The sequence below is a fragment of the Prionailurus bengalensis genome, chromosome A1 (assembly GCF_016509475.1).
Source record: "Prionailurus bengalensis isolate Pbe53 chromosome A1, Fcat_Pben_1.1_paternal_pri, whole genome shotgun sequence".
Classification (NCBI taxonomy): Eukaryota; Metazoa; Chordata; class Mammalia; order Carnivora; family Felidae; genus Prionailurus; species Prionailurus bengalensis.
The window spans coordinates 207,906,932-207,979,020 of record NC_057343.1 but is presented as its reverse complement, the minus strand read 5'-3'; the positions used below and the strand labels follow the sequence as shown (position 1 = coordinate 207,979,020).

At 39.1% G+C, this 72,089-nt stretch overlaps 1 protein-coding gene across 1 annotated transcript; it reads left to right on the top strand.

Moving 5' to 3' along the window:
* The first annotated feature begins 37,346 nt into the window (after positions 1–37,346).
* Positions 37,347–43,995, top strand: LOC122480047 (60S ribosomal protein L27a-like). The gene is given in 5 exon segments (XM_043573984.1): positions 37,347–37,467; positions 38,701–38,855; positions 41,879–41,952; positions 43,432–43,811; positions 43,814–43,995. Coding segments are annotated over 5 exon segments (831 nt in total). The 3' UTR covers positions 43,915–43,995.
* Positions 43,996–72,089: the final 28,094 nt, after the last annotated feature.

Here is a 72,089-nt window from a genome sequence, read left to right as displayed (position 1 = left end):
CTGGTGGGATATTCAAGAAACCAGTAAGTCTGGTTACCTAGCTGAGAAAGATGATTAATACATAGGCTTTTAGCTTTTTTGCTTTTTAAATTTTGAATCACGAGAATGTATTATACTTCCAACAGTTACTAAGAACATTTTATCCTTCTGAGATTCCTCCAAATATATGGATTTGGATTTTTAGGAGTTTGCTTAAGATGATTTTATATTGATACAGGTAGAGGAAGGATAAACTTTCACTGAGAAATAAGTATAATGATGTTATAAATCATTGTCTATTATTTGTTGGCTACTTTGCTAAGAGATTTATGTGCCTTCCTGTTTAATCCTCATCACAAAATTTGGGAAAGGTGCTGTTTTCCCTATTGTACAAATGAGAGGATTAAAGCTTATTATGGATAGGTAGCTTTTCTGAGATCTCATAGGTAGTAAGTAACTAGTATAACTTGTTGCTGTATAATCCAGGCAGTCTAACTATTGGGCCTTTTAGCTAAAAACAAGCTGGTAGACATTTCCCAATCTGAGTCCTTTATTGGTTTTTAACTCATTTATAAACTCTAGTTAGTACTTTTAAAATCATTCATTCTCCTTCAAGTTAGCATTAGAAAAATTAGTGTCAGTGATTGTGTCCTGCTGGGACATCTCTAGATCAGTCCCGAAACATACAGGCCTCAAGGCCAGATTAACCTTAGAGGCCAGAGGATGACCCAACCATGAGAAGATCACTTCCTCCCCAGATTCAGGTTCTATCTAAAATGAATTATTTGATCTATGAGCCTGAAACCCAGTTAAGGAATGGACATTGAAGTCAGCGCCTGGAATTGGTCAGACACATGGTACAAAACAATCACCGTTTGATCCACTTTATCTCACTATTGCACATTTTTCAGAAATTTGCCTAATTAATGACCCTACTTTCATAAAAACATGGATATATGTAAGTGCTAACACATTAAACTTGGAAGGGGAAAAAGAGATTTCCCAGACAGCACTGACCTGTGTGGTACATTGTTCTAATTCCGGAACTGGGAATGACTCCAGCAGACCTACCCATGGCTGAAAATATTCTGGCCTCTTGCAACACTCACCCCAGGTGAAGACGATCTGCTGACCCCTAACTGTAGGTTCAACCAGACACAGACCCTTGCCAAGACCTAGTCCTGTAAAAAAACGTAGAGTCTGTTTGTGTTGTTTCCTCATGAAATCAGTTAGGAATGCCAGCCAATAAGGAAGCTTTTAGAATAATCCAGGTAAAATACAATAGAATCTGATGTAAAACAATGGTGACAGGGATGGAGAGGGAAGGAGATGAACTGCGGAGGTTTAAAAGGTGAAATTTATTGGCCCTGAATCATCATAAGATGTGAAGATTGAGGTAAAAAAAAAAAAAGAGTCAAAAAAACACTGCCAGATTTTTTAGTTGAATAACTTAGTAGGTGACTGATGCTATCCTTGGAGACTCTGAGGGAGAAGTTGAGGTTTGGGGCAGTTATTTTTGCCTTTCATTTGGTTTCACTTATGCTTGCTTGCTTTTAATTTTGGTGAGTTAGAAAGTGGTTAGAAGGAGGTGATTAATTGATTTCATTTCAAAGACAAGCCCTATCTAACCAGCTTCTTGTTTCCCTTTGGTTTCTACCCCAGTCTTTGTGATATTTAAAACGACACAGAGAGGGGCACCTGGGTGGCTCAGTCAGTTAAGCGTCTGACTTCGGCTCAGGTCATGATCTTGTGGTTTGTGGGTTCAAGCCCTGCATCAGGCTCTGTGCTGACAGCTCAGAGCCTGGAGCCTGCTTCAGATTCTGTGTCTCCCTCTCTCTATGTCCTTTCCCCACTTGCTTTCTGTCTCTCAAAAAAAATAAACATTAGATAGATAGATAGATAGATAGATAGATAGACACGAAGAGACCTCAAAGTACCCAGGAGACAAGAAACCTGCAGTACTTGTAGGCAAAAAGTTTTCTGAGGCTAGATATCACAAACTGGCACCCATGAAACTGACTCCACCTTGGAAATTAGTTGCCGAAAATGGGGATGTTTCACTTAAAAAGACAGATGCTTGGGGCGCCTGTGTAGCTCAGTCGGTTGAGCAACTGACTTCAGCTCAGGTCATGATCTCGCAGTTTGTGAGTTCAAGCCCCACGTCGGGCTCTGTGCTGACAGCTCAGAGCCCGAAGCCTGCTTCTGATTCTGTCTCCCTCTCACTCTGCCCCTCCCCCACTCATGCTCTGTCTCAGAAATAAATAAACATTAAAAAATTTTTTAAATAAAATAAATTTAAAAAATAAAAAATAAAAAGATAGATGCTTGTTCCTGTATTTGCAAAATTTCGGGTCCAGATACCCACATGACGCTACCAGTTAAAGCTGACCCTTTAACCAGGGCACTTGTTCTTCATTACATCACCATCTCCTCCATCTCAGCTTCAGTTTGCACATTACCTGCTGGCTTCCCTAGGTATTCTATTTTAAATCCCCCGCCTTAGGCGAAAAGCTTGGACTAGCTCTGAAATCCCTTCCCCTCTGTAAATATTACTCCCTACTCCCACCCCAGATTGGTGTTCACTGCCCCTATGAACCGCCTAAAGGAAGAAAAACATTTTCTTCTTAAATATAGGTTGGATATTATTCTCCCTCTATTCACTGGATTCTGGGTCATTACTAAACTGTTTTGTACTTCCATGGTAACCTGAAACCCTCCTTCCACTTTTAGCCACCATTACACCTTAGTTAACAGTGCCCACCCCAAAAGAGACTTGGTTGAGAGAGAAAGATGCAGAACAAGTGCTGTCCAGTTGTTAAGTGCCTGGAGCCCTGGATTTAGACCAGCCCTCACTCTGATAGGACCTCTGCTCTTTGCTACCCTCTACTATCTTCTAGACACCTAGACCTAACGTGCCAGATTAAATATCTGAATCTATCCACCCATTCCAAACACTTGATTCCGATCTCAGGATGTGCTCTTGGTACCTATTATCTCTCAGTGCTCTCTTTCCCCACTCAAAACACCAGACATTGAACCTACCATTTATCTCAGTGAGTCTAAAAAAAAAAAAAAAGATAGGGTGTGAGTTGTAGCAGATTTATATAGTTAAGGGAGGAGTCCCAAAGAAAACTTCTGTTATAATTAGTTGTTCTTACTGCTGGAAGTCTGCCTAATCTCTCACCTGTGTTGGAATAGAAATGTATTCAGAACCTCTGGCACACCTGGTCACATAAAGTGACTCTCCCTATGACCATTCACATATCTAGAGACCAAATCCACCCCTCATGAATTTCCCATCATACCACTATGCTATGGTTCCTCTGTCCAAGAACCACTTCTTTCTCACCAATAGCCCTAGAAATCTGGCCAGTATCTGTCTTCTACTCATTCTGACTTTGAGTTTGAATGTCTTCTACTCATTCTGACTTTGAGTGTGTGAGGACACATAAGCCAGCTGGAAGTCTGAGAAACCTCCATTTAGATTTAAACAACTAGTTTTGTCATGGGCAACATGAATGAAGCAGCCAATATATTCCAGGTTATAGCAGTGCAGAAATGAGTAAGACATGGGACCAACCTAGAAGAATAGGCAAAAATATATTAGTTATGTATTTGTGTGGTAAGTGTTCTGACAGAACCACGATCACACTTTTATGGTATACTAGGAGGCACAGATGAGGAGAACCTAATATCTAGCATAGTGTTTCTCAAACTTTATTGTGTTTGCAAATCACCAGAAATCTTGTCAAAATGAAGATTCTGAGTCATCATGTCTTGAGTGGGACTGATAATCTGCATTTCTAACAAGCCCCCATGGCAATGATGCTGGTCCATGGACTAGACTTTGAGCAGCAAAGTTCTACAGAACCAGGAAATACTTCCCAGAAGAGATGGTGTTAAAGAATGAATAGGACTTACCCAGTAAAATAAAATAAAGGTGGTCCAGGCACAGAAACAACACAGTTTGAAAAATCATAAAGGGGTTTTCTATTGACTTTTTAATTAGCATACATACTATTAGAACTAGGCAATCTGACTGTTGAAATTCATAGTGTTCAAAAAATGTGGATTGGCTAAAATGTTTTAGAAATACTCTCCACCATTGCCTGAATGGGATATAAGAACCCACTGAAGCCTACACCCCAAGTTCCTTAGAGACAACACTGATGCCCTTGTCACTCATCAGTCAGTGTCTAGCCAACAGTTCAGGAGGACACAGAATCCAACTTTAAATGTTGCCATGTGTGCTTCAATGAGAATTTGCCTTATGAAGTGCGGTTAAGTAACCTCAAATAATAGTGCACTGGTGCTTCATTAGAATTATATTTTGTGCCTGCTTCTCTAAGAAATGTCTAACAGATGTCCATGTATGTCACAGACTATTATCTGACATGTTCTCATTACTCCTAGACATGCAGCTATGGGGGAGCAGCTAACCAGCCCTCACCATTCCAAAAGCTTTGATTGCTCTTCTTATCACCTAAACCTTAAGAGTTGTTGACTCAGGTAAGTTGACATCATATCTGTAAAATGAAGGTAGCAATATTTGCTCTGCCCCCTCTTTAAGAACAAACGGGGATAGATGTATTCAGAAGGATTAAAATATGATGAAGGTGTTTTTAAAGAACCAAGTAACTTCAAGAGCCAAGAGGATTCTTACAGTAGCCACCAATGTAGAAGTTCCTAAATTTGCATGATCAGAAGAATAATCTAAGGTTCTTGTAAAAAATACATATTCCCAGATCATACCAATGGGAATTCTGATTCAGCTGTCTGGGGGAGGCCCACAAATGTAAAAAGTACCCCAAGTGATCCTTTATAATTTTGTTAATTTGGGGAAACTCTGCACTGTGAAATGGAATATGGGGCACCCAGAACAGAATACTCAAAACTCTATCTCCCAACACCAGGTTCATCATACAGAACAGCACCTCTATACCACTCCCAACACCATGAATGACTCACAGCAAATATTTCCCAGTCAAGTAGCTCCCTCCCTCCTGGCAATTCATGTAAAACATGAGACTGAATTGATACTATATGCAACACAGCCTACAAAAATATTTGAGAAGCAAAGATTTGGGACTTCCAATACAATAAATTATTTTTCTTCATCACTTTACAATCAACAAATTTCTCCTACTTGAAAATTCTTTGAACTTTTATCCTCAAACATGAGCAAATAGAATGAGTCACTTAAAGACCTACTCTGGCAACTATATCTTTCTAAAGCTGTGCTATATCGGAGTCCTAGAAGGTGTGGCCATGGGAAGAACATTACGTGGACCAGGTATCAGATATTATGTTCATTATGTTTACATAAAATATCCATGACAAAACAACCTTAGCAGGCCATCTATGTACTCGAATTGTAACTACCACATAAAGACTCCCCAGTGGTGGTCACAGCTACACACAGACAGTGGATGGCATCAGTAAATTTCTTACCTGGGAGTCACAACCTGCTGGATGGTCCTCTTGTACTTCCCTCAGAGAACCAGACCCATGAGCTCCATAACCAGGTTAGATTCAGACTTAGCTGCTTAGAGAATACAATCAAATAAACCCTTCAATCCAATTATAAAATACTGCTTTAGTTTGAGGGTGGTAAACCTCCAGATTTTATTATCCCTACAGGTGCTGAAAACATCAGGCTGAAAGCATCAGTCGATTTAAAATACGCCTGTGCCGACAAGAGAATGGGAAATGGGATACAGTTTTTACCTTGAAGGCTGACTGAAGGGGGATGACCCATGGTGAATGTCACAGGTCAACTGGGCAGACTGTGTCCAAGTGAGTCAGCATGTGCTAAGGATTTCTTGCTATTTGTTCTTGTCTTTATTTTTCCAATGTGGTTGAATCTCTGTACATTTAGCCTTATAAACATCTCCCCCACTACTAATAACCAGAGAAAAAAATGTTTGTAATAAAAATGTACAATCTAGAGATCAAACCATTTTACAAAAGCTTCAAAAATATTTATATTTTCTTAGCAAACAATGACATGCACTTCAAACACTTGAACATAATATTGTCTATTTTTCTCTCACTTGATTACAGATTAATTTCAGCTTAAACACACGTGATCTTCTTTCCAACTTATCTGCTTCAACAAGAAACCATGAGGGTTCTTTATCACCTGTAAAATATCTTTAAAACTGACTAGTAAGTAATGGTAACTATTTTATTAATAAAAGAAATATATTTTGGGGCACCTGGGTGGCTCAGTCGGTTGAGCCTCTGACCAGCTCAGGTCATGATCTCACGGTTTGTGGTTCAAGCCCTGCATCAGGCTCTGTGCTGACAGCTTAGAGCCTGGAGCCTAAGTTCTGTGTCTCCCTCTCTCTCTGTCCCTCCCCTCCTCTCTCTCTCTCTCAAAAATAAATGAACTTTAAAAAATTGTTAAAAAATAAAAAATATTTTTTAAATGACTGTGGTTGCCAGACACCAAAGGGTTAAAAAGACATCAATAGATCCAGAGGACGAATTCACAAAGCAGTTAAATTGCAGAGTACTTACATGAAGCAATCTTGCCTATTTTACTTCAAAATGAACGCTGTGAACTGAAAATTTTAGATGAAAGACACCTAAGACCTAAATCAGAAGTTGGTTGATTGTCCCTTTTTTAAAGGACAGGGACAGATGTTGCACATCACAGCTCTCCTCCTAGATAGAGTGCTTTCTTGCAAATGGTTGTGAAATGCTCACAAACGCTAACAACTACACATAACAAGCACACAGCCAGAAGAGGTCCCAGAGAAGCTTTCAAAGAAAATTCAAAATCAAAGTTCTGGTTCTCTGCGTGAGCCAGAGAGTCAGTTCTGTCACTAAGTATCTCAGGCCTCACCTTCCTCACCTAATTATGGGAAGCGCATCTGTGCAATGTGTCGTGAAGGATTACCAGGGGGACGAATGAGATAAAGTATAGAGGCAGCGCAATTTCAAATAAGACTTCCTTTACCGTAACTTTTCTGCTAAACACTACCAGCATTTTCATTTTCAGCCCTTGTATCAATTTAGTCTGTGTTTCTCCTCTCCTGACACCCTTTGTAACCAGTGTGCTGACCTTCCTGCTTTGTGATTGTACAGGGTTCCCTTTATTTTCATTTTCTGTTTCCCCGACATAACCACCAGCCCATATAACCACCAGCCCTTAGTACAGCACCCCATTCTTTTTTTTAATAAGTAAACTCTACACCCAGTGCGGGGCTCAAATTCACGACCCCAAGATCAAAAGTTGAACACTCTACTGATTGAACCGGCCAGGTGTCCCCAGTACCCATTCTTGAAGCTACCTCACCACTGGATAACAAGACTTTTATTTTCACTGATTAAGTACAGTAGATCAGCATGACATGGTGACAAAATTTCACACTTACCCAAGGAATCAGAGCAGAGGTGTTTCCCCTAGATGAGTGGCTAAACTGTGGTTATCAGAGCCAAAGGCACTGGGGCAGAATTATCATCTTCTAATCATTAGAGACGCGTCAGGCAATTTTTATCAGAAGCTCATAAAGCAAAGATATCCACACTAAACCATGAGGAAGTCTGGAGCAATGGCCTATTTCCAAACCTGCCAAATTCACTGAGTAAATTAGAGCAAAACTCACCTACCCTTTCCCACTTCCTAATATAGTTTTCATATATTAAGCAGTTATTTTCGTCATCATCATGGACAAGCTTCCCTATGGCAACCATGGTGCATTCACTATGTTTCAGTGACTATATGGCACTGAGCTCCCCCCCACTGACCCCTTTTCAGATTTAAGACAGAAATAGCTTAAAATTAACAATAACAACAAATTACATGTGCTTACAAGTATATACCCTTCAACCAGAAAACGCGGTAACACAACTCCAGGAGAGTGAGGTTAACAAAGACGGGGGTCATGTCAGCCAGTGGTGTTACCTACACCAGGCCTGTCCTGCTGCCACACCTGGGCAACCATTGCCTGACAAGAATCAAGCTTATTTATTTGGTCAATGCCACTGTTTCTCATTTAAGTCTTCCTGTAAAACAAACATAGAATACGCATTCCACTCTTATATCGTCTCAATTTTGTCAAAAGCCTGGCATGATGAGAAGGCAGCTGAGATTAAAAAAAAAAAAAAGCAGTGAAGCAGATTGCAAAGAATATTATGAAATTGTTGTTCACTTCTGCTTTTTTTAAAATTTTGCCCTCCTCTGAAAGTAACCACTGAATTTCTTCATCTTTCCATCTGTCTACACACAAGCTCTTTGTGAAGATTAAGATACATAGTTAACAAATCCATTGGTTACTTCACACTTAGCACTAAATCTCAACAGAAAATAAAAAAATAAATAAAATAAAAAGGTTTACTGTCTTTTCCCAAAGAGGTGTGGAGAAACTATTTTCTGTTAATAAAAGCATAAGGGAAAAAATGAAACTTATCTACGAGTCAAGAGACTATTTTTATATGTGACAAACACTGTATTTTAGCCAGGCATTGTAACATCAGTAATTCCCTTTGGAAACCAAATTTGCACTGTGTAATCGTGCCTCTGGTGACTTAGAACTGAGTCAGTTCGAACGCCATGCCTCTGGAATGCCAACTGGCTGTGGAAGTGTGAAGAAGCCTGTGTGGCCACTGACACTTGAGCGGCACTCACAGCCCTGAGGAAGGGCATCTTGGGTGCTGTGTGACGTCACAACCAGGTAGAGCACTGCCATTGCTCTAAAAGGAAAAGAATGTGGCTCCGCCTTGCCAGGAAGAGGAATCTGACCAACTTCCCATAGGCAATTCTTTCAAGGTGAGTCACTCATGCTCCCTGAGTGCACAGGTGAAGTGCACAGGAAGGACCACTCCACCTGCCAGGCCAGCAGGGGCCACACAATCAGCTTCTGAATCCCAGTGTTCAACTCATCTCCAAACACATTTTTATTTGATTTTCTAAACCCAAAGAATATACTTAATCACCATCCCCAGCCTTCTCTCCTTTCAGAGGCTCATTAATTTCATAGATATTTAGGTGCCTATTATGTGTAAGACATACTAGGCCTGGAAAGAGAATGGTTACAGGCGGGGAAGCCAGAATTTTTTAGTTAAACAGAAAAAAACAGAGAAAAAGAACTGAGAAAGCTCTAAGAAGGAAGCAAACAGGCCCCTATAATAGAGACTCACAAGGGGGCTCTATTCAAGGAAGTCTCATGTTCCCACTTTCATGTACATTCTGGTTAAAACACAGGTTCCAGTCTAATGGGTCAGTAGTGGGACCTGGGATTATGCATTTCTTACAGACCTTACTAGGTCTGCTGCTGGTCCACAAACCGTATTTTTGAGTAACAAAGGTACTAAGGTTTAATCAGTCAGTTAGGGAGTAGTGGTTTTCAAAGTGTAGTCACCAGATCAGCGGCTTCAGCATTACCTATAAGCTTATTAAGAAATGCAAATTCTCAGGCCCCAACCCAGACCTGCTGAATCAGAAACCCTGGGAGTGTCACCCAGCAATCTATATTTTAATCAGCCTTCAGGGTGATTCTGATGCCCACTGAACCCCAATACAGCAGACACTGGGCCACATGTGGCTACAGAAGACTCAAGGTGTAGCCTGTCTGAAAATATGCTGTAACTGTGAATCATACACCAGATTTCAAAGACTTGAAGAAAGAATGTAAAAATACCCTATTATTATTTTTTTATATTGAATGCATGTTAAAATACTATTTGGGATATATTGGGCTAAACTGACTATACTGTTAACATTAGTTTCACCTGTTTTATTTTGTTTATTTTAATGTAACTAAAAGCTTTAAAATTATACATGTGCTTAGCATTATAATTACACTGGGCAGTGTAGTAAACTTTGAGAACTGCTCTGTAAAGCAACTGTTCTTGACTGGGACAATTTTGCCACCCAGGGAACACTTGACAGTATCTGGAAATATTTTTGGTTGTCATAAATGGGAGCAGGGGTTCTATGGAAATCTAGTAAATAAAGAGTAGGGATGCTGATAAATATCCTACGATGCACAGAACGGCACCCACAACAAAGCATTATCCAGTTCAAAATGTCAGTAGTACTGAGGTTTGAGAAATCCATTCTACCAGTGATTCCACACCTTAGAATCACTCAGGGACAGCTACAAAATACAGACACATTTGCCCCTGGCCCATCCCGAGACTAATTAAATTAGACTCCCTGGTACAGGGGCCATGGCATTGGTTGTTCATTTCATTTTGTTATTTTAAATTCCCCAGGAATTCTAATGTACAGCCAGGGTTGAGAACATCTGTTCCAGAGGCGACACTCATTTACGAACACTCTAGGGCTTACCCACCACCCCTCAGCCCTAGACCTGAGCATTTACACTTTTATCAAGTTTCCAGGTGATGCTGAAGTTGCTGGTCCAGTGTCCTGTGGAGCGTTTACATACTGTTCAACAGAGCACTAGGCATTTCTATTCTCCAGATGGCCCAGCACCCAGAGAAGGCAGAGATACTCCCTGGCTCGGGTAATAGCTTCCTCTGGAGAAAAGGACAACCCCACCACCGAAGGTGGTGGAACCTGACTGGAAGCTGAGGCTCTACCAAAGTGACTCCTCATTTTGCCGAGGCAGATGCAACTCTTTCATGGAAGGCAAGGGTGTTACAGAGGCCAAGTGCTCACTTAAACCCTTGCTGGCCTACGTTGCAAGCACAGAGCAAAATTTTCAGTTGCAGGTCACCTTAGTGAAACATCTTTCACTTGACTATTCAGTTCCTGCCCATACACAATTTACATCACTTTAAAAAGTAAGTTTTTACAGTTTATAAAATTATACAGATTAAAATAACTTCTCCCTGAAACTAATTCTCAAGAAAGCAGAAGCCAAGGAAAACTAGAGCTTTAAACAATGGTTCTCTACTCCATAATTAACTTTTGAAAGGTATATATAAAAATCTAAAATAGGCAGCCCTCCATACAGACACCCAGGCAAACAAACAGGTAGACATGTGCACGTGTGCACACACACACACTCACACACACACTCACACACACACATCATTATCATCTTGAGCACACAGCCCACCTGCTCTGCTCCAGCCACACTGGCCTGGCCACCTGCCTGCTCCTCCCAAGTGCCAGGCAGCTCAGGGCCTTTGCACTAAGACCTTTTCCCCAACATAATCTGAATGGATAACTTCCAACCTCCTCCTGGTCTTTCCTCAAACATCATCTTCCCTCTCCCATCTGGACCTCTCTTTCTCAAAGCCTTTTCCTGCATTGTGCTGTTTTTCCCATTATACTTACTACATTTTATCAGTACTACACAATTTATTTATTTATTCTGTCTCTTGTTTAGTGTCTCTCTGCTGGAATCAAAGCTCCACAAGGGGAGAAATCTTTATTGACAGGCCTCAAATTCCTAAAACAATGCCTGACACACAGTAGGTATGCAATAAATATCTGCTGATTGAATAGGTGTTTTTAAAATCCAAAAACTTGGCACAAGAACAGACACTCAGATCAATGGAACAGAATAGAGAACCCAGAAATGGACCCACAAACCTATGGCTATCTCATCTTTGACAGAGCAGGAAAGAATATCCAATGGAATAAAGACAGTCTCTTCAGCAAGTGGTGCTGGGAAAACTGGACAGCGACATGCAGAAGAATGAGCCTGGACCACTTTCTTACACCATACACAAAAATAAACTCAAAATGGATGAAAGACCTCAATGTAAGACAGGAAGCCATCAAAATCCTTGAGGAGAAAGCAGGCAAAAATCTCTTTGATCTTGCCCGCAGAAACTTCTTACTCAACACGTCTCCAGAGGCAAGGGAAATAAAAGCAAAAATGAACTACCAGAACCTCATCAAAATAAAAAGCTTCTGCACAGTGAAGAAAACAATCAGCAAAACTAAAAGGCAACCGACAGAATGGGAGAAGATATTTGCAAATGACATGTCAGATAAAGGGTTAGTATCCAAAATCTATAAAGAACTTATCAAACTCAACACCCAAAAAACAATTAGTCCAGTGAAGAAATGGGCAAAAGACATGAGTAGACACTTCTCCAAAGAAGACATCCAGATGGCCAACCAACATGTGAAAAAATGCTCAACATCACTCATCATCAGGGAAATACAAATCAAAACCACAATGAGATACCACCTTACCCTGTCAGAATGGCTAACATTAACAACTCAGGCAACAACAGATGTTGGCGAGGATGCAGAGAAAGAGGATCTCTTTTGCATTATTGGTGGCAATGCAAGCTGGTGCAGCCACTCTGGAAAACAGTATGGAGGTTTCTCAAAAAACTAAAAAGAGAACTACCCTATGACCCAGCAATTGCACTACTAGGCATTTATCCAAGGGATACAGGTGTGCTGTTTTGAAGGGACACATGCACCCCCATGTTTCTAGCAGAACTATCAACAATAGCCAAAGTATGGAAAGAGCCCAAATGTCCATCCGTGGATGAATGGATAAAAAAGATGTGGTATATATATACAATAGAGTATTACTCGGCAACCAAAAAGAATGAAATCTTGCCATTTGCAACTATGTGGATGGAACTGGAGGGTATTATGCTAAGTGAAATTAGTCAGTCAGAGAAAGACAAAAACCATGTGACTTCACTCATATGAGGACTTTAAGAGACAAAACAGATGAACATAATGGAAGGGAAACAAAAATAATATAAGAACAGGGAGGGGAACAAAACAGAAGAGTCTCATAAATATGGAGAACAGGGGCGCCTGGGTGGCTCAGTCAGTTGGGCGTCCAACTTCGGCTCAGGTCATGATCTCGTGGTCCGTGAGTTCGAGTCCCGCATCGGGCTCTGGGCTGACAGCTCAGAGCCTGGAGCCTGTTTCGGATTCTGTGCCTCCCTCTCTCTCTGACCCTCCCCTGCTCATGCTCTGTCTCTCTCTGTCTCAAAAATAAATAAATGTTAATAAAAAAGATTAAAAAAAAATAAATATGGAGAACAAGCTGAGGGTTACTGGAGGGGTTGTGGGAGGGGGGATGGGCTAAATGCGTAAGGGGCATTAAGGAATCTACTCCTGAAATCGTTTCACCATATGCTAACTTATTTGGATGTAAATTTTAAAAAATAAAAAATTCAATTAAAAAAACTAAAAAATTAAAAAAACAATAAATTGAAAAAAATTTAAAAATAAAATCCAAAAACTCACAACTTTACTGCTTTCATTAAATTATTTCCAATTTTTTTTGGGGGGGGTCTGTATCTATGCTGTACCTCAAGGAAAGAATTAGCTTATTTGACAAGCCATCATCAAGCAAACTGAGAATTCAACCACTTTCTGAAACTGAAACACTGTCACTGTGACAGCACCATGTGAATGACAGGAAATGATCATCAAGATCAAAGATGTCCAAAGAGGTCAGACGAGTAAGGGTCTGGTGAATCAGGGTATGGAGTCTGAATTATATTTTCAGGTAACTAGGAAGCCATCAGAAGGTGTAGGCGGTAGGTTAGGCAAAGACACTGAGCATCACAACATGTGGTAGATAAGACGCACTGGACAGCTCTGAGGGTGGCACTGTCCATAGTTTTATTCAGTAATCTTTCTGTCCCTGATCATCTGATGATACATAGTTTAGCAGGCTGGGAAGCACTGGATTCACTAGAAATGCAGAGTCAACCCATCCTCGGAGTACTAGTCTATTTAACCTCTAGACCCTCGCTACTCAAAGTGTGGTCTGTGGACCAACACCAACAGCATCACCTGGAGGATGATAAGAAATACAGAATCCTAGACCCTACTCTGACCTACAAAGCTGAAATCTGCATTTTAATAAGATGCCCAGGTGACTGGGCTGCAAGTTAAAGTTGAAGCAGCACTGTCCCAGGGTACAGAATATTGGTCGATTGCTTTACTTTTAGTTCTGTAGGGACCACAGTGGGGAAAGGTAGATGAGAGAACTTTCTCCCCATTTTCTAGATTATATATTCACTGGCTGCCTGTGGCAGTGACTTATATCCTTGAATAAAGTGCCCAAAGAGACAATAAATCCTCCCTGCCTGACACTGAAGCAGATGTGTTAGAAAGTTCTCCAAGTTCGGGGAGCCTAGGTGGCTTAGTCAGTTAAGCATCCAACTTTGGCCTAGGTCATGATACCTCGATTCCTGAGTTCAAGCCCCGCATGGGGCTCTGTGCTGACAGCTCAGAGCCTGGACCTTGCCTCAGGTTCTATGTCTCCCTCTCTCTCTGCCCCTCCCCTGCTCATGCTCTGTCTCTCAAAAATAAATAAATGTTAAAAAAAATTCTTTTAAAAGGCAAGTTCTCCAAGTTCATGGTTTCTTCATGCAACATCATTTTTTCCAAACTTTTCATAGAAATTTTCTCTTTACCTTATTAACGCTTCAAAGGGTGGTCAGGGGACTCCTGGTGGTCTCCAAGACCCGTTTGAGGGGTTGCAAAGTCAAAACTAATACTATGACGTTGTGTGCCTTTTTCATGCTCATTTACCCATGAGTGTACAAAATGCAAAAAGTCACACTGCAGCTAACTCTTCGGAAACTATCACTTTGAATGTATTGTCAGGGAAGAATATTCACTTACCTAGAAAGGCCATCTGTGGAAGGCTGGATTTTCTTCATATGTTTCAGCTCAAACATGTTACAACAGATGAAATGCAGAAGCAGGTATGAGAATCCAACTGTCTTCTATTAAGTCAACCATTAAGGAGATTTGCAAAAATGTAAAATATTGCCACTATTCTCATTATTTTGGGGGGGTTTGGAAATAGTAATATTTCATGAAAATACGTTATTTGTGTTAACATGACAAGGGCTTATTACTTTCAACAAATTAAATAAATATTTCACAAATTTCTGTTCTAATTCCTAATACATTATATATTCATAAATATAGCTCACATGTACAACAGCTCTCTGAGTCCTCCACAATTTTTAAGAGTATAAAAGTGTCTGGAGATAAGAAGGCTTGAGAATCCCAGTTAGAGCCAAGTAAAATGAAGGCTGAAAAACATCTTGTGATGAGAAACAAGCTCTTCAAGTAGACCGTTGGGTAAGCAGGATGAAGTATGCTGATAAGAAAGAAGTCATCCTGCCTCTAAAATAAACAGAACCATGAGCAGGAATGGAAGTGTCTATAATAGGTTCTCAGTGTTTTCTTATTGTGGCTATTTACAGTCATAAATAACTGACGTGCTAAAACCAGGCACGCTCCCCACTCAGGACCCTGCTGTTCTCTCTGCCCAAGAATGCTCTTCTACCAGCTGTCCGTACAACTTATTTCCTCACCTCTCTCAAGTTCTTGATCAAAAATCCCCATCCCAATAATGCCCACCCTGACCACCCAGTTCAAAATTGCAACCCTCCACACACTATTCACACACATTTCCAATTCTCTTCACCCAGCTTGGCCTTTTCTTTTTCCATAGCACTTACCACCTGCTAAAACAGCAGGTAGTTCATGTGTTAATTACATCTACTGATACTATTCACCCTTGCTAGGATGTAAGCTGCCTTGAAGGAAGGCTTTTTCTCCGTTTTCTATCCCAATCATCTATTCTAGAGCAGTACCCAGTACACAATGTCTTACATTAAGTATAGGGTAAATGAAGGAGAGTGAGTTTTGCAGATAGAGGCAGCGAAGACTAGCAGATCAAGATTGGCTGTTAGATTTAAGCAAAACCTGGATCTGAACCTTGTTTGGACAATTACCGGGCTCATGCTCTCTGGCAAGTTACTGAACTCCCTAGCCCTCAATTTTCTCTCATGTAAAATCTACCTCCCAGGAGTGTGGTGAGAATAAGAAGATAATATCTGAAAACTATGTATCACCTGGAACTCAGTAACTGATCATTATTCACACTACTGCAGACATCGCATCATTATTAGCTATTTTATGCTATCTACGCTCCCAGAAGGCAGTGTCCAGCATTTCCTGATTGGATTAAAGGCAATGGACAGCCTCAGGTTCACCTTTGCTACTTAAAGAGTAGCTCCATTTTCCATTGCTCAAGAAGATAGTATCTTTCCAGACTCAGGGATATAAATAAAATAGCTTTAATGCATAGCATGTCTATGCTGGAAGCATTATGAAAGGTCACTTAATTCAATCTTTATGTTATCTTAACAGGTAAGTAAATGGAGGCCTGAGGTGAAAAAGTTTTCTAAAAATCACATAGAGGGGCACCTGGGTGGCTCAGTAAGGTGAGCGTCCTACTTCAGCTCAGGTCATGATCTCACAGTTCGTGGGTTCGAGCCCGATGTTGGGCTCTGTGCTAACTGACTGCTCAGAGCCTGGAGGCTGCTTCAGATTCCATGTCTCCTTCTCTTTCTGCCCCTCCCCTGTTCGTGCTCTGTCTCACTCTGTCTCTCAAAAATAAATAAATGTAAAAAGAAAAAAAATTTTTTAAATCACATAGATTGTTGGCATAGAGCAGAACCTAAAACCCAGGTTTCTGGAGGTCCAGAACAACGTTCTTTCCACTACAGTCAGCATGGAAACTGTTTATTGGAACCCTTAAAAAGCTCCAAACTGTTTCATCTCATATAAGATTAGCACAGAGCAGAAGATACTTGAGATCATGTCTGGAATGGATACAAGATGCCTCTGTATCACTCAGTGTCATCTTGATAACTCATAATTAATGGTTTGCATAAGAATAAACATTGGACAAATAAATCCTACTTATATACTGAAAGAACACTAAGTTCCTACATACAGCCATCCAGAAGATTCTAATCAAGGAAAGACAATTCAGTCAAGTAATTGCTACAGTTTTTTCAACTTTAGATCTCTTAGACTGTATCTATAAATTGTACATTTGGTCAACTACTCATTAACCAATTTAGTCAACTATTGTTATCTTTTACCCTGAGTATTGTTCACAAGTGTCAGAAATAGTAAAATCCATGGGATTTAGTACCACTGTTGTTAGTAGTGCCTCCTAAACGCATATTCAAAATTGGCCCACATGCTTTTAGGTAGGTACTTAAAAAGCTGGCTCTTCTATTTGTACAGGCAAATGATCAAATGACATGCAAAGGGAAGTTGGGTAAACATTTAAATATGCAAGATGTGACAGTCCGGTCTCTGAGCAAGCCTCAAGAAAAAAAAATTACTAAAAATAGACCAAGGAAGCAAACAAAAGAATTGTTATGGAAACATATTTGAATCACCAAAAGCAAATTAAAGATTCCTCCTATTTGCCAAACATTACCAGTCAGACACTACTACATATTACAGGCCTGTGCAAATCAACATCCTAAAACAATAGTATATGGAACGTAGTACCATGGTTGACCTCCAAGACAGTGCAAAACACTGAATAATAGGAAATCCCCCACTCATAGTTGATTATGAAGTTCTTTACCTGAAGAATCTAATCTTCAATCCATCTTAAATTCTATTTAACAAATACTTACTAAGCACCTGCCAAGTTTGAAGCACCTGAATTCAAGGATGAATGAAATTTTAATATATTACCCAGCTTAGAATTTAAGAAAGTCCAGACCCAGTCTGTTTTGAAAACAATGGGTAGATAAGGAAATGAGAATAAAAGCACCCATGTTTAGGTGGGGTAGAAGTCACACAGCCCTCACCACTAAGCAAAAGCTAAATGTATAATTATGCAGAGTTGATTTCAGGAGAAAAACAAACAGGAAATGAAAACATTATTCTAGCAGACTAAGTTTCAGCAGTTGGATAGGAAATGCAAGCAATAATTTTATCATAGCTAAATAGGAAATGTATGATCAAGGAAAGGTAAACACCTATCCAGAATCAATGATAAAAGCATACAGAATGTGAGGGGAAGAATAAACAGTGCCCTGAGTCTAAAGAATATTGAGGCATCCAATGAGGAAACCAGTCATGCTATTATCATAGATGATACTCTCCTGCATAGGCATTAGGACATCTAAGTAATAAAGCATATTTGTCCCCACCCCATTTCTTACTCCAACAGACCACACCCAGCCAGGGCCAACACAGTATACACAAGGATTAGGTGAGACTTGGCAAATGTCAACTAATATAGACTAACAAAATGTCCTGGGTCATTCTAGCCTTCTGAAAATCAAATAAGTAAATCTTGCCTGTTTAGCTCTGGAAAACTGAAGGAATGGGGAGTATTTGGCAATGCAACTTACTTTCCCTAGCTGCAAATAAGAGATCTGGAAGGTTTCTTCAGATTTTAGAGCCCTGGACATCTTAAATAATTAACATTTCTTAAATAAGCTCCCACAAAACCAAGTTAGATCTATACACATTTATTTGCTTGCATGTTTCCCCAGTTCTTCTCTAGAAGGAGACTGCATATATTGTGGTTAGGAGCATAAGCTCTAAAGTTAGCCTGGGTCAGAATCAGGCCCACTGCTGTTGGCTATGTGATCTCAGAAGAGTTAATATTGTTTGCCCTCCATTTCCTATCTGTAAAAGACAAAAGATAGCAGGATCCTACTACTACGGATTGTTGTGGGGCTTAAAAAAGGCTACCATATGGTAAGATTTCAATAACTCTGTCCATGATTAGCATATGGTATTCATAGCAAAGGGGAATGCAGTGCCAGTGGCCATCCCTGGCTTGAAGAGAGAGCAGGCAGCATAGTGTTTTTAATATTGTATTGTCCTTCCTACTGGGCTCCTTCTTAAATGAATTCAAGTATTGATATGTATCTGTATTTAGTTCATCTATTCTAGATGGCCCATAGTGGTCCTGTGGGGTCTCTCTGAACATCCCCTCTCACCTGTGGTGATACTCACCTCTAGAAGGATTATGCCTCTATTTCCCTCATTAGGTTAGGCTCTAAGTAAGTGAGTTTCCATTCTAGCACTTCTTTTGACATCCAAGAAAAGCAGATTCCACACTGAGCCCTGACCTCCAACATCATCCAGCAGGAAAACGGACAGTGGATGTGTTCAGGGCACTGCCCTCTGCAGCCTGGTTAAGGGAGCAAAGTGCAGCACTTAAATGCAGAAAATGATTTTGAGAATGGTTCCAAGAACAGTGAAAGCTTCTAGACCTAAGGGGCCTGCCGGCCATGGTTGACTCACTAGTGTGTGGACAATAAACTGTCCCGGAATCCATAGGGGAGAATCCTTAGCAGGGGCTTTAATGATTCCTTGATGTATGCTAGGAATGCACATACTAAGTTCAATGTATGATAATTAATTAGATCTTCGAATTATCAAGCCAAAGAGAATGCTCAAAGTAAAAACAAACCTAAAAAAAAAAGTCTTTTTCAGTGAGAAAAAACAATAACAGGAAGCAGAGTCATCTTTCCTGACCTCTGTATACTGTTTATCAGGATCTTTAATCTGTACAGCTTAGAGTCCCATACACCATGATTTTGAAACTTTGTACCAGGTTTGCATAAAGATCCCCAGGACTGTTACTGTAGCTTGAATTACTGGTATGTAGAATACAGAAATTGAAGCCACCAAATCTTGGGTTTCTCTAAACCAAGACTGTAGCATCATGAAAATACACCGTTTTGGTGGAATTGGTCCAACTGCCCTCTTCTCTGAGGCCTTCTTCTTGGGCCCTCCATGCAGAAGGCTGAGGTATCATTTGATGCTCTATGAATCTACTTTGTTTCTTCTATAGCTCAGCTTTTCCACTTTTAGCCCCAGTAATGCTAGAAGTTATACAGCGTATCATGCCCAAAAGAGAAGTGACTTGAAGCAAACACTTTAACAAATAGGCATCTTTTAAAAATCTGGCTTTCTTTTAGAAACTGCCACAGTAAGAGTTAAAATAAAGCACACGAGGCACCTGAGTGGCTCAGTCAGTTAAGCATCCGACTTCGGCTCAGGTCATACTCTCACAGTTTGTGAGTTTGAGCCTCATGTCAGGCTCTGTGCTGACAGCTCAGAGCCTGCTTTGGATTCTCTCTCTCCCTCTCTCTCTGCCCCTCCCCTGCTCATGCTCTCTCTCAAAAATAAACTTAAAAAAAAAAACTAAAAAAATAAAGTACAGATATAAACACCTAAATACCATAAAATACGCTCCAATATTAGCAATGTGTCTGCCATTATAACAAGACAAATGTCCAGTGATGAGGCAAAGGCTAACTCAAGTGACCAGGTTCCAAATGGAGACAGACATGTTTACTTTCAGCTACTTCTTCCTAAAAAGAAAAAAATACATATTCCAAAGAGTTATGTGCTCTCTCAGTAACAACACTATGCATCCAATTTCTCTGAAGGCTCTTGTTATATGCTAATAAGAGAACTATCTGCATGTTGTCTGTGGATAACCAAAGCCAAGGAGAACACATACCTACTTAGGAAAGACAGCCAGGTAATGTGAAAAGCAAAGCTACTCTCTGGAGCAGCTGGAAACACTCATGCTGAAAGATGGCCATCTTGCTATTGTGGTTGTTCTCAAAACTCTCAGGCCATAAAATCACCTGGGAATATTGTGAAAGCTGCGTATTCCCAGAGCCCTACCCCTCTGAGGATATTTAAGGAGTAAGGCCCAGGAAATTGTATTTAGAACAAGTATTCCAGGAATATCAGAGATATGTGACTAAAGGGTTGAAAATAGAGTCCACAGGCAAGGGCCAAAGAATGTGAGTTATTTAGAAAAACTGAAACAGGATTTCATTTTTTTTCAAGCACTGTATACAAAGATTATAGATATACATGTATAGATAAGGAAAAATTTTTTATTTCTACTAAACTGGACAACTTCAAATTGCAACACAGACATATAGATAAGACAGGCTAACTGAATGTTATGTTACTTGGCTAATTAGAGTCAAGAATGGAAATTATAGATATTTCTTCTGGAAGGATTGTAAGAATAAAGTATCAGGATTTCTTTCAGAATGTTTTTAAGAACAGGACTTTGTAAAAACAGGGAAGACAAATAGACTGCCTGAAAAGATTTATCATCTGATTCCATCATGATTTTATGAGAGGAAAGGGCATCTTTTCCAAGGAATTTTGATGTTACTGTAGAACTGCTGTCACATGTTGGCCACATGACCCCAACACTGCTTCCATCTATTTGTCCTGCTTTTGCCAATCATTGTTTATGCTCCCACACAGGTAAACAAGATATGAAAGAATCAATGCCAAATTATTTTTGAACAAATTGAATTATTGTTTAACTAGATACTACCTGCGGGGGGAGGGGGGGAGGAGGGGGGGCTTTTAGAGATACTCCTGCTGTTTTTTTTTTTTACTTTTTTTTTTTAACGTTTATTTATTTTTGGGACAGAGAGAGACAGAGCATGAATGGGCGAGGGGCAGAGAGAGAGGGAGACACAGATTCGGAAACAAGCTCCAGGCTCTGAGCCATCAGCCCAGAGCCCGACGCGGGGCTCGAACTCACGGACCGCGAGATCGTGACCTGGCTGAAGTCGGACGCTTAACCGACTGCGCCACCCAGGTGCCCCACTCCTGCTGTTTTTAAACTCAGCGTAAGAGAAACCCTAAATCTCCTATCTCTTCTTCCAGGAAACAAATGCAACCCATACATGTAAAAGGAGAAGGGGGAGGAGAAGGAAGAGGAGGAGGGCTAGGAGAAGGAGGAGGAGAAGATGAAAAGGAGGAGGGGGAAAGAGGAGGAGAAGGACCTTCTGTGTAAGTGAACCACATTTTCACATGTAATTGGCATGACTTCTGTGCAAGAATGAATCATAACTTTGCAAGGGAACCATAAAAATATATTCGTTTTCCTCTGTCATGTAGAAAATGTAAAAATTACATTAGTTCTGTGCATTGTGGGATATTTAGTAGCATCCCTGAGTTCTACCCACTTGATGCCATAAACACGACCCATTCCCAGTTGTGACAATCAAAATATCTCCAGATATTGTCCCTGGAGGATAAAATCATCCATGGTTAAGAACCACAGTACTAGAGCAATAATCAATCAAGGTAATCTCAACCTGCTTCCAACTGCTGAACATAATTATAGTGCAACATAACTAGAATGTACCTGTTCCTAGAATGCTCTAATTAGCATTTCTGGGTCTCTTCCTCTGTCCTGATATCAGCAGCATTCATGAGTAGGGCACACATGACCAGGAGAAAATCACTGCAGATTGTAACCCACTATGGGAACTCCAAAGGGAGAAAAAAAAACGGATACAGCCAGGGTGTTCCCAGCTACCCATAGCTTCCACAACTGAAAGTTGCCACAGAAGGGGACCAGAGTCATGGCTCTGCCACTATCTGCCCCTTATTTGGACTGACCTTCCTCTGCACCTAGGCTTGAATGTACATGAAGGTGATGTAAAGTAATGTTTGTTTTGGTTGTCACTTTGGTGACCTGGTGCTTTCAAGTCATGGACTTTGGAGTCACAATAACAGCATTCAGACCCTAGTTCTGCCTTTTACTATCTGGTGATCTTCAACAAATTACTTTATCTCTTCAAGTCTCAGTTCCCTCATCTGTAAAATGTGAGTAATAAAATCAACTCCACCAGGTGTGGTAAGGATGAAATGAATTAATGTATGTAAACAAAGGTCCAACATGGGCACTCACTGAATTCTAACTTTTTTTGTAGTCACTTTTGTTGTTGCTTTTTCTATTACTGAAATCATTGACAACATCATCATCATCATCACCACCACCATACCAATGGATCCTAATGTTCTTAGACTCCAATGAGTTCAGGAATTCCAGGCCAAGGACCGCTGCTTCAGCCCACTTCCCCTTTTCTCTTTGACAGCTAAGAAATATCTACAATCTCCTAACTTAACCCCAATGAGTGAATTCATAGTAAAGTGGTATCATCTTTGTTGCTAACCCAATCACCATTACCAATTTTACAAATACCTTTTCAAGGGTGACTTCTATGTCTTAAATTGAAACCATAATCCTAACAATCAGAATTTAGGCATTACAACAGATTGAGGCCAAAACTGGGGGGTTAGAAGGACCTGTTAATTGATCTTCAGTTACAACACCTTGGAAGAAGCCACCCAAGAATAAGGAGAATCAGCTTCTTCAGTGCCTCCACCTTCAGTTGATGCTGTGAAAAGAGGGTGAAAGCTGGCACTGGAAGAGAAAATGTGGCTAGCGACAACATGTAACTGCGAACTTTCAGTTTCAATATCCCTTTCATCCTTCACCCTTGACTACTTGCCAGATAGACTATGTACTTCTCACAGCCTGAAAAAGCTATGGCCCTCTTCTCTTCCCAGAGAAATCTGACCATACTTCAAAGATCAAATCAAGAGTACCCCTCCATGAAACTTTCCCTGACAGCTCAAAGTTGGAGGCAATCACTCATAGAACTGTAGAGCAAGAAGAAACCTTCTCTAATTTTAGAGTTTGAATAAATCCCATGGTTTAAAGATATAATCAAAAGGCTTTTGGTAGAAAAAGAAACCACCAATTCCCACTATCCACATTCCACTTGGAATTATGAATTGCTTTTCTCGGTGTTCCAGGTTTTTTTTTTTTTCATCTGCATATATTTGTCTCAGGACCTGCATTCACAGGAACCCAAGAAAAGCTATTTCATAATATTTATGCTTGTGAGGATGTAAGGAAATAACCAGACCCACACAGTGTGATAGGAACATGCTTTTTCACAGCCTTTGAAAGGTAATTGAACAGGCTGTCAACATTTTAAAAGTGCAGACTCTTTGAATCAGATAATCCTCTTCTCAGACTCCCTCCTCACAGAGATGATACAAATATGAGGTATTGTCTGTAGAATACTATATAATGGAGAAATATTGGAGATATCTGTTAATATTTCTGTCAAGATTTCTGTCAATAGGATAATAATTAAGTTACAGAGTAAGCATTCCATAAAACATGATGAAGCTATTAAAAAGCATGAGTTTGAGCTATATCTACTACTAAGATGTTTATGATATACTAATGTATCAAATTTAAAAGACATATTGTATTGTGTTGTATCTCTGCTATTTTTCTCTCTTTCTGGAAATACACAAACACACACACACACACACACACACACACACACACACCTCAAACTAGTAGCATGGTTACCACTGGGGAGGGAGATGACTTAGGGGTAGAAGTGGTGGTCAAGGTGGTACAGAAGGGTTATGAAGGGAAATGCCTCTGTGTTTTTTTATGAGTGCATATTCCCCTCAAAGTTGGAAAAGAAAAGAAATGCAATGCATTTACAAATAAACATCTGAAACATTCTTAATCACTTTAATTTTTCTTACACTCCACAATCAGTCTCAGCAGCAGGAGAACTCAGGATTTTAGTTGCATGTTCTCCTTCTATCTGACACATACAAGCATAAAAGGTGTGTTGTAACCAAATTTAAGCACCTAAGTGATCTAAAAAGTAATTAATGAGAAAATTATCTGTTGACACTATTGTCTTATTTATTTTTATTTTTATTTATTTATTTTTAATTTTTAAAATTTACATCCAAATTAGTTAGCATATAGTGCAACAATGATTTCAGGAGTAGATTCCTTAATGCCCCTTACCCATTTAGCCCATCCCCCCTCCCACAACCCCTCCAGTAACCCTCAGCTTGTTCTCCATATTTATGAGACTCTTCTGTTTTGTTCCCCTCCCTGTTTTTATATTCTTTTTGTTTCCCTTCCCTTATGTTCATCTGTTTTGTCTCTTAAAGTCCTCATATGAGTGTAGTCACATGACTTTTGTCTTTCTCTGACTAATTTCACTTAGCATAATACCCTCCAGTTCCATCCACATAGTTGCAAATGGCAAGATTTCATTCTTTTTGGTTGCTGACTAATCCTCCATTGTATATACATATATCACATCTTTATCCATTCATCCACGGATGGACATTTGGGCTCTTTCCATACTTTGGTTATTGTTGATAGTTCTGCTAGAAACATGGGGGTGCATGTGTCCCTTCAAAACAGCACACCTGTATTCCTTGGATAAATGCCTAGTAGTGCAATTGCTGGTAGTTCTCTTTTTAGTTTTTTGAGAAACCTCCATACTGTTTTCCAGAGTGGCTGCACCAGCTTGCACGGCCACCAACAATGCAAAAGAGATCCTCTTTCTCTGCATCCTTGCCAACACCTGTTGTTGCCTGAGTTGTTAATGTTAGCCATTCTGACAGGTATAAGGTGGTATCTCATTGTGGTTTTGATTTGTGTTTCCTTGATGATGAGTGATGTTGAGCATTTTTTCATGTGTCGGTTGGCCATCTGGATGTCTTCTTTGGAAAAGTGTCTACTCATGTCTTTTGCCCATTTCTTCACTGGACTAATTGTTTTTTGGGTGTTGAGTTTGATAAGTTCTTTATAGATTTTGGATACTAACCCTTTATCTGACATGTCATTTGCAAATATCTTCTCCCATTCTGTCAGTTGCCTTTTAGTTTTGCTGATTGCTTTCTTCACTGTGCAGAAGCTTTTTATTTTGATGAGGTTCTGGTAGTTCATTTTTGCTTTTATTTCCCTTGCCTCTGGAGACGTGTTGAGTAAGAAGTTTCTGCGGGCAAGATCAAAGAGGTTTTTGCCTGCTTTCTCCTCAAAGATTTTGATGGTTTCCTGTCTTATATTGACATCTTTCATCCATTTTGAGTTTATTTTTGTGTATGGTGTAAGTAGTCCAGGTTCATTCTTCTGTATGTCGCTGTCCAGTTTTCCCAGCACCACGTGCTGAAGAGACTGTCTTTATTCCATTGGATATTCTTTACTGCTCTGTCAAAGATGAGATAGCCATAGGTTTGTGGGTCCATTTCTGGGTTCTCTATTCTGTTCCATTGATCTGAGTGTCTGTTCTTGTACCATACTGTCTTGATGATTACAGCTTTGTAGTATAGCTTGAAGTCTGGAATTGTGATGCCTCCTGCTTTGGTTTTCTTTTTCAAGATCGCTTTGGCTATTCAGGGTCTTTTCTAGTTCCATACAAATTTTAGGATTATTTGTTCTAGCTCTGTGAAGAATGCCGGTGTTATTTTGATAGGGATTACATTGAACATGCAGATTGCTTTGGGTAGTATCGACATTTTAACAGTATTAGTTCTTCCTATCCAGGAGCATGGAATCTTTTTCCATTTTTTTGTGTCTTCTTCAATTTCTTTCATAAATTTCTATAGTTTTCAGCATACAGATTTTTCACCTCACTCCTAGGTATTTTATGGTTTTTTGTGCAACTGTAAATGGAATCGATTCCTTGATTTCTCTTTCTGTCGCTTCATTGTTGGTGTATAGGAATGCAACTGATTTCTGTGTGTTGATGACACTATTGTCTTATATATGATTGTTTGCTGTTTTAAGATGAGAGAAGCCACATGGACAGAAAATATATTTCAAACATACATGGTTTTCACAAGCAAACTAAGGAAAATCATAATATAGGGGCAAACAGGAAATTAAAATCAACTATAAACATATACCTACGCCAGCTTTTTGTTTTGTTTTGTTTCTTTATTCAGGAAATTAAATGATGCTAAATGACAAAGATTTGCAGTCTCTCAAGTGTTTGTGAGGAAGATAATGGCAAAGATATTTCTATCACTGGGATTGAGTATTTTTTATTAATGCCATGAAAACCTAACAGGAAGACCAAACTCATTGTGGCCCATGCTTTTTTTGTCTCTGGAATTTGCTTTCCATAGAATTCTATGATTGTGGGTGGGTTTGGGAGATTATATGCAAGCTAGTTACAGTGAATCCCATAATGTAATAAGAAAGAAAGGGGATTGGTGGTGAAAAACAAGGCCCCTGCTTGGGTGTGTGATTATGAACAAAGAATCCTAAGCTTTAACTTTCAGTAAACTGGGAATAATTATATTAAGTGGTAAGATTACTCTGAGAATTAAAGAAGAAAATATATACCAAAGCACTTGGTCTAGGTAAGACTACTTACGTGTTGATTTTTGTCATTATTCCATTTGTATTTTCTTAAACTTTTGTATTGGGCTGCCTTATAGCATGATGATCAAAAGATGTAAAAGACTTGAGCAATACATCATTTCTGTAAAATTATTCCTAATCACCTACAGCATGATCAACATGGGTGGCAGGTATCTATGGAAACTCAGGAGGAACAAATAAACTGGCATTGACACTCAATAGCAAATAATGTCTATCAAATCTGCTTCGTTAATGATACAGAGTCCAATCATTCCACTAGTATTTTCTGAGTATGAACTATGCTTCATGCAGTCTGTGGACAGACTGTATTGAGTAAAACAGGGCTCCCACCCTAACAATTTGGAATCTAGTACAGATGAAAAACATTGGAAAAAAAATTCATAATTCTAAGTGTGCAGCAGTTTTTTTAGTAGACAATGCCAGGAATCACTGTGAGGGAGTGGGGAAGTGAGACATGAAAAGGAGGAAACCAATAAAGAGTAAGACTAACCAGCTACCTTTATGGTAGAGTGGTCAACTATCCCAGGTTATGTGGAATTGAGAAGGTTCTCACAACACAGGGCTTTCCAAACTAAAATTGGGACAGTCACAAAAAATCTGGAAGGAGTTAGTCACCTTATTCTATGGGAAAACTATGGTCAATCATTCTGGAGACCTTCAGAGAGGATGCAGGGAACACAATTTAGAATTATCTCAAAGAGGGGCACCTGAGTGACTCAGTTGGTCAAGCATCCGACTCTTGATTTCAGCTCAGGTCATGATCCCAGGGTCGTGGGATCAAGCTCTGCACCAGGCTCTGCGCTGAGCATGGTGCCTGCTTGGAATTTTCTCTCTCTCCCTCTGCCCCTCCCCCTGCTTGCTCACTTACTCTCGCTCTCACGCGCTCTCTCTTTAAAAGAAAAAAAGAAAAAATTATCTCAAAGAAAAGCAAGGAGTATTTCTCCCTCAATGGTTTAACCCTCAATGGTTGAGGGAGGGTCACTTCAAAGCATTATCTTTCATTTACTCTCCATCTGTCCTGTGCATGCTGCTATATCCAGAGAATGCTCTCCAACAAAGACACAAGAAAATATTGGCATGTCTAAGAAGTGTCTGCAGGCAATCTCTGGGGTCAGCCAAAGGGATATGGGTAGGGCACAGACACCATCTGACACATGATTATTTTTCTTCAATCTCGTAAGCAAAAGGATGATTTCAATGTTACTTTCATTTGGATCCTCTAGTTAACAGAGAGTTTAGACCTAACTTAATATTTGCATCCTTTTCTAAATATGTAAAGACAGTTTTAGGGTAGGTTATTTTCTTGACCTCCATAATAAAACACAATTAAAAACTTTCACTCAATTTACCTAGAAATATGTGCATATTTTGTGGTGGGAGTAGCAGGGGGAGCAAAGCAAACCCTTTCATGTGAACTGAAAGTGAGAAGTCATCATTTGGTCATAGTGTTCCCAGTGCCATGATCCTTGTTCTACTTCCCTCAACCTTTAAAGCAGAATTGAGGTCCTTGAGTTTTGTGTGTCACATTTTTTAGGTTCCCACTGAGTTGAATTATGGTCATGATTCCTATCTGTCTCTCCTCCAAGACTCTCTTCACATACCCATTTCCTCTCTGGCATATTTTCAGATCACTCCTCACTCTCCATAAGCCTATGAACTGTTGTGGGAGTGCACTGCCTCTATTTCACTTCTCCTGTCACCACTGCTGTACATTTCTATTTTTTCAAGTCTCACTCACTGCAGCCTATTTCGAATTGGATTCTAGCTCACTCGTGGGGAAATTGGGGATGTTTAATGAGAAGTCATGATTGAAATGTAACACTCAAATCTCTTGTGTAACTTAAAACCCATGACATTGTTTAGCTTAAAACCTACAGTTTGGGGAACTCACTGTATCATAATAAGAACATGAGCTTTGCACATTCAGAATATAACTAAATTATAAATTTAAACTTTAGATCCTGTCACTTCATTGATTAAACTCTCAAACATTTCTGCAACCACCTAAGACCTACTGCTATTAATCTTACCTAGTTTTATGCATTCCATTTCACTGTGTTTCTCAGCACATATGTGATGGCCCTTTACCAAAGCCATCCTCTGATCATGATTAAAAACTGACAGTACCTTAGAATGATGATCCTTTGATGATTTTATTACTGAGCAGAAAGTAATCTATATAGTTCCTATTTCATAAACAAATTGCTTAGACTTTTCTGGCTAACCTTCTGTTTCAAAAACTTGTCCTTCAAAGAGTGAACCAGCCTTCATTTTACAAATATGGCAAATGAGCTAACAAGACAGTAAGTGACCTACTTGAAGTCACACAACTTGTGATCGAGACTAGAAGACCTCTTCCTATGCTGCTTGTCTTTCATCAATGTCATCCTTCTTATTATTTCTCTGGAAAGAAAAGAATACCTCAGACAGCTGTCTTCCCATTCATCCATGTGACTCAGATCTCTGTGCCCCACCCTTCAAACATTCCATTTCAGACATGGTAGGACTACCTTCTTTGTAAAACCTTCAGAGCACTGACCTCCACAGGCATGGCATGAATTCCAGTAACACTTACAGCCTCTTCCAGAGGCTGTACTCTGGTACTCACAGCATCCTATCTAGATAGTTATTCACATCTTCTTAAATAATGTACCTGTCTGCCTAACTCAAAGTCAAGACCCTTGAGGGCACACTACAAATTTGGACAATTCTTTGCATTCCCCACCACGCCTAAATGCCTGACACTATGCATATGGTAGATGTTTCACAAATATTAAAGAAGATGCTAATGATAACAATTCCATATGTAATTATATGCATAAAATATATATATTATACATAATATATATGTACATATACACATTTAGTTTTAATTTTTTAATCTTGAGAATCAAATTATATTTAGTACTGAAAAATCAGTAAGAGATATCGGCTCCCAAATACAGGACTGCCTGTAGAGAACAAAGCAAATTTCAACAAGTGTGTCCACCTGAAATAAGGCAGGGAAGTTATTTCTTGTATTTTGTTGTGAATTGTTTTTGTGTTTGTTAAAGCAATCACATAGAACTAAAGAGAAGAATTTGCATTTAGAGAGCTCACAATTTTAGTAGACTCCTGATGTGAAATGCTGTATTGAATTTATTTCCCCAAAGAGGGCAAGGGTCAAGTCAAATTCTGCAACATTTGGAAAACTGATGAAATACAAAGGCAACTTCTGTTGCAGAGTTGAGGGCCAAAGGATTACTAGACACAGAATGACACTTCTATGTGTCAATGAACAACAGGGCCAGAGAAAGTCAACTCACATTTTTATCTTGCCACTGCTTTGGCAACGTGTTAGGAGTTTGGTATTCTGCCCAAATTTCTCCTTTAAGGTATATGTGGAGATCTCTAAGGCGAAGACAGGGTTAAGAAATAGGACTGAAGGGGTAAAATGTATAAAAAGGAGAAACTTTAGCTAAACAAAAGACAGAGGGTTTTTTTGTTGTTGTTGGATTGTTTATTTGTTTGTTTTGACCATCAGGTCTTTAAAGCTAAGCCATGGTTTTACATTTCTACTACACTAAAACAGGTGTGAATTGCCACATGGAATTGGGAATTTTGTAGGCAAAGGAGGAAACACGTTAGGAGAAGAATAGTATTACTAAATAGACAAGGTACCTTAAATGCTCCAAACTGGGTTTTATCCAAAGCAAAAGGTTTTGAGTTGCCACTTGGTAGACTGGTACAAAGTGAACAAAAATTTGCATATCTGAGTGTGCACAAAATTCCCAAAGTAAACATTTTAGCTTGGAATTGTAATCCAAGTCTTCTATTTCCCTAAGGAAAGGTTAATGATAAGAGCCCACTGTTTCACAAGGGCTCAGAAGTGGTGGCTTTTGGACAGAACACTGCTAGCAGGACACTGGAGTCAATTTATTCAGCATGCCTCTAGTCCTCAAACTGTCTGTCATCAAAAGGCTAGACATTTGGGCCTTTCAAGCTCAAAATTACCATTCTGAGGGGTGCCTGGGTGGCTCAGTCGGTTAAGCCTCCAACTTCGGCTCAGGTCATGATCTCTTGGTTTGTGAGCTCTGTGCTGACACCTCAGAGCCTGGAGCCTGCTTCGGATTCTGTCTCCTTCGCTCTCTGCCCCTCCCCCATTTGTGCTCTGTCTCTCTGTGCCTCTCAAAAATAAGATAAATGTAAAAAAAATCTTTTTTAATAAAAACAACTATCATTCTGAAAATAGCCGCCAAAAATTAATAAACGTAAAAAACTATGCCAAACTATAAAACATGACACCACAGAAAGATATGGACACTAACACTGATACCCATTCTATCCGTTTGCAGCAAAGAGGTAAGAAGAACAAAAAGGCCAGGAACTGTCACAGACACTCTTGATCTTCATGGTTCTGTGTGTGATGTTAGAGAAAAAGAAAAAATAGAAAAGTTCACATTTGTGAGACTGTAAACGTGTACATACACATATAGTTAACGAGGTAGTATAAAGTGAGGAAATCTAATTTCCCTACTTGGATAGAGTGGATGGGGGTTGGCAAAATTCCTGGCAAAATTCCATGGAAAAATAAAGTGCTAAACTTTCCAGTATTCCTTATGGAAAGTGGTGTTAGAAAAAGAAATGGTCTAAGGCATAATCTGCCTTTCTCTACAAGGAAGATCTCAGGACATCGGGGTCAATATGAGACTTTGCATGGATAATACTCCTGTATTCAGCTTCAGATTTTTTTTCAGAAGCTAGTAGAGCATAAAGCATAATTTTTATTATATATATATAATATGAAACTTGAAAGCTAAGTATGGCACAATGGCAAGGAAATGTATTTAATCTTATCTTCATACCTGTACTTCAAAAAGAAAAGAAACTATTCCAGCCAGTTGTCCTGCACCAAAATCACATTGTCCTTCCCCAGAACCAAACACCAAGTTCTAAAAGCCAAACAGCTGTCACTGACCTTAGACCCAAAAAAGAGCCCACTAGGCTGAACACAAGTTGGCTAAACTATGTTTATATTCTTGGATCAGGTTTATTCTAAGTTAAACCCTGTATTTTATAATAAATTATCTCGTGCATTTTATTATGAATTATACCATGTGGCTACTGATCGGATCTGGGACAGGCATTTCCATAAGCAAAAAAAAAAAAAAAGTTGTTTTATGTTAACCTTTCTGAACAGCTGAGTCAAGACCAAGCCCAGGTTACCTGCTGTGATTCAAGGAAATGCAAAACTAAAATGTGACAGAACAGTTCACTAACAAAGGTCAACCTTTGAACCTTGTGCTTTGGGTGTTCAGAAGTCACTGATTAGAAAGCAAATACCCTTGTGAGATTTTTCATCTTAGGTCTTATCAGCAGACAGCAAAGCTGTCTGCTATCTGTATTCAGATAGCCCTTTAATTAAGCCCTAAAGTATAACTTATATATGTTTTTATAATTTCCTTGTTGGTTTAAATATTTTATATTTGAAAAAGTTATCTGGGATATTACTTGGAAGACTTGCTTAACCTTATAAAGTTGAATCCTTATGGTCACTGAATTTTAGGAAGGATCCATGGTCAGGCATATATAAAATATCAGATTTAAGTACACTTATATTGGCCAACACCAGGATGTGTTCTATAAATGGAATTATTTTGAATTAAGAGTTAATGTTAACATTCCCAAATGTTTTAAGTGTTTGATGTAATTTGCAAAAAAAAAAATGTTTATTTTCAACATTTCTTTAAATTTAAAATAAAGCTTACATTCATGGCCACCAGCGGACAGCACAGCTCTTGAATGACTGCAACCCAAATTTAATACAGAGGTGGTGGTTTGGGATGGTGAGTAGAGACCACAAGAAACCAAAGAGAATCAAGGGCAATATTTCCCTCTGAACACTCAATCTAATCCAATGTTGAGACCTCACAAGTGCAAATTCCAAAAATAAAAAAGAACAATCAAGAATATAATCAGGCTACCTGAAGAAAGACAGATACAGACATCAGGATCCTGAAAAAAAGGTGGGAAGGGTTGGGGAGTGGGATAGTCATGGACAAAGGAAATCTGGCTCAGGAGAGAGATAAAGAAGCACCAAGAGGGGCGCCTGGGTGGCGCAGTCGGTTAAGCGTCCGACTTCAGCCAGGTCACGATCTCGCGGTCCGAGAGTTCGAGCCCCACGTCAGGCTCTGGGCTGATGGCTCAGAGCCTGGAGCCTGTTTCCGATTCTGTGTCTCCCTCTCTCTCTGCCCCTCCCCCGTTCATGCTCTGTCTCTCTCTGTCGCAAAAATAAATAAACGTTGAAAAAAAAAAATTAAAAAAAAAAAAAAAAAAGAAGCACCAAGATATAAAGTGATGAATAGAAACAGGAGAAAAACACTAATTTGGATTCGGGGCACAAGGGATGTTGCCAGCAACCAGCCTTCAACTGTTAGGTCTCTTCCATTCCTTGACCCAAGCTTGCTGTTAATTGCTTGCTCAGCCAGTCTCCTCCACTGGGTTTTGACAATCTCGGGGACTATCTGGTTTCTGCTTTCATTGACACCAGTATGGGCTGAATAAAATACCTGTGTCTGGCCTGTCATTAGCACGTGCTCAAAAAATATTCATTGGTGTTTTTCTTCCTCTTAACTTCAAAATAAGAACCAAGGATCAAATATATTTTCCTATTAATATTAGAATGAATACATGCATACTAAAATTCCAAAAATGTTTTCGAACAGTAGAGGGTGAGGCTATAACTCAAAAGTTTTACAGATGTCTTTGAGGACTGAGCTCTTAAAACCACCTTGTCAATGAACCTTGAAGAACCAGAAGTTTGCAAAGGACTCCTTATGATGCGAACATGCTTCTGATTAGCCCCAAAACCACATACACCCCAGGGGAGAAATTCTTGCTCTCCAGAGCCTTCTTCCCACATCCAAAGAGCTTTAACTATTATTCTTTGAGGCAACTTATGGTCAGTGTGCCACTGGAAAGCTTCTCTTCAAATCTGTGCAGCACGCTACTATGTCAAACTCTGAAGTGCTGCATGTGCTAAAATAAATCACAGATGACTGACCAGATTAGGGGAAAAAATACTGTGGGCGGGCAACCAGAGACGAAATTGGCAAGAAAGGATGTCAGAGGGGATTTCCAGAGTCTCTACACTGAAGGATAGTGATAGTGAGTTAGTGAGGAGAACCCACCGGTGGCAGGAACTCTAATACTTTTGAGGGAAAAGGAGCTTAAGGACTATAAAAAAGAAATGTCAAGAAGGTAACCTACAATTATCAATTCTGCCCTAGGGAAACAAGGGAAAGAAAGTGTTTCATAGAAAACTGCTTCACAACAAACACCAGAACGATCCTCCTGGCAAGGTCTTACCACAGATAATTTTCATGGCTATAACTTCACAGATATTTAAATTTCCATTATACTACAAAGTATTTTTCTAAGGTTTGCACTATCTCTATAATAGCTGATAATAATGGAACAGGCTTCACTTTCAGCCAATAGAAGGACTCGTCACTAGGACATGAATTACTCTGAGCCCAGACAAGCCACAAAAAGTACAGCCTCAAACGAATGTTCAAGACTCTCAAAATACACACACACACACACCACCACCAACAATGACAAAGACCAGAACCACAGACCAGTTTCCTTAATTTCGAGTTATGGCTTGTCATGAAGCGTTCCCTGTCTTCCAGATCTGTGCCACAGAGAAAAGGAAAAGATGTGTATGATTCTAGTTTTATCACCAAGAGAAGCCCTTTCTGTTCTCTGTGTGAAAACTTCAAGGGTTTGTCATTGCCCACAGAAAATGTACTATCAAGCCCCACAACCTTATGTGACTTTTTAAGGAAGAAGGAAGTTGCTAGTGCCTGTCGTGCACAGCGGCAACATGCTCAGGTTCTCGGTGCAAACCACAGCACTCGGTTTGCTAAGAGTCCTACCACCAGAGGAAATGTGCAAAGAGACTCCCAGCCATCAGCTACCAAAGGGGAAAACAAATATCTCACATGGCACATAGAGAAAGCAACTGCTCTGGGGGTGGGGCACAGGGGTGGAGGGGTTGCCTAGAGCTTCCAGAAAAAGAATGAACAGGTAGCACCCCAGCCCCAGGGCAGAGGGAATTCTCCTTCAGCAAGTGAACCCACAAAAGGCTATAACCTTGCTGATCTCACAGGTCAAAAACATACAGCAGATGGATTGCTCTCATAGAGAAACAGAACTGTTTGAAATGCCTTCCATCTCCATAAAATTTTGATGTATGTAAATATTTATATCTTGCATGTTTATCATATGCATTTTTGCATGTTATAAGCAACAGGATTTTCTCTCAAAAACTCTATAGTGCAAGCCAAGCAAATCCTCCCTTACTGACATTGTTCACCCCCATATACAGTCATATACAGAAGACATCATTTTGAATGGTTACATCCCTCTGATTTCTAATCTTTGAGTCAGAGAATTAGCCTAAACAAAGTCATCTTTAGAGAACCAGACCTTATTTCTTTAGAGCAAAAAGGAGCAGCACCCTAGCAATATGGTGCACAGATGGAAGATGGCAGAGAGGAGAAAAACCAGGCTCTGCACTGACATTATCTTGGCTTGCTACTGATTTCTATCAGTGAGAGGCAGCACTGATTTTTTCTTTCCAGTGAATTGAGGGGTGGGGAGGGGGAGGAAGAAAGGAATGGAGGGAGGGAGAGAGGGAAAAGAATGAAAGAACGAAGAACAAAAGAAAGAACAAAGGAAAGAAAGAAAGAAAGAAAGAAAGAAAGAAAGAAAGAAAGAAAGGTGGGAGGGAGGAAGGAAGAAACTAGCATATCTTCTAAACTATATTATGTAAGATATCATTAAGTATATAGGAGTACAGCTTAGGACTTCACTCCCAAGCAGCTGGAGTCCATACTGAGCCTGCAGACATTCTAGCTCTTATCGTAAGTATTTTAGGAGGTAGGTGAACTATTTTGGGACTGAATCACTTTCCTAAGAATATTCAGTGTACATCAACCAATCCCTCATAGCTCTGCATCACCTGGCTGGTGAGATCGTCTTCTTCTTGCCTAGACAACTGACAGTTTTAGAGCTTGTAGATAAGAGCTTAAAAGACAGCTGAAAAAAGATCATGTGTTAGGAGGACTAGGGGTACAACTAGGACTGGTTGTACTCAACTGGAATTAATAAAGTTAAAAACCAAACTAGAAGCAGCCTATGGCAGATTAAGAAGGGCCAGAAATTCTTTGATACTCTTTCGTTCAAGAGATGGGGTCTCTTTCCCTTCCCCTTCAATCTGGGCTGGCTGGCAACTGCTTGATGAATAGAATGTGGCAGGAATGACACTCCGTGAGCACCAGGCCCTGACTCTAAGAGAACTGGCAGTTTTCACTTCAGTCTCTAGAAGTGCTGAGCTGCCATGTTAGAAGTCTAACTCCTCAGTGGAGAGGTCCTGGGAAGACAGGAAGATGGAAAGCAGCCCAGCAGAGCCCCCTCCTTACAGCCATCACCATCCTGTGACCCATCGGAGTCTATTTTGGATGTCTATTTTGGATTTCTTCTCTACATCCAGGCACGAGTCTGCAAAGCTTAGATGATTTACCAGGGAGGAGCTCTGGGGGAGCATCAAAGACTCAGAGGAAGGGCAAGTCAGCCTAGGAGGGAAGGAAATGTAGAGTTGGAGTTGGAAGGCACATGAGCCAAGGCAGCCTGAGGTTGCATGACTGTTAAGCAAAAAGCACTCAAATAGCAGAAGTGGGACTCTGGGGGGAAAGACAGAGTGCCAATATTCAAGAAAAATCTCCCTGCTTTGTAAACACTGAGTGTCCTTAGGTAAAGCTCCTCTTGGAACATACTTAAGACACCTGGAGCCTGGCAAATTGGAAGTACAGAGATAAACAAAGAAGTGAATTTAAGAAGGCATTCTTGCTGTTGAATGGCTATTTGTTTATTTTCATCAGGTGGCTGCTCACTTTTCCTCCAATTGTGCCATATTCCACTTTATGCTCAAATAAGCTCATTTTGGCAAGAGAGTTGCTAAAGTTTCCATGCTTTGCATACTAAAGTTTTGTTTTTGTTTTGTTTTTATACAGAGACTTCAAAACTATTGAGGGGCGCTGGGGTGGCTCAGTCAGTCAAACACTTAACTCTTGATTTCAACTCAGGTCATGATCTTACGGTTCATGAGTTCAAGCCCTGCATCGGGCTCTGCGATGACAATGTGGAGCCTGCTTGGGATTCTTTCTCTCTCCATCTCTCTCTGCCCCTCCCCAGCTTGTGCATGCACACATGCACTCTCTCTCTCAAAACTTAAAAAAAAAAAACTATTGAAAAATCTAAGCAGTGGTTCTCCAGAGGAAGTCTGTTGTCAGCCTCCCTGCCACCAGCACCCCTCCACCCAGTCCCCATAGAGAGACAAGAGAGCTACCTCTATTGGGAGAAAAAAAAGAAGTCAAAGACACAAAAATTTCTACCTTTTGTAGTCAACAATAATGTATCTTCTAATGCATATCCTTCCTGCCTCCTGCCCATGCTCTTGGTGGCAAAAAAGGTGTGCACTCTATGCTCAGGATGGCAGATGTGACCTATATTTTCATGTTCTGATGCTCTTTGTGGCTTCCTCTTCCCCCCATGGGGCCCATGATGCCTCTGTTCAAAGCACTTTTTCCAATAGCTTATGGCTTTGTGTCAGGCAAGTCCCTAACTGTTTTGATCATCCTGTCCATGCAGTCACCCAAACAACAGGAATTAGGTAAGCACATAAACCAACCTAAGAGAGGTCTAGTCTGCTTTGGAGAACAAATGGAAAGTCCTGTAATGATGTACAGGCAGCGTTTTGTGTGATTAAAATAATATCAACTAGATGACTAATGACTTGTGGGTTTCTTCTCATTTAGGAGGTCACATGATTCCTCTCTTGGGTCCAAATCCACCACTTCCGCTTAGCTTAACTTACAAAAACAAAGGTCTCCAACACTCAACTGTATCATTTTTTTTAAGCTAGATTCTGTAATATCTCCCTCACTCTGCAAACCATGCTATTTTTCACTTAATGCTTTAGCTCTTATTGGTAAGATAAAATAAAAGTTTAAAAATGCGGATGAGCAGCACCTGGGTGACTCAGTCAGTTAAGCATCCAACTACTGATTTCGGCTCAGGTCATGATCTCGTGGTCATAAGTTTGAACCCCGCAGTGGGCTCAGTGCTGGGTGTAGAGCCTGCTTAAGATTCTCTCTCTCTCCCTCTCCCTCTGCCCCTCTCCCACTCGCTCTCTCAAAAAAAAAAAAATGGATGAAATTTTGCTTTTATTATTAGTCCTGTTTTGTTACAATGAGCCTGATTTTGACCCTGTGGACACATAACCTGTTTAGATAATAGCGGTGTTTATGTTCATAATACCTTCCCCCAAACACACTGACAGCACAAATTTGAAAACCAGAAAGAAAGAAGGAAGAAAGTAAGGAGAGAGTGAGGGGAAGGAGGGACAGAGGAAAGGTAGGTATATTTGGCTCATATTTCTACCTCTTTTACCTAGGATTCCAACTCTACACGTATTCCTTCCTACCTGCCCTTCTATGCTTGAGCTGGTAAAGGACTTGGCTTGTCCTCCTACTAAGAGAAAAATCCTTAGTACCTTCTTTCTCTAAAAACATTAGGACAAACTCAATGAAGTCAGCACACAGAAGGTGAGGAGTTCTCAGCCAATAAGACTCTTTCAGACCTTCCAGATATGATATGGTCTCTCCATCTTCATTCTGCCAACCAGCTCACAGTTTCTCTACCAGCATCTGCCAGAATCTGCAACTGCCAAGAACAGGAGCAGGCAGCTTTCCGTTTTAGTCAGACATCCAGTCTTGGATGACTGAGCCCTACATCCTAGAACATGTTCCTTCCCTCTAATTGCCTTACTCTTTAGGAAGCTGTGGTAGGGAGAATAAAGATCTCCCCAGAACATCTATGCTCATGTCCACACCCTACTCCCTAGATCCTGTGAATATGTTGGGTTACATGGCAAAGAGGAATTTAAGGTTACAGGTGGAATTAAAGTTGCTAATGAGCTCACCTTTAAAAAGGAAAATCACCCTCCATTATCTGAGTGGGCCCAACATAATCAGAAAGGTTCCTAAAAGTGGAAGAGAGGTAAAGAAGAGGAAATCAGAGTGATATAATGTGAAAACAACTCAACCTGCCATTACTGGCTTTGAAAATGGAGAGAGTTGCAAGCCAAGGTACATGGACCTGGAAAGCTGGAAAAACAAAGAAGAAGATTCTCCCCTAGAACCTCCACAAAGGAACACAGCATTGCTGACACTTTGATTTTAGGTCGGTGAGGTCTGCATCAGACTTCCAATGCACAGAGTTGTAAGATTATAGACTGTGTTGTTTCAAGCCACTAAGTATGTGGTAACTTATTACAGCAGCAATAGAAAACTAATACAGAAACCATTAGTACAAAGCAAGTCTACCCTACTTGGGTAGCCATCCTGCATTCATTCTAGATTCTCAGGTTGAAGCCCAGGCACACAGTTCATCCCACTTGAACATGGGGTTCTAGTCCTCCCAATGTACCCTTCCTGGAGGTTGACATGGGACCACATCTACACTGCTTTTTCCCTCTAGACTTGACTGACCTCTAAAGTTCCCCTCATAATTCTAATGATGCTTATGCAAATTGTTACACTGATCAGCCTGCAGAACATCCTTGTAGATGTGCAAAATGGGCCCAACTTTTCATTCATTCATTGAAGAAATACTTATTGTTGAGCCAAATGATCCCTAAATTTTCTGTAGACTCTTAAGACTCTAAAGAGAAGACTCTAAGACTCTACTCAAATAATTGAAAAGATAATAGTTATTACTTCTGAGAGCAAATGTTCAAGCAAATACTGAAGTAAATGCCTTTGCTATTACTTTTATTTTTCTCTCATGTTGGCCTTCTCCAGAAATCTTAGGAAGCGTAGATCAAAAAGCTCTAAGTGGCATGTAGGTCATTGCTTTGCCTTTGTAGATACTCATCTTAATATAAAAAGCCCCTTATTTGGTTGAAAGGTAAATGAGTTTCCCAGAGAACCAGCCCTTCATCAGTGGCATAGTGCAGTAGTGGAGGCCCAGACCCCACTTCAGAATGCTCAAGTTCAGAACAACCTGGGATCTGTTTCTCACAAGCTACAGAAGGGGACAAGCTAATTCACTTCTCACTACCTCTGTTTCCCATTTACAAGATGAGTAAAATAATAATATCTACTTTGTAGGATACTTGTCAGGTTAACTCATTAATACATACAAGATGCTTAGAGCACTGCCTGGCATAGGGCCATCCATCACTGTCACACTTTGTTACTCCTTTGGTTCTCTCACTGTCAGGGTTTTGGAAATCCTAATAACTTCTGGCCTTGCCAAAGGCCATGGCTTTCCAAAAAGAAATACAATGGTGTACTTATTCCCAATAGCCATCCAAATATAAAATCCATGTTTGGAAAACTTCTCAATGCTTCTTTTAAGCTGCTAAACTCCCCTTAATTAAGGTTTAAAATAAGTTCCTCCAAAAGTTTCAAAGCATAGGTCACTCATAATTACCTCTCCTAAGTTATTTTACAAAATTCCCAAGGGGAGAAATTCCTCGAAGTATATAAGGCAGTCTATCAGTGTTTAACAAACGGGGATGTATTTTAAAATGTAAATTCTCAGTCCTCATTTGAGATTTAATAAACTGGAATGGAGGCCCATAAATCTGAATATTAATAAAAATATTATATATGGTATATTGTTCTTATGCAAACAAAGTTTAAGAAACATTGCCTTAGCAAACTTTAATTTAGAAGCTACCCTCATTTTATTATGCTAGATAATTCAGCAGGTAAAGACAACTCTGGAAAAAGGCGAGGCTTAACTGGCTTCTATACCATTCTCTTGTAAGATTTTTTAAAAAGAAATCACCCATCTGCTTTCTCAAGGAAGGGAAACAGAAAGACCTCGCATACTGGAAAGTGACTTATTAACAGAGAAAAGCATTATTACCTCATAGCTCAGACACCACTGGATGAATGAGTGTTAAGAACACAATTACACGTGGTTTTCACAGTAGACACTGCATTATGAGAATCTAGATTCTAATATTAGAGTGTCTGAAATGCACTCATTTGTGATAATAATACTGAAAATGCAAGTTGTAGTTGAATGCATTCCTTATTAATTTTCCTTCAGCACATGATATAATTAACTGACAATCGTCAGCTCTTAAAACAAAAGGAACATTGCCTCAGCATGTTTGTTGTGAAATAAAAGGGTGACGTGTCAAAAATGTGCTAGGAACAGAGGAGTTGACATCATTCACAGCGTGGTGATGAGCTTTCCTTACATACCTCCAAAAAAGGAAAAGAAAACTCATGTTTTGGAAAACAATGCCAAGTTTTAACACTTTTCATCTTTATTGTTGTTTTTTTTTTTACGGTGATAATTAATGTTCAACCTCAAATATTAAAGGAAAATATTTGGGGGCACGTGGTTTCATGTGGCTAACTTTTCACTTTTGGAAAGCGTGAGTGGGAGCCCACCTGCGGCAGCACCCTCTGCTTTCCTTCTTTCAAAGACGTCCAGACTCCTCTCTAGCCTCTGAGGTTAATGCCCGGAAAACTGCATTTTTAACTATCATCACTGGTGATTCCTGCACCCATTAAATTTGAGAACCACTTCTTTGAGAACATATAATGGAATTGAAACTTAGTGATGTATGTTTTCCTTATTTTTGAAGTACTTTAAAATTATCATAATAGTAAACTAATAAACAGAAATTCAGAAAATTAACATGAGATATAATCAAGTCTAAGACTGTGATAAGAATCAATAAATATTTCGCAAATAAATGACTAGAAATAACTAATAACATGAGTAAATATAATTGAGCCAAGGAGTTATGAATTCTTTGACTTTACCAATATCAAAAAGATAAATTATTAAAGCTTTATTATCTGTATTAAACTTGTATTCACAGTCCAAAGTAACCTATGAACTTATGTATCTCAATAATATTCTTCATTTTTTTCTCACTTGTTGGGGGAGGGGAGGATTATTATGTATTCACCAGAAGCAAAAATAAAATGTAAATCACACCAACAAACCTTTGCAATTTTTTTTGTTGTCACATCTTTGTTTTGACTTTTTAGATTTTTCTCGAGGCAAGTGATATTAGCATCCATCTACTTGAGCTCTTCATGGGGCTGCTTGTCTATGGTCAGGGGTGAGTCACTGGCCCCATAACTCATGAGTCCAGTTTACTGGTCATGCAGGTAGGAATCCCCTGACTAGCAACTGCTCCCACAACACTGGTTTGTCCTAATCTGTTTGAGAAATGACACTTGCTTCCACCTAATGCCAACAGCAGTGCTCTAAGCATCACAGCCTCTAGCACCCAAAAGATGAAATGGGATATCTACCAAGTCACCCAACTGTATGGATTATGTCCTTACATTATTGCTGTCTTACTTAAAATTATACAAAAATATTTTCAAATTATAGAAAATTTATAGCATAGAAAAAAATTACTCATTTTGACATTACCCCATACACTTATCACAATCACATATGAATCTATTTGTAATTATCTTTTCTCACTTAAAAAATAAGTCATATTTTTCATATTTATATTTAAATAGTTGTATAATGTTCTCTCAAATGGACAAACCACAGTTTACCTAAACTATCCTTATTGTTGGGCACTTACATTGTTTCTAAAGTCTTACTATCAGGGCACCTGGGTGGCTCAGTTGGTTAAGCACCCAACTCTGGGTTTTAGCTCAGGTCATGATCTCATGAGTTCAAGACCCACACTGGGCTCCATGCTGACAGTGCAGAGCCTGCTTTGGAATCTCTCTCTCTCTCTCTCTCTCTGCCCCTCCCCTACTTGTCCTGTCTCTCTCTCTCTCTCTCTCTCTCTCTCTCTATCTCAAAATAAATAAACTTAAAAAAAATTTAAGTCTTGCTAGCATAAATCATGTTTTGATGAATATTTGTGGTGTTTTCTGTATTTTGAATTATTACCTTAGGACAGATTCCCAGTTCTGAGATTAATAAAGCAAAAGTATATTATTTTTATTGATTTTTGGAAAAGGTGTAACAGTTTTAAGAGCCCCAACAAAGGTATTATTAGTTTACTTTTTCACAGTATCCTTGTCAAAACTGGATGTACTTCTTTGTTTTTGCTAATTAAATAAAAAGCAGTCCCTTTGCCGATAACTGTGCTCTGCAGCCCTTTGTTGTTTTTCATCCAACTATATTTACAGTAAAGCTCCTTGAAAACTAGAACTAGGAAAGCTGCAAATGAGCAGAATCTCAATAAAAAAACTGGTATCCAAAACAATTACAACCGGCCAGTGAAGAAGGCTGGGAACATACCAGAATAACTGCAGAAAGAGGGAGACGCAGACTGTGGAAACAGAATGAGTTCAGTGCCTGGAGTTCTGCAAGGGCCAAGTGGCCACGGGGCTGGGGGCTGGAAAGAAAGGCAGAGAACCAACAGTTGTCAAGCTACCATGTGAACTAACATGGACCAGCAACCACACTAGATACTTCGTAGACAATACGTGATTTCATCCAGGCAACAGTGCTGTACCCTACTGTGCTGGGTTAAATAGCATCCCTCCAAAACTTCTTGTCCACCCAGAAGTTCAGAACGTGACCTTGTTTGCAAATAGCGTCTTTGCAGATGTAATTAGTTAAGATCAGGCCATACTGGCTCTCTCCTCCGGGCTGCCAACAGGCCATCCAGACTGAGGAAGACCCGGAAACTTCGGGGCCACGTGAGCCACGGACACGGCCGCGTCCGCAAGCACCGGAAGCACCCAGGAGGCCGGGGTCATGCCGGTGGCATGCATCCCCACAGGGTCAACTTTGACAAATACCAGCCAGGTTACTTCAGAAAAGCTGGTGTGAGGCATTACCGCATAAAAAGGAACCAGGGCTTCTGCCCAACTGTCAGCCTCAATAAACTGCGGACCTTGGTCAGTGAGCAGTCACAGGAAAAGGCTGCCAAAAACAAGACGGGAGCTGCTCCTATCAGCGATGTGGTGCGATTGGGCTACAACAAAGTTTTGGGAAAGGGGAACTCCCCAAACAGCCTGTCATGGGGAAGGCCAAATTCTTCAGTAGAAGAGCTGAGGAGAAGATTAAGGGTGTGGGAGGAGTCTGTGTCCTGGTAGCTTGAAGCCACATGAAGAGAGGTTCATTAAATACTGACAAGTGCTTAAAAAAATAAATAAATAAATAAATACATAAATAAATAAAATCAGGCCATACTGGATTAGAGTGAACCCCAAATCCAATGACTAACGTCCTTATGGAAAGGCCACGTGAAGACACAGACACAGACCAACACACTTCGGGAAAAACATGTGACAATACAGACAGAGACAACAGTGATGCTGCTGTATGCCAGGGAAACCCAAGGACTGCCAGCAACCGCCAGAAGTTGTGAGGAAGCAAGGAAGGATCTTTCCCTAGAGCCTTCAAAGACAGCATGGTCCCCCAAAACACCTTGGTTTGGACTTCTGGCTCCCAGAATTGTGAGACAATCCATTTCTTTGGTTTTATGGCATCAAGTTTATGATAACTTGTTATGGCAGCCATAGGACACTAACACAACTAGATATTTCGTTCTGGATTTACAGATGAAAACGAAGTTCAGAGAGATTTAGTGCCCTCTAAATATACAAGTGGCAGAACCAGGATTCAAACTAAAGCAGCCTGACTCCAACCTGTGTTCTTTCTTCTACATTTTGCTGCTTCACAAGAACCTTTTGGTTCTAAGTCTGGTTGTGTCACCAGTTTGTTGCGCGGCCTTGAGAAGTTCACATAATCTCTTCTGGCCTTAGTTCACTGTGTGTAAAACAGCTACTAGGGTGGTTGATTTTTTTTTTTAATTAAAAAAAAATTTTTAAGTTTATTTTCAGATAGAGCATGCATGCGCACACAAGTGGGGAAAGGGCAGAGAGAGGGACAGATTGAGAGAGAGAGAGAGAAAGGAAGACAGAGAATCCTAAGCAGGCTCTGTGCTGTCTGCACAGAGCCAGACACAGGGCTCAATCCCACGAACTATGAGGTCATGACCTGAGCTGAAATCAAGAGTCAGACCCTTAACCGACCGAGCCACCAAGGTGCCCCTGGGTTGGTTGATTTCTGAGATCCTTCTTCCTCTACAGCATTCTGCAAGGTAGCTGCCCACCTACAACTCTAATCCTACTAGTACCTCCAGTGAGTGAGGCTCAAGGAACCTGGAGAATCCTTGCCTATGGCTCCACTAAAGGCATTTCCTATACTCAATCCAGGTCCACAACAGGTTTATATGAAGGAACCTACAAGAAAGAAAGAAGCCTTGAGATCCTTAACACCACGGAGTTTGAGTCAAGAACCTGCTGGTATTAGAGGCCAAGTTGTATCTTATTCAAGAAACAGCTTAAGATAAAAGTCACCACGCTCAGAGCAGAACACTCTGCAACCAACTCTGTTCTTTCATACCCCTGACTTCAGTGACAGGTTTTGCCAATACAATGCCATTTCTGGACTAGGCTTCATAGCACATTCCCATGCTCTAGAATTATAAACACTTCATACTAGATTTACTGTCTCCAAACTGTAAGGAAAGGTCATTATGAATGGTTTCAAATCCTCTAAACCAAACTATTTAGTGTATCTCTCTCTTTTCAATGAGAACCAAAATAATAGCAATAACAGTTTTGAATTACAGAGTGTCTGTTGTATACCAGTGAATGAGCCCTACACATCCAGCATCTCATTCAACCCTCAGAACTCCAACACTATAGTTGCTGTTTTTATTCTCATTTTTTCTGGGATGGATCTGAAGACTAAGAAGCTCAAGGCTATTTAGTCATTTAACTAAACTTCTCTTTATACCAGGCACAAGGGCTAAAAAGAACAAGGACATGGACATTAAGTAACAATTTTGATTAAATATATACGCACAAAAAAAAATCTGGAAAGATGTGTCACAAAATGTTCAGGGCTATAGGACTTGCATAAACGGTGACTTTCATTTTCTACTTGTTCTTCCATATTTCTACCATGGATATCACTTACATCTATCATCATAAAAAAACACTGTTTTAAAGACAGAATCTCTGCCTTCGAGGGATTTATAGTGACGGGAAGCAGAGAGTATCAACAGCTTGCTCAGACTAACTGCAGCTCATAAGTGATGAAACAAATTCTAACCTAGGGCTGTCAGAATTCCAAATTCTAGTTTATCTTTCCTACCCTATACTACCTCTAGTGACATATTCATTTGCCTTGAGGTCTATTTATATTTACTTTGCTTTGTTGAAATTATGTTATAGACTTCATGGGGCAATGGCAACAGTGCCGTCTGAAAGATGTGCCTTTGTGGCCTCACTCAAGGTTGTTGGTGGCCCTCCCTCCTTTGCTTCTCCACCCACAGATCTTTGTACCCAAGGAAATGCAGAGGTGGTGCCTGTGAGCATTTTATCTGATATCCTGGCACCCTAAAGAGGTATTTCAGATGCAGTTAAGAGCTTCTAAAACATTCATCACACAAATTATATTTTACCTGCCCTATCACTTAAATCTGAAATACACAACATATTCTTTAATGATAACTATGCCATCCTAAAACTAGTTGGTGAAAGAAAAGTTCAAAAGAGCTCCAAACTCTTTCTCCATATCTAATTTATTCATCTGCAAAAAAGTTTTCAGTGAGAACCTCTCAATCTGTCCTTCTCAAATGCCCACTGAGCCATGGGATTTGAGTTTTGATATATGTCTGCCCATGACTGATTTAATTTCTAGTCCTACAGCAATAGTCTCCTGGGGATAATTAGAATTATTTTGATTTTTCTAACTTTATTAATGTTTTTGTCTCCGTTCTTATAATTAGGTTAGGGATCGTGGCCAATATGGCTGCATTCCTGACAGTTGTTGTAGTTCTGAGCACAGAGTGAGTAATGAATAAACACTGACCAACAGATTAAGTTATTATTGCAATTAGGCTTAAGGGATTTTTTTAATCTCAAAAACAATAAAAGATAATTATTTTCTTCCTATAAACCATACAATGATTAACTCTTAATCTTACAGCTGTGCAGCTAGAAATTCTCCCAAATTCCCTGCTTTACCTTTCTGATATTTTCCCTGTCCTTCCTTTACTTGGAATTCTGAACTGCTTAGTGGAAAAAGCAATAGCAGCATAAACATGATGCAGAGTCCATTTTGGACTATTGTGTTTCCCTGTCCTCAAAAAGCTCTATCTTTCTCTATTCAATGCAGTTTCTGTATAAAATATCACTTGCCATTGAAAGCCTGTGTCAATTAGGGTCACTGTCCTCAAAACTGAGATGCGATGCAGGAGTCTAACAAAAGCACATACAGCTTAGAACAGACGTCACGGAGCAAAGTGAACTCACACCAAGACACCACAGCATGGCTCCCCCTGTGCAGTGAGGACCTGCTTATTTGTTTTCCTTTCTTAATCACAAAAAGTATGTTCCCAAAGGGAAAGGAGATGAGACACAGTGAGAAATGGGGAGAGTGGGGAACAGAATGGGGTAGCAAGAGAGAGACCATTGCTTGTGACAAACACCTGATTCAGGATGTGATTGAACTCGCTATGGAAATATCTCATGATGAAAATTGAACTCACTTATTTTCAGGGTGGTGGAAAGATCTGCACCACCCTGCCCTGGGCTGTGGCCTAAGCACACAATGCAGAGAGCTGAATTTTTCTGTGGAAGGTCTGAGAAAGATATGTGAGGAAAAAGAAAAAAATTTGAGATAAAGGTTTGAGATAAAGACCCATTCAGGTGCCAAGTGGTGCCCATCCATGGGGGTTCCACCACACAGCCCAGGAGGCAGGCTCCTGGAGGAATCAACTCATTCTGCAGTCAGGAGACAAAAAGAGGAAAAAAGAAAAGAGTAAAAGGAAAGAGAAATATAAGAAGGAAAAATGGGATATTGAATTCATTCTCAAAATGGAGCTTTTTTTCCCCTCATCCATGATTAAAGGGTAAAGAGATCTACAAATGGTGAAGAGATCTGGTTTTCTTTTTTTTTTTTTAATTTTTTTTAACATTTATTTATTTTTGAAACAGAGAGAGACAGAGCATGAACAGGGGAGGGGCAGAGAGAGAGGGAGACACAGAATCTGAAACAGGCTCCAGGCTCTGAGCTGTCAGCCCAGAGCCCGACACGGGGCTCGAACTCAGGGACCGCGAGATCATGACCTGAGCCGAAGTCGGCCGCTTAACCGACCGAGCCACCCAGGCGCCCCTGGTTTTCTGATCTAAGTATGATGTCAGAGGGGCAGTACACCCCCAGGAATGTCTAGCTGGAACCCATGAAAAAGGTTTTGTCTCTTTCAATAAGGAATGTTTTCAGGTTATTGTTTCCATTTATAAACTGAATTATTTGAAAGGTTATGTACCTTAAATGAGGGAGAGAACTCATAGCCTTGAGGAGAAAAGATGAAATGTTATTGGTTAAGACCAATATAAATACAAACTGAGATCCATTCTAAAGCAGCTATTTATTTATTATTATTTTTTGAATATGAAATTTATTGTCAAATTGGTTTCCATACAACACCCAGTGCTCATCCCAACAGGTACCCTCCTCAATACCCATCACCCACCCTCCCCTCCCTCCCACCCCCCATGAAACCCTCAGTTTGTTCTCAGTTTTTAAGTCTCTTATGTTTTGGGTCCCTCCCTCTCTAACCTTTTTTTTTTTCCTTCCCCTCCCCCATGCTTTAAATCACAGGCATTTTCAAAGGCAAGCAGTACACTGAGGCACACTTAGATGGTTATAAAACGTGTATTTTCACTTTTATAGAATAAATGTGTTTGGCAAATCTGACACAAAACAAAACATTATGGGACAGTTCTATTTTCCCAGAGACTTGTATACTTAAATACCACATTTAACATTTCACATTTTAAAATGCCTTTTAGTGAACTCAGTTAAAAATGATGCTAAAAAGAGATTTAGATGACAGCGTCTAAAAATCAAAGTCCAAAACAGGAACATACCCACAGGCAGCCACAACCTTCCCTACCCATACCCAACCTGTTCCTTTCATTTGCAGGTTTTCTCTGATTTAGCTCCTTTTCCTTGGCCTCATACTTCTTGGTTTTTTTGTTTGTTTGTTTTTAATTCTTAAAATCTGCTATATTTTAACTCTTGATAAGCCACGTTTTTTTTTAAGTGTATTTATTTTGAGACAGACAGAGTGAGTGGAGGAGGGGCAGAGTGAGAGGGGGACAGAGGATCCGAAATGGGCTCTGCACTAACAGCAGATAGCCCAATGCAGGACTCGAACTCATGAGCACCAAGATCATGCCCTGAGCCGAAGTCGGATGCTCAACCAACTGAGCCACTTAAGGTGCCCATTTGTCTCACACTTCTAACCTTCATCTTTCCCTACAAATCCCTTCATACTACCCTCAGTTCATAAAATCTGCCCAGACTTGGGAATCTCAATAGTGAGTCTTGTCTGGAGCACCCTATGTAATATAGATTATATTTATATGTTATATAGAATATGTTGTATTTATACAGTATTATATTTATATATAATTATATATGATATACAATGCCACCCCAGTAGTGGGGGCTGCTTCCCAAAACAGCATATTCTAAACTCCATTTAAGCTTCCAAATTATGTAAAATAAGGTAACTATATAAAGTGTAAAAATTTTCCATGGTTGGAATTTCTTTAACAGAAACAATAACAGGTAGCTTTCACCAAATACTTAAATTATGTCAGGCCGATTCCTGTGTATTGTTTCACTTAATTCTCACAGAACCCCATAAGGGGGATACTCCTCCTGTGCCTCACTTGCAGTTATTGAGAGGCCCCTGTAGTTAAGTATCTAATTAGTCATCACAGAGATGAATTTCGAACCCAGTCAGCCATCCCCCGGACTCCTTGTCCGATTCACTGCACTATAGCACTGAATAACTAACAAATTCCTTATACTAGTACAGAGTCTGACCTCAGAAAGTAGGTACATAACAAGCAAATAAACTAAGAATAATTATTTTCTTGGCGTTTCAATTATACCCCCACCTTCCCCCCTATTAGTTATGAACAATTGGGTTAATATACTACTTCACAACTGCCCAATTATTCCTTTTCCAAGTTCCGGTCAAAAGTAAGTATTACAAACTTGCAGCTCTGGGATCCTGGGGTTTTTATAGCTTTAAGAAAAGTATCATCAGACCATTCAATCACTGTTTTGAGAAATGATTTTCTGCTAGAACTGATACACGGCCAGTAAAACATACAAGAGATGAGGCCCCCAAGTGAGAGTTTAAAGCCATAAATCAGATGCCATCACTTCCATGTGCCATCCTTACAGTGTTCCTAGGCAGCAAAGATCCAAGTCCTCCAAGACCTGGCCGCCCCCCCCCCCCGTCCCCCTTCCCCCCTCTCTGTGGTTTCCTTCCTTCCATACTCCGTCCCTCTCCCAGGGTTTCTTTAGCTGGCCTCTTGCACTTCTTTCAGGTTCCTAATCTGCTCACTTCTCCTCCTCTCACCTGACCTGAAATTATATTTCATGCTCATATGTTTACTAGTTTGTTTCTCTCTTGTTTTCTCTCCTACTCCAAGAGGTCTGCCACTTGATCCTGCTTATTACCATTAACCCCAGCACCTAATAAATATCTGTTGACACAAAAATAAATACCTATTGAATGAATAAACGAATGAATGAATGAACCAATTGTTCCAGACCAAGAAATGTATAGGACACTTCTTAGCTCATCACCTGGAGACAAAATTCACTTTGCCTCTACTCCCCTTGCCCATCTCCATTCATCAATGATCCTCCACATTCTAATTCAATGCCTAAGAACTGGACAGTAGAAATCACACTCTTGCCTCTCACTCTTCCTTATTTGGCTCCTTCCCCTTTCTGTTGGTGTCAGCACTTAGAAGAAAGTGGTTTTCTCTGTTTAGAACCAGCCGGAGGATAGTAACTTCAAATTGTTGCCATTTTTCACAAGCAAAACCACTACTTGTCTGAAACACTGAAAAGCTATACTGCAGTTACATACCTTACCCAGACACACAAGCATACTTACAAACACAGTAAAAACCTGCTAAAAACACCCACCCAGGGCTACAGAGTTAAGTAAAAGGAGACACAAGAAAATGTACCACAATCACATACATTATTTTACAACTGAAAAACAAGGATTATCAGCAATTCTGCAACAAATAACATGAAAATGTCACCCTCCCTAGAGAAATAATTATTTCCCAGCTACCCGTACCTGTCTTCAAACCCCATCCAACTCCAGAAATAGCAAAGATGTAATCAATAGAACCATTCATGACCACACTGGCAAGTAAAGGCAACATGGTAGTTTCAAGAACTGACACACCCAAATCGTGAACACGTTACAACAGCCACTGATAACTGCACATACTAAATCCTGTTTTTATCTTCAAATAAACTTGTATCACTCACATAAATTGACCTGGATTTTTAAGGTTTTGATGTCTTGGTTTCCAGTTTCCCAGACATTGTCGGCTTTTCCTAGAAAACTCCCTGCCTCTCTGAGTGGCCCCTGGTACCGATTAAATGACTAGCAGCTCACCAGGGTGATGATGTATCTGCCTCCTGGTGGCAGCGGGGCCTTGACTCCCTTGCTACTGTTAACCAGTGGCTCCAGCTCCGGCTGCCAAGAAAACGCCAACAGATGAAGGATGAGAGGCAAAACCAGGCCACACACACAGCTTCGAAGATATTTAATCACTGCCTTTTACTTGGATTTTTCTAAAGAAAGGCTTCTTGTCCCATTACCCTGAGGAACTCATGTTCCTTTCTGAAACAAAAGCCCAAAAGGCACTTGCGAAGGGACTTGTCAGGTGACAACACCAATGAGTGAAAATAAAGCCGAAGGAGGAAAACTGAATGTTTACTCAGTTAATGTCAATAATATGACTATCTCAAAGCTCCTCTGAGAGAGGAGTCTATAACAAAAGAGTAATAAAAAACACAGCCACACATAGTCTCTGATTTATCCCAGAGCGTCCCCTTCCCGGCACGCACGCATCTCCATCCAGCTGGGAGAACTCATTCCACCATCCCTGCTCTTAACAAAAGGCTCTGCCCGGAGGACCACACACATCGCCTCGCCAAGAGAAAGGGGTAGGGAAATGATGCAGGCTTCACTCTTGCCCTTGACCCATGTAGCTAATCCAAAGGGACATAAAAATCCCTAAATGTAGAGACATTTACCACATGGAGCAGGCCCTTGCTGGGAGTGAGAGCTTTGATCCCCTGTCCCCACAAGCCCTTCAGGAAACATCATCACATCAGCCAGGCAAAGGATAGCCACAGCTGACTGAATGTGCTTTCTCTTTTACCTCTCAACCCTTCCTCTGTGGTTGTCCACGGCAACCTGAGTTTTCAGAGAATTCCAAAGTGACTGTAAGAGGTTGTTTTGTTTTCTCTCAATTTGCTGCAGACATTTAATGTAAGGTGTTATAGTGAATTGGGGAGCTGGTGGAAAAAAAAACCAAAAAACCTTTGCGTGTATGGCCAAGCCATTTTGATCATGCATGCATAGCTCTTAGATTCTTTTTGATGGATAATGTTAATTGCTGAAAATGTTGGAGATACACATATATTAGTGACTCTTTCATAACCTACCATGTTATAATGAAAGCAAGTCTTAGGCTCAATTCTGCCACCATGCTGACTAGCTTCATTAGTAAGCAACAACAAAAGTCAATGCAAACTTCTCTGTTAGCTTAAAGTTCTAGCTTCCTGTCCTTCTTTGTGTCAAACCATCATCTTCCATGAAAGGTTTCTGTCAGGTGGACATACCATTCTAAAGGTGAGATTCTGGTACTCTGACATTGGCATTAACCAAGCAGAAATCCTCCTTAATAATGGCATGACATAGGATTATTTAGAGATTAAGTCTTGAACACCATCCTTAAAGAACGGGCTATAGAATTCACTAACTCTTGGAATTTGTTTATGCAAAAATGGAAAGCCTTAAAATATATATATTTTTAAAAATTTTTTAAGTTTATTTTTGAGAGAGAGAGAGTGTGAGCGGGGGAGGTGCAGAGAGAGAGAGACACACACAGAATCCAACGCAGGCTTCAGGCTCTGAGCTGTCAGCACAGAGCCCTATGCAGGGCTCGAACTCATGGACCGCGAGATCATGACCTGAGCTGAAGTCAGACGCTCAACTGACTGAGCCACCCAGGCTCAGCCTTAAAATATTTTTATAATTTTTAAGCCTTAAAATATTTTAAGCCTTAAAATATTTTTAAGCCTTAAGTATAGGCTTAAAATATTAAGGCCTATATTAAGGCCTAAGCCTTAAAATATTTTAGCCACTCTGTATGTCTTAAGTACCTTTAATTTTATCTGTGTGAGCCCACTTCTCATATCTATCATGCTAATAAGCCAAAAATTTCACCAAATAAAAAAATGTATCTGACTCACCATGTGCTAACAAAATCTATGATTGAGGTAGGACTAGCTCAGGTACCTGTGGTAGCCAACGTCGGAGGGTCGCTTTTCTGATATATAATGCTTGCTGCCCACCCTTCAGATGTGAATTCTTCATTAGAGCACCTGACTACTCCAAGAGTCGAAGGCCTAGCCAACCAGAAACCGTATCACACCGTTTTATGGTATTTGAATTTGCAATGTTTTAATATGGAGGCTACAATTTTTGAGATTAGGTTATCTGCATCATAACTGGATAGGGAAGAAAAGAGTTTGAGTAGTTAATGATGAATAAGGATTATTTTCAAAGCGAATTCAAATCTCCTCCTCCTTCAGTTGGCAGACACGAAAGAAGGCAATTGGAAGCTCAGAGATTTCTACCAATGGTCTAGAGAATACAGCCCTCTACAAGTGTGTGTGTAAGGCGTTCTTGAGGGGTAGGTCAGAGTGACTGATGTGTGTGTACACGGGCGTGTGTGTGCATGCTGTGTGCGTGTCCACAGAGGTAAAGATTTCCTTTTCATTTTTATTGTGATTTGTTGGTTAGTTTCCTGTCTGGGTTGAGTTTTACTTCCAATCTCCACTCCACCCCTAAGTGGAAAAGTCCTTCCTTGAAGAGAAAACCGTAAATAAGGTAAAATCTTTGATGTTAAATACCAAGAGACTAGTGCTTAAAATTTCAGATTTCCATTTAAAGCTGCTTATCCTGAGAGTTCCAAAGCCAGAAAAGAGAAATTCAACAGGACTAACAACTATTCATGAACATACTATTTAAGTTGATACTTAATACTAAGATCATTTAAAAAGCATTTAGAAATGTTTGCAGTACGTAATTTGGTTAATACAATTAAGTATGTGCTTATTATTATCATCATCAATGATTTTTACTATAGATATTTTTGGATTGTGAACACATTCTTTGGTCCCTCATAATTGTGGCAAATATAATCTTAGCTTTGAGTCTGAGACGTCTTGATGAAGGAGTTTGTTCTTTGTTGTTCCCGGAGGCAACACTTAATTCAATGGGTGGAGATAACCTAAGAGAATCTCTCTATTAGAGCTGTCCAACAGTGGAATGGAATTTTTTTAAACAAAACTATATTCTGGTCACTATAGATAAGCTGGTCTTGATTCTTTCTCTTATTCCTGTATGTGCAGTTGCTTTATTCTCTTATATTTCCCTTTGCTTCCTTGCCTCTGTGTGACGCTCCCCCACTCCCGTTTCCAAACACAAATCCATAAACACAAGTCCATATACCCACTCCACCGCATACCACCCTAAACATATAAGCATCTTGATTTCTTCTGAGATAAGATTTCAAAAGGAACTTTTATTAATTATGTAGCTGAAGACGAGAGAAGGAATAAAGAAAAGGCATAATAAGAAGAGATTCATTTGTAAAACATAATTGGTCTGTAAGGTTAAGAAAGGCATTTTTTCCAGCTCCAGTCGGGGCCTCAATGCCTGTTAAAGTCTATTTCCTAATGCCTCCAAATCATCTTTATGACTCTGATCTACTTTGCCTCTATAAATCCTATTCTTACTTCTATCTCCCAAAGATTCTCTCTCTGAACTGTGAATACTTTACAATTACCTTGTTTTTTTGTCTCCCTTGAAGATAGCTATCACCGGACCCCTAGAGTACCTTACCATACATATTGCCTAAAGCACATGTACTAGCAGGTATTGGCTGTTTATACTTTTCAGGAAATTTAGGCTATTTTGCCTACTATCTCACACTGGTGCTAAGGAGCCTTGATGATAAATGCCATCCTGCCTCAAGTCTGCCACCATGTTTCTCCTTATTTTGAAGCCCACCTTCCCTTTTGGGATGCCCACTAAGCACCTTTTGTTTTATAAGAGGGTACTCCCAACTCTTAGCTCACTCAAAAATTGGACATAATTGACATACCTTGAACCCAGCTAGTTAAGCCCTACATGACCCAGGATGATAACTGTTAACTTTCTCAGGTTCTCTTTTGGTGGCTCAACCCTTGGCTATTCTCAGGGAAGTGGTTTACCAAACTCTTATTTCTGCAGTGTTAGAATACCAAAATGTTTGGTTATGTATGAGGAGAAAGAAACATCCTTTTCCCCTAAAATAAAAATGAAACTTGACTGAAAGATGCCTTCCAACATAACATAATTAATAAACAAAACAAAACCACAGCCTTTAACTACCTGAGAAACTTTAAGTGCAACTTGCATAAAATCAATGTTAAAAATCCAATATGTATGTTCAAGAACAGTGATGTTCTGAGAAACATTTAAATTCTAGGATCCCTGAGCTTGAGCAAAAGGGTTGTAGAACAATCAGGAACTCAAATAAAGAGGTTCTTCTTAGGGGATCTGATTCACAAACCTGAACTCCCATGATACACACTGGAAAGCACCCCTAGGAAAAGACACGAAAAGTGAAAATCAGGAACAAAATCAGCCTAACAGGGCCTTTTCAACTAAAACTAGTTTTTGGAATGGAAAATTAGAACAATTGTTGCTGTGGGAGAAATTGTTAGTTCTTCTTACTGCTAAAAGATATAAAGAAAAGAAAGAAAATTCTGAGACTAACACGATTAAGAAAATTGGAGAACCAAGTACAAGACCTGGAAGAAGTTGGTTCGACATCAACATCTACCACAATGACACCTCATCAGTGGTCTGAAGCAGAAACATTTCTCAAAGGAATCTAATGTTATCCATATCATCCCTCTTCATTTCTCCCTTCCGTATATCAGAATATTCACAAAGCAGTATGTGATACCAATGAAACTTCAGTTTCAATAGATATACTCCTACATATTGAAGTATGTTTTCTGATTAATATTTTTTGGTATGTTACTGTGTTTTTTCTACTTTTTCAGTTGATGCCTTTGACATATAAGTCCCCTTCTTTCTCCCCTCTAACATTTTGCTAATGACATTAGAAGTATGTTTTCTGATATTTTTGGTATTACTGTGTTTCTTCTACTTTCTGAATTGATTCCTTTTATATATAAGTTCCCTTCTTTCTCCCCTCTGACATTTTGCTAATGATATTCATAATACAATAAGTTCAAATAATACTTAAAGAGGTTTCTCCAGTGAATTTTTTGGTATTTACTGAGGAAGACACAAAGATACATTTGACAGTTCCTCATTCAAGTTATTTACACTTGAACCTTTACAATAAAGCATTATAAAATCAATTAAAGTAATAAATATAATATATAATAAATACAAAAGACACAAATTTCATATAAAATACAATCTATTTAATAAATACAATATAAAATAACTATAACACAATAAGCATAATTAGCGAGTACACAAATAGATACAGTATACAATAAATTCAAATAATAAACACAATATAAAATACAAAAAAACTAATGCAAATTACGATGAATTCAAGAAATAAATATAATATACAATACATTCAAGTAATGAAAGTAATTTACACTCTAGCATGTACAATAAAGTACCAAATGTAATACACGTTATGAGCTATATAAGAATTAAGCTTCCCATTTCTCTCTTCCCTGACTCTAAATGGAAAACTCAATTAGTATTTCTGATCTTCAGTGCTCTTTATCTGTAAAATGAGAAGACAATGTTGATCTGCATTATTGCTAAGGTTTTTGAGACTATAAATACCCTATAGTTCTACAAATATTTGATGTTTGAGGAGGAAGATTAAAAAAGTACACTGCTCTTGGCCTAATACAGAGAGGCCTCTTCCTTATTAACAGTCTCCTTTGGTTTTAGGAGGAATCCAATTTTATTTGGGATAGCAATATACATGCAATAGAGGTAGCCATTTGAGATCCAGACAATGAGATAAACAGAAATTGCTGAGTAGAGCTTTAAGGAAAGTCTTTTAAGATATGGAGACTTGGGGTGCCTAGGTGACTCACTCTTGATTTCAGCTTAGGTATGATCTCACGGTCATGAGATCAAGGCCCATGTTGGGCCTAATATCAGGCTACCCACTGGGCATGGGGCTTGCCTAAGAGCCTCTCTGCCTCTCTCTCTGTCTCTCTCTCTCTGTCTCTCTCTCTCTTTCTCTCCCCCCCCCTCTCTGCCCCTTCCCAGCTTCCACATGTTCACATGTGCTTGCTTTCTCTCTCTCTCTCAGAAAGGAAGAAAGAAAAAGAAATAAAGAAAGAAAAAGAAGAAAGAAAGAAAGAAAGAAAGAAAGAAAGAAAGAAAGAAACATAAGAAAAAAAAGAATAGAAAAAAACATAAGGAGACTTATGCTTTATCCATTTTTATATTCCTGGAACATGTATATGAATCTGGAAGTGCAGCAGCCATGTTGTGGCCATGAACTGGCAAGGAAGAGGTCCAAAATATTTTTGGAGAGAATAGATAGAATCAGCCTGGGTGTCTATAGCATCCCTGGATTACCTTCCCTCAGATTTGTGTGGTGTGTGTGGGGTGTGTGTGTGTGTGTGTGTGTGTGTGTGTGTGTATGTGTGTGTGTGTGTGTGTGTGTGTGTGTGTGTGTGTGAGAGAGAGAGAGAGAGAGAGAGAGAGAGAGAGAAATACAAAAAAATTCTTATTTAAGCTCAAGAATAGGCAGGTGCTATGAAATTTTGAATTATGAAGTTAGATTCCCTATCTACTAGTCTCTTTCAATAGAAACTTCTGTGCATCATGAGTTATTTTTTCCTCTGTGTCCTATACCTAAATAAATAAGACTTACTCAATACACCAAGCCTTTATTAACTCTTGTCTACATAGTAGGCACTGTTTAGTATTAGGAACAGAAGGGATAACACACAGTCTCTTGCCTTGAGAAACTCAAAAAGTAGCTAAAGACATAGATGTTGCCACACGAGAATAAGACACTGTGGTTCTTGCCACAAGAAAGTTGAGGACAATGTATTATGGAAATAAAGCTAAGTCCTGTCAAATATGATCTTCAAAAACTTAAATATACTTCCAGCACAGGTGTGGCTCTCTTGGTCAGGTGACAGTACACCTGCACAAACACCTTCTGTCATACAACTGAATCTATGCACATTCTCTAGCTCCCACGGAACTGTGCTAGCTAGCTTCAGGCTTACCAAAAAGTTTTAGTAGGTTTATTCTTAGAATTGCCTTAAATACAATGTTTCCATTTTGAAAACATTGTCAAAAGTAGCCAGTAACATTTTCACTTCTGCAGTGGGATTTCCCCCATTTTCCACTAGAGACAACATCAGTGGTTTCTCCTTCCACTCTTTCTTGGACCAAACCAGCGAGGTATCCTCTATAGTAGTTTATATGTAAATAGCAAACACCATGGGCTAACATCCACCAACTTGGCTGCTCCCACCCACTTTTTATCACTTAAGTAGTCAGCCTGACAAACACTGATTCAGCAATCCCTGGTACCCTGGTAGGAAAAGGGCCATCACCCTCAATTATTTCTCAAGAGGAGAATCATCTGGTGGTTAGAAGGCGACTGTGAGTCACAGAGATGCTAATCTAGCCCAAGCCCTGACTCATTCTGTGACCCTTGCCCTACACACTCCACCGCTGGGGTTCCCAAGATATTGGGGTACACTCCTTTATTTACATGTCACAAGGAATGAGCTATATTTAGAGACTATTTGCAAATTAGCTCAAGCTGTGGGACCTAAAGTGGCAGCAACTATGTGAGACATTCAGGAACATAAAATAGTTGTTCGTATCAAATAGTTTTCTCAGTGCTTAAACATCTACCAGAGAAAGGATTCAAATTTAGAAATTAAGCAAACATCAACGTGTACGAGAATCCTTTCTAGCTGGTCACCTTTATCTCCTGCCTTTCACAGATCTGTGTGCTGACGTCTAGCATGGAATGACCTGTCCAAGGAGGCACAACTCGCCAGCACTGAATGCCACATCAACCAAGAGAAATATAATGCCAGTCACAAATGTGAACCACAAGCGGAATTTTAAATTTTCTAGTAGAGAAAAATTTTTTAAAGTGAAATTAACTTTAAATATGTGTTTTATTTAGCCTAATATGTTCAAAATATTATCATTTCAACATAGAGTCAATTTGTAAAAATTATTCACTAAGTACCACATAACTACTTTATGCCTGTCACAGCACTGTTCTGAACTGCTCTTTTATTCCCTCATGACCCTTTAAAAAAGAATCTCATCTTTCTCCAGAACTCCTCCTCTCCATCCCTTTCCGGTACTCTACTTTGATTAAATTCCTCTGAAGTTCCCTTTGAAAAATTCACTTTCTGTTTACCTGAGAGCCTGAGTGTGTCTAGGGGAATCATCAGTAGGAATTTTATTACTTGTAAGTTATCTTTAATTCCTAACATTTCTGCCTGTCTGAAAGCATTCTCAACAGAAACTAGTCACAGAACCAGCATCTGTGACTTCATGTTGGTGACCTCAGTTGGTGATCTCATAAGAAAAACTGAAAAAATTGCTAACTTTCATTCTCCTAGAAGTTGATCTGTGTCAACACCACGTTCATTCTCAACAACATTATGCCTTAAAATGATATTTCCTTGGATCCTTGGAGTAAGGCATGATTCCAAGTTTAGAGATTTCCAATGGTGAATATTTTGAGTAGAATTCCAATGAACCCAGATATCCACAGAAAGTTGGGTGGTGAGTAGATCAAACCTAGGGAACACACTCCTTTCTCTCTACTTTCCAAGACAGGCCACATTCTTGGAACTGTCAAGTTCACAGCAGACAGTCAGAGGGCTACAATGGCCACAGTAAGCTATCCAATGTGCAACAGGGCTGTATTTCAAATTTTTCTTGGCATTACCTTTTTCTGTAGACAAATAGCAAATGTAACTAAAATAGGCCATAAGCAAAACTCTGAAGTCTACAAGACTGGACTCCATGCCACAAGAATTCATTTTCCTACTTACAAACCACTGTCTAATCTGCATTACAGATAAGAAGCTGGAATCCAGCTTAACAAGTCCATGGGAGCAAGAAAGGGGGAATTTGAGGGAAGGCTTTCAAAAATTGAGGAGGCAGAATAATATGTGTCTCAAAGAAGAAACCATCTCCATAGCTAACAGAAGCATTTATATGTGTGTATTTAGAAGAGGAAGAGAATGATTTAAAACATTGTTTTAAAGAATCATGCTGGACCCACTAGCTCTACAAAATAGGGTGTGGGATGCCAGAAAAGAGGCATGCACCAGGCACGAATCAGAAAGGTATGTGGGGTAAAGAACACCTGGATTCTGCCCACAGTTCTGTCTTTAAGGGGTCATATGATTTAGATCATGTAGTTGATCTTCATTTGCAAAATCTAATCAATTTAAGTTCCCTTAATGTTCAATAATGTAAAATTGTAAATAGAAGGGCAGAGATGTTTTAGAAAAAGAAAAGTTTGTGGGACAGAGGTGGGGCAATTGGCAGGAAAAACACTGAATGTTGTTGATACTCTCCCATGTGTTTCCAACCACACCACCTCCTTCTAGAGAGGAAGTTTTCTCTTTCTCTGGCACCCAGCTAGATCTCGGCAGAATTCAGGGCAAAAAATCCCCCTGCCCCCTCAATTCACATCCAGCTACATTACAGTTACCAGGGAGATCCTGGAAACATAAAGATCACATACAAGTAGACTGGGAGGCAGGGCAGGGAAGTCCAGCTACATTACAATTCACATCCAGCTACATTACAGTTACCAGGGAGATCCTGGAAACATAAAGATCACATACAAGTAGACTGGGAGGCAGGGCAGGGAAGTCCAGCTACATTACAATTCACATCCAGCTACATTACAGTTACCAGGGAGATCCTGGAAACATAAAGATCACATACAAGAAGACTGGGAGGCAGGGCAGGGAAGTCCAGCTACATTACAATTCACATCCAGCTACATTACAGTTACCAGGGAGATCCTGGAAACATAAAGATCACATACAAGAAGACTGGGAGGCAGGGCAGGGAAGTCCGTGCTACAGCACAGTTAACAAAGCGCTTGCTCCTACCACCACCTCTCCCCCTTTCCAAGCAACTCATGCCCAACCCTGTCTATTTACAGAGCCATTATGACTATGAAAGCACGGAATACTGGACATAAAGGGTAAACATAAGTTTTATTTTTCATAAAATTTCAACTTCATAATCTTTAAATCTATAGTCGACACCAAATGTAATAACCACTAACCAATGAGAATGAAATATATTCTTTGGTCATTAGCATTAGCTCCCAAGATAAATTTACCCAGCTCTGGTCCTTGGAGAAAGTCTGCCTTAATCCTTGAGGTCCCCAAGGAATAACAAAAAGCATTAGAATTTCAAATAATATCTGTAGTGTGAGAAGCCCATAACATCATATGATTAAAATGTGCTTCTACTTATTTGCCATCATGATATGAATTCCCCTTCTCCGTGGTGTTGCTGACTTTATCCCTAACATCTGTACTGTTTTGAAATACATGGTATGCCCAGTAAGAGAAACTACGGAAAGGTTTCAAGGAAGCCTTACTGTTTCATAAGATTTGTGGCCACAAAAGTTAAACATTTAATCTGGCAGGAACTCAAAGTCCATGCTGCCTCTAGGCCTTCAGCAAATTGTGTTCTGAAAGTGGATTGGTGTTTTAAACCTAGACACAAGTGCAGTGGAAACAGTGCTGTGAATAGTGGTTAGCTTCCTTTCTAGACTCTAATGCCCACTGTAGCTGGCACACTATATATTTATGATAAATGTGGCTGGAAAGAATACTATTTTTAAAATTCCATAGAATGATTCAGTTCTGCATATGACCCTACTTCCAACTGTTCCTTAGAACACTGGAATAAGCCTTCATCCATGTGGGTTCGGTGCACTGACTTAGTATAAACTATGATAAAGAATATCTGAGGTCTTTCATCTGATATGGGAACCGGCATGTATTTAACCGGCATGTATTTTATTTTAAGATATACAAAATTCTTCAGACTCCGAACTAATAAATCAGTTAATGTGAGCAATGTCTGATGCAATCTTCACATGTATTAATGATTTCCCCAGAAATTTCTTTTAACAGATAGTATCAAAACAGAAGTTTCAGAACTTAGCAATTGTAGCATTGTGCTATATGTTAAGGTCAGGTTTTTTTAATGTTTATTTATTTTAAGACAGAGAGAGAGAGAGAGAGCTTGAGTGGGGGAGGCACAGAGACAGGGAGAGAGGGAGAGAGGTGGGGCAGTGTGTGTGTGTGGGGAGAGAGAGAGAGAGAGAGAGAGAGAGAGAGAGAGAGAGAATATGAATCCCAAGCAGGCTCCATGCTGTCAGTGCAGAGTCAGACATGGATCTCAATCCCACAAACCATGAGATCACGACCTGAGCCTAAATCAAGAGTCAGACACTTAACAAACTGAGCCACCCAGGCATCCTGTTAAGGTCACTGTTAAGAAAAGGCAATGTTCATCTGAATCTAGAATGCTGAATGTTTTTGTTTTATTTTTATAGTCACATTTCATCTACTGTAAGAATATCTAAATAATTTGTTTTAACATCCACATTGTAAAGATGTAAAACAATAATCAATCCTATGAATTCCATGACCTAAAATACTACGTTGCCTAACCAGGTCCCTCACACTCAACAAAAGAGGATAGATTCATCCCTTATGTTAACTCCCAGCCCCCAACCCCATACAACTCTTTCCTACGAGAAAAAGGAATTAGGAAGAGTCTTCAAAGACAGTAGATTGCTCAGGAGTATGAGTGTGCCCAACACTTAGGTGCAAACTGATTTTACAAATTAAAAGGAGAGCTACTAAATACTCTGACTTGTCCTCAATAAAAAACCAAGTATCCTTTTCTGTATGTCGCTTATAATTACAAAACAGAAAACAAACGAACAAAAAAAAAACCTGCTTTAACTCCAAACACAAAATATAGACATGGCTTCTTGTTATGCTTCTTTTCCTGTAGCTAAAAGTCAAGAAATGAACAAAACAATCAATATCTTCAAATTTTTAAGGATTTAACTTACAGAAGCTTTTTTCTTGGGTGATTATTATTCTAATATCAAAGAATTACTATTTCTAGTATCAACTCCCTCCTTTGGATCTGAGTAAGGACCACAGAACCATCCACTTAATCACTTTTTTGTGGTAAAGATGCTTCTATATTTCTAATTAACAATGGTCCCTCTGTGAAAAGAAGCTTTTTCTCATATGCATAAAGCCCTAGGCAAGCAGATACAACAAATTTGGGGTTATTAAATTTATCATAATGGTTATATTTGCAAATGTGCCTTAAAATGAAGAGTGGTCTAAGTTAAAGACTCCTCTAGCCAAAGAAGTAGCAATATAGACAGAATTGAAACAGCATGATATATTTCTAACTGTAAAAATGAACAGATTTAACTTGCTATTGCATATTTAAAATTCAATACCACAAGAAGAATAGTTGGAGATTTCAATACGCTACTTTCAATAACGGACAGGATAAGTAAGCAGAAGATCAATAATAACAACAACAAAATAAGAAGACCTGAATTACACTACCAAACAACTAGACATAATTGACATCTATAAAACACTCCACCAAACGGCAAAATATGTATTCTTCTCAAATACACTTGGAACATTCTGCAAGATAGAACACATGCTAGGCCATAAAACAAACCTTGATACAAAGTATGTTCTCCAACCACAATGTAATACAATTAGAAATCAGTAACAAAAAGAAATTTGGGGGGCTCATAAATATGTAGAAAATAAACAGCATACTCCTCACCAACAAGTGGGTCAAAGAAGAAATCAGAAGAGAAATATCAAAATATTTTGAGATAAGTAAAAAATTAAGATATACCAAAATATATGGGATTCGGCTAAAAAAAGAGAAGTGCTTAGAGAGAAATCTATGGCTGTAAACACCTGTATTAAAACAGAGAAAGAGAGAGAGAGAGACAGAGGGAGAGAGAGAGAGATCACAAATCAATAACCAAACTTTCAACCTTAAGACATTAGACAAAGAAGAGCAAATTAAACCTAAAGCAAAAAGGAAGGAAATAATAAAGATTAGCATGGAAATAAATAATATGTAGAATAAAAAATAGAAAAAAAGTCAATGAAATTAAAAGTGGGTACTTTGAAAAATCAACAAAATTAACAAATTGTTAACTAGAAAGATCAACAAAAAAAGAATACTCTAATTACTAGACTCAGAAATGAAAGATTAAATATCACTAACAATGTTACATAAATTAAAAAAATTGTAAAGGAATACTGTAAACAACTGTATGCCAATAAATTAGATAATTTAAATAAAAGGAACAAATTCCTAGAAAAATAAAAATTACAAAAATGTCTCAAGAAGACTGGGGCGCCAGGGTGGCGCAGTCGGTTAAGCGTCCGACTTCAGCCAGGTCACGATCTTGCGGTCCATGAGTTCGAGCCCCTCATCAGGCTCTGGGCTGATGGCTCAGAGCCTGGAGCCTGTTTCCGATTCTGTGTCTCCCTCTCTCTCTGCCCCTCCCCCATTCATGCTCTGTCTCTCTCTGTCCCAAAAATAAAAAAAATAAAAAAAATAAAAAATGTTGAAAAAAGAAGAAATATACAAGCTGAATAGATCTGTAACCTGTTGGTAAAGACACTGAATTAAAAATCAAAACACTACCCAAATAAAATCCAGGCCCGGATGGCTCCACCAACAAATTCTGCCAAACACTTAACAAAAAATTAATACTAACTCTTCAGAAAACCAGAAAAGGACTCAGGAATACTTTCCAACTCTCTTTATGAGGACAGTATAACACTGATGCCAAACCAGATAAACCACAAGAAAAGAAACTACAGATCACTATGTGACTGTGTGATGTGGATGCAAAAGTCCTCAGCAAAAGAGAAAACTGAATCCAGCAACACATGCCAAGTGAGGAATCCAATGTTGGATTAATATCTGAAAATCAATTAATATAATATGCCATATCAACTGAATAAAAAATAAACCTACATGATCTTTTCAATAAATGCAAAAAAAGCATCTGACAAAATCAATACCCTTTAATGATGAAAACACCCAACTAACTAAGAATAGAACTTCTTCAACCCGATAAACAGTCTCTATGAAAAACCCACAACTAGCATCATAGTTAATGATAAAAGACTGGGTGCTTTTCCCTAATAGCAGGAACAAGGAAAGGACACTATCAAGAAAGTGATAACATAACCAACAGAATGGGAGAAAATTTTTAAAATCATTTACCTAATAAGAGGTGTGTGTCTAGAATATATAAAGAACTCTTACAACTTAGTAATAAAAGAGAACCTAATTTAAAAAGGAGATGGGGGGCATGAGGGGATAGGCAAAATAGTGAAGGGGATTAAGAGATACAAACTTCCAGGATAAAATAAAAAAGTCATGGGGATTAAAAAGTACAGTACAGGGAATATAATAAATAATACTGTAATAACTTTATGTGGTGAGAGATGGTAACTACATTTCTCATGGTGAGCATTTTGTAATGTATATAATTGTCAAATCATACGCTGTTCATCAGTGATGAACGTATGTTACATCAACAATACTTCAATTAATTTTTTTAAGTGGGCAAGAGATATGAATAGATGTTTTTCAAAAATGATATATAAATTGCCAGGAAAGCTTTAAAAAGAAAAAGAAAATAAATGGTGGTAAAATCTATTGTTCATTAAAATCTAGGTAAGCTACTGGTACAAATTCCAAAATTGCCTACATACTCTCACCAGCTTTTCATAAGCACGCAAATTTAATTCTACATCCCCACCGCCAAAAATCTGTGTGAGTTGTGTTTGGCTCACTGAAGGAGATTAAGCCTTGTGCTGAACTGCTGTGGTAAAAATTAAAAGTAGATACAAAGATAAATGAGGAATTAATCCCCAAGACTCATGGATACCTAAGGAAGAATGAAGAAGGAAGAAAAATACCTGAGGATAAAATCATTTGGGGGCCAGTTCAGATCCGTAGCCACTGAATCCATCCTCTTCATTTTATCCATGAGAAAACTGAACACCAGGGACATTCGGTGTCTGATTGAAGATCATACAACTAATTGCTGACCAATCATCCCAGTTTGCCTGGGACTGGGTCAGACAGGGGGAAGAGATTGGGGGAAAGGAAGGGAGTTCCCAGTGCTAAAACTGGGGAAGTCCTGGGCAAACCTCAACAAGTTGCTAATAGAGATCAAAGTCCACGGTAGCTCCTAACTCCAAAACCTGGTGTCCTTTCTTCAAGGTCATGTTCCCTCAGAAAGAAAGCTCTTTACTTTGAAGAAATTTCTGAGCCTACTTTCCAAAGACTGCCCTCTGGATGAAAAATTTTCACAATCCAAATTAGATGGTGAGTTAAGTTTATAACATGAATAAATACTTGTATTTCAAGACCTAGTGTTCTTTTTGGCCACCAGTCAATCATTTTACCAAGATATTTAATACAAACTGAACATCATATCATTTTCCTTCTCATTTGTCACATTAATTCCAGTGAGATTTAAGTTTTCATATGTCTGGAACTGATGTTCCACCTATAGCACACTGCCGTGGAATGGGCATGTGGTCTCTGGAGTCTTCGTTATCACTGATATAATAATCCACACTGAAAACACAGAGACATAAAACTGTTTTGAGTGACTAATCCACTGGCTTCCTTATAAACTGCTGTTATGCCATCACAGGCATAAAGATATTTATATGGAATTAGTTTCTATTTGCTTACCTTAACCAATCACCCATCTAATGCCCATATGGCCATCTTAGAATCAAATCTACAAGAAATCAAAATAAAGCCCTTCACAGCCTCAGACTATGTAGGGCTTCTTACCTGAGGTCGATGGACAGGGTAGAGAAGTATGTGGAGACTATCCAGCACACGAAATGATACATCAAAATTTTCATGTGTGCTTTATAATGTGGAGACAAGATCTAGCATTTGTTACATTCTCAAAGGGGTCATTGAATCAAAAACTGGTTAAGAAGTTAAGCCTTAAATCTTTCCTACATCAAGGTTATCTCATACCCCTTGTACAGAACACAAAAGGAGAGTTAAGTGATTAAGCTTGACCTAGGGGGGAAGGTTGACTAATCCTTGATTAGTTCTCCAGAGGCTACAGAGAGATGAACACACTGAGTAAGAAAACGGATTGGGAATAAAAGTACTGAGAGATGAACAAAAACAAAACAGAAGCTTAAAACCATTTCTAAGACGTAAGGGAAAAAATCAGAGTGAAGGGAAAAAGATACAGTTACTGTTAAGGAGTTTGTCTACCTTCGGTGATTGAGACAGATAGTTGGGACTACCATGAAATCTAATTAGGAAAAACAAAAATGTCCCAAAGCACAATGAGAAATTGTTAATACCGACAGCTTTTATCTAAGAAACCACTGTAAGTGATTTCTCTTCATCACTTGAACCTTTAACTCTCACTCTTAAAAGATACATTACAGTACTGAGGTAAGCAGTCTCCTTTCCCTAAATCTGGAGAAGGCAAATTGGAAATCTTTAAATCTCATGAGCAACTGAAGCAGGCAATAATTGTTTCTGCCCAAACCAATCTTTGCATGATTGTGCCCAGAAGCAAGGGTAGAGCTAGAAGATGATCAAGTTGTCCTTTAGACTTTTATTTTCCAAGTGATTGATATGAAAAAGAATCAACCAACCATATTCTCATCAAGTTCTCTTGTGTCCTCAAACATCTAAATACGGATTGAATATTTGAGTTACAACACAGTAAATGCAGTAAGGAATATTAGTCATAGCCAAGCAATTGATACTGGAATAAAGAAATGTTATAAGTTTAACACTAATACGTGTCATTCTTGCAACAGAAGAAAGAAAAACACAGGTTTCCAATCAATAAATATGATCTAGTAATGATAAATTTCTGAATATTTTACAAACCAGACTTAATTTTTGTTCCAAGACATTCTTTCATCTCTATTTTTTTCATTTTATGTTTCCTTTCATAAACCAGTGGTTTCAACTAAGGGTTTTTCAGCAAACATTTTCTAAAATATATGCATAAACAGTATATCACCAATGACTACCTGAATATGTTTACTATACTTGCACAGTAAAATTATTTATGCCTTTTTACGACAGTTACAAAGGAAAACATAAAATTCTATTATAAATCTTGGCCCTTCTAAGAGGAGATTATGCGCACTCGGTGCAATGTTGATGTAAATGTAATTTTCTAGAGGGCAGATAATCTATCTTTTGAGTAATTTATGCTCAGTCTAATTCCATGCATACTCAGGCACTTACCATTATTCAATGAGACAGAGCACTATAATGATGCTGGCTTATTGATATTCAAACACTTTTTAGGCTCATGCTTTCCATACTAGTGGCTGGAAATTTCAATGAGAACATTATTGTAAAACCAAAATCTAAAGGAAAAGCTCAACTCAATTTAACTAACCATTACTGGGATATTATCATGTGTTGAATGGTGTGTTAAGTGCCATCGTTTATAAAAGCAATGTGAAATATTTTTATGCTCTCTAGTAGTTTGAAAGATCACTGAAAATGCAGAGCAAACACAGGAAACAATTAGAAAATAACACAAGCCAGTAAATGAATGATTACATGTCAACTGTGGAAATGAAAACAGCAAACGTTGGAGCATTCAGAGCAGAGAGACATTGCATGAGCAAATGAAGTTGAGGAAAAGTCTCAGGGAGGAGGTCAGAGGAGAGCTGGCCTTTAAAAAATAAAAAATGATTTAGAAATCTTAAAACATAACCCAGACAAGGAAATGGAATTAGCATATCCAAGCCTGGAGCTAGAGCACCAGTTGAAGATGAAGAAGAAACTGACCAGAAGAAACAGGCTCCATTCCAGCAAACGAGAGTGTCGACCTACAGGGTCAAGAGATAACAGAGGACTATAATGGGAGCAACTCTCAGAACTATAAGATGGAACCTAATAAATAAGACTTGAAAGGGGCTTTAGTTCTCAGTGTGTAAGGTGTCATAAAGTACTCCTTTGTCTAATACCAAGAAAATCTCTCTATAGAAATTCCATTTTAAAGTGGACTGTTAGAGAACGACAAATACCCGTGTGATTTTACTCACATGTGTAATTTAAGAAACAAAGCAAACAAAGAAAAAAAAAAGACACAAACAAACAAAACAGACTCTTAAATATGAAGAACAAACTGATGGTTACCAAAGGGGATTGGAGGGATGGGTGAAATAGGTAAAGGGGATGAAGAGCAAACTTATCATGATGAGAACTGTTGGATCACTATATTGTACACCTGAAACTAATATAACATGGTATGTTAATTATACTGGATTTTTAAATTAAAAATAAACAAATAAAATGGACCACTAGTTTTCAATCAAGAATAAAGCAAGACAGAAAGAGGTATTAAAATTACTTGGAGTTTTTTTTGTATATAATCTATGCTTGTGTTAGTGTCTAAAACATTGCTCTAAAGCCATGTGCCAGAACCTCTGGAGGGAAATATAATGTGTCTAACTGTAAAAAGCTCTATGTATACCCTAACATCAGATGAGAACTATAGCAGAAGGGCTTTGGAAGACCAGACAACAAGACAGCATTTTAAAACAACCCCACACTGTAGGATCAAAATATTTTCTTAACCCAATGTGTTCGATGTTTAGCTGTACAGAGTAACTTTCCCCACATCCTACTGTCCTAACCAAAAACACGGCTTGGGTTCTGTTCTCAGTTGCTGCAACAAAACCAAACATCTCAACCAGAAGCAAGCAACTGAGGTTGAGCAATGTGACACCATTGGAACATAATAAAATCAGCTGTCATTTAAGAAACTACTCAAAGACAGTTAGAGGTCAGAGACACCACAGGTTTATAGCCTATGTTAACCTTCTATGACATAGATTTTTGCATCACCTCTGGGTATTAGTATAGTTCTTTAAAGATTTATAACTGGAAGGAATACTTTATCTCCCATTGAAAGGACATCTAATCGAAACATATAAAGCAGATGAGCTCTTCTTACTATTTACCTAGTAAATGGGTATTTCATTAACTGTAACTTTTAGCCAAGCATTTAGGACTTTTGTCTTTGTCTTTTGTTTATCTTTACAGAGCTTAGAATTTTCTAGGTTGAAGTGTATTTACTAATGCAAGGAAATACATAATCATAATATGGTACATACTATGGATACCCAGAAAATACCACATCTTGAGCTGGGGACCACCAACACAACCAATGGACCTGCTAGTTACTAGGGACGAAGGAAACAGAACTCTTTATATTCTTTTCTTAGTGGGCTTGAGGAAGCAGATTCCACTCAAAAAAGTAAATGGTGGGGCACCTAGGTGGCTCAGTCAGTTGAGCGTCCGACTTCAGCTCAGGTCACGAACTCATGGTTCATAAGTTTGAGTCCCCGCATCGGGCTCTAGCTAACAGTCTGCTTTAGATTCTGTATCACCCTCTCTCTCTGCCCCTCTTCCTGCTCATACTCTATCTTTCAAAAATAAGTTAAAAAAAAAAAAGTAAATGGTGAAGTTTTGAACAAGTACTTCATTTCCTTGATTTGAAGATATATTCTTCCCATATTAATGTTCCTGAAACTGGGATACCTCTTTCCATAGGCACATGCATTTGATATAGAAACTTTTCCCTGATGATACTATTAAATTGATGGCACATCTTACAATTTATAGCATCTTAGAACCAAGGAATTTTTTTTAAAGGATAAGGATATAAAACAGAATTTGTGTGGTCATTTGTGAGGGCACAGCAAAGACTGGACAGGTCAGGTCCATGGTGAGGTTGATGAGTATATATTGCGACTTCCTTCCCTTACCTATCCTTCAACTCTATGTCTAGATGATGTGATAATAAAGCATTCCTAACAATGTCCCCTCACAGCCATGTACTTATAATGAGCTCCATCTCACATACGGACAATCATGCATAAGAGATATGAAAGGATGTGAGCACTCCCCAGGAGTAAAAAGCCAGAAGCATAATGTGGGGTTCTAACTTCATCCCAGAGGGAATAATTACATCTACCACTCCACCTCCTATTCACGTAATCAATTATCAATCCACCTTACAAGTAATGTAAACCTTTCTATCTCTTGTTTCAGTCAAGAGGGTCACGGAAGCAAATATCAGGTCAAATGCCGATATTATATTGATGAATAGAATGCTGTTTTAGAGAAAATGATCTTAAGAAAGAGTAAGTCTCAGTATACAAAGACCTGGATTTTAACTCTGGCTTCTTCACTAGGGTCTTATATAAGTGACTTAATCTTACTTTGACTCTTTTTGATTGTCCCTACCTAATGACATCCAACAGAAAATAATAAACATTGACTCACTTCCCAGAGATGTTTTAAGCAGCGAGTAATACTTTCAAAGGCTTTTCACTGCCATTATTGAAGTCTGGGGTTTCAAAATCAAAATAGCTTAATTTTCTTTAAGTTACTTCTATAAAAACAAAATACTCTTAAACTTAATAGAGAATTTCATCAAAGATGAAATCTGAATTTGAAATAGTTGGTGGGGGGTAGGGAGGGCAGAATAGAGTATATAGAAAAGGAAATAGCTATAGAAGCCAAATTTTAAAGTTCATATGAATGATACACCATCAACTATGAGGTACTTTAAGCAGTAAGTTTCCTTTCAAGCATAAAACTTCTTAACCACCCTCAATAGTCCCTCTGAATGTGTCTGATGGTAGAATTCACAGATCCAAAGCTTAGCAGCTGCCGGAATCTGATAAACAGGGTTTTATTTGTGAGACTGTGCCAAGATTTGTTTTTGAAAAACTTAAAGTGAAGGGCAAATGACTATAAACAGCAATTACCTTGTGACCACTTTGAAACAATTAACATAAATATAGAATCTTTCCCTGAGGAAAAATGTGGGAAGTAATCATGATAAGATGGTCTCCAGATGGGGAAAACACCTTGTTTAAATTAAGCAGCTACTGGTAGATCAATATCAGATCCAA